This window comes from Pollicipes pollicipes, unplaced genomic scaffold (genome assembly GCF_011947565.3).
Source record: "Pollicipes pollicipes isolate AB1234 unplaced genomic scaffold, Ppol_2.1 Scaffold_5724;HRSCAF=6776_pilon_pilon_pilon, whole genome shotgun sequence".
In the NCBI taxonomy this organism is placed as follows: domain Eukaryota; kingdom Metazoa; phylum Arthropoda; class Thecostraca; order Pollicipedomorpha; family Pollicipedidae; genus Pollicipes; species Pollicipes pollicipes.
In genome coordinates, this window is record NW_023596746.1 from 1,141,934 (window position 1) to 1,212,463 (window position 70,530).

The following is a 70,530-nucleotide window of genomic DNA, read 5'->3' on the forward strand; positions in this document are numbered from 1 at the left end:
GGAAAAGCTGCTGTTGCAATGTGATTGCCTTTTGCAATTGTCGTTGGAAGCTTGAATGATGTGAGATTTATCTGTGTTTCCAGGGTTCCACAAGTTCTCAGGCGTGGACTTTGAAGGCACGTTCTTCGTCGACACGGAGATAGATGACGACTATGTCGGATTGTGTTCAGGTAATGCATTTATTGTTAGCAACCACTGCATACAACATGCCCATCGAAAATTTAATTCACTAGGACCTACGGCCAAGTCTCACTTGATCCGTCAAGCTCAAAGGTCGTGTCGAAAGATCGCACAGCGACGCGATCTGTGGGGCGCTATCCCAAGGACCGCCATGGCGTAACTTTCCTACGCTTGAAGTAGCGTCAAGCGTCAAGTTCTCACCGCGTTAAGGCCGCTGTGTAGCAAGAATTCGCTTAAAGTCTCAACGCGTCTCTCAATTATTTTTGAAAGCCTCCGTATTTGCCCGCCATCTCTCACATCCCCTGTGCCACCCAGCTATCAAGACAACAAGAAGTTCTACACGGTCATGTGGAAGAAGAACACGCAGACTATGGCAAGCGACGCCGTTCCGGGCTGTAGCCGAGCCCGGCATCCAGCTGAAGGTGGTCAACTCCAACACCGGGCCCGGCCAGATGATGCGCAACGCCCTCTGGCACACGGGCGACACATTCGACCAGGTCAGCGGCCCCGCTGAGCTGCAGCGGGACGCAGCAGCAGGGTCGGCCGTCAGCCGGCAGGAGGCAGGATGAGGAGCCGCGTCACTGGCGCGCGGCTGGTCCGGCGTGACGTCATCACTTCTGCGGTGGCTGGTCCAGCGTGACGTCACCACTTCTGCGGTGGCTCTCCCACCACTGTTTGATCGGATCCAGCATGTCGTTCCCTTCGCAAAGGGGGCCGTACAGCCTCCGTTGATGCGCGCGTTGGCCGATGCCTTGTTGTTTCGCATGATGTCAAATGATAACTAAACAGCAGCAGGTTGAGATGCGGCAACGATGATAAGCACACACTCCTTTGAAGAATGTCGTATTGGGATTCCAGATCACACCTGCAATATGCTTGCACCAATCTGTTGACAAATTAATTGGTCTGCGAAAACCACCGTTCACGTTGCCGACCTGGCCGAGCTTGTAACCCCCCCCCCCCCCGCCCCCCGCTGTGTCGTAACGCGGGCCGTGTTGTCCAGGTGACGCTGCTTTGGAAGGACCCGCGAAACGTCGGCTGGAAGGAGAAGACGGCTTACCGCTGGCTGCTGCTGCGCACCGGCCTCAGATCGGGCTCATCCGGCTGCGCATCTACGAGGTGCGCCGCTCTTCGTCGCGCCGCCGCAGAAATCGCGCGCGGGCCGGAACCAGGCTGGCGTAGCTCACAACCCAGTTAGCACCAGGGAGACGCTACGGCCAATCCTGTCGGTTGAAATGCTGCATTGTTTGGTTCTTCCTCGGCACAAATGAACCGACTCTATCGTCATACCGGATCTGGAAAGAAATCCCGCTGCGGCTCCCGCTGGTCTTGCGTCCGGTATTGCTGTGATCACGTGACCGTGACCACGTGACCACGTTCGACGTTAACTGCGCGTGTTGCAGGGCGAGAACCTGGTGGCGGACTCGGGCAACATCTACGACAACACGCTGAAGGGCGGCCGAATCGGGGTGTTCTGCTTCTCGCAAGAGATGATCATTTGGTCCGACCTTGTGTACAGGTGCAACGGTAAGAAGACACTCCATCCCTGTCGCCGTGTTGGAGGCATTTTCGTCCTCCGCGGGACATGACAACCGCCTGTCGAAACACAATAACAGCTCGCTGCTGAAAGGCTTCTGGTCCGACACATCACTTTCGTTAGGCGTAACGCCCAGAACCACCATTGCATTAGGAGTGCATCTGCTCGTGCCCGGCAGCTTCCGTCCTCCTGACCGCGTTGCCGTGTTCCTCAGACGACGTGCCGGAGGAGGTGTACGAGCGGCTGCCACCGCACCTGCAGGCTCAGGTCAACGTGGACCGCACCAAGGCGTCTGCCCCGGGTGGCCCGTTGGGCACCCGGCCCCCCTCCTTCTTGTAGTGAGCCAGCTACCGGGGCGTCTTCGTGGCTGCGTTCGATGTACGGTGTTTCTCATGTGGTGTCAACCATTTCCAGTCTCCTTGTCACGATGTATCTCTGCACTAATCGGAGCTTTCGAGGACCAGTGCCGACTGACTTCAAGAGGATAGGTAGCTTCTTCGTGTAAGTGCATTGCTTCGTTGGTGATTCCAGGTCGCTGTAAGCCGAGTATGTCTAGACGAGCGCCTTAGGAACGGTCATCTTAGGGCGTTTTAGTCAAAATGCTAGTTGATTTGGCGTTGAGCGTCGCTTACGCGAGCATCCGGGCGGTTTAGGAACTTTGGTATAGGCCCCAGCTGAAGCCATCTGTTGGCTTCTTCCTGTCAAGGTACGGCGAATGCTTGTTTCGAAACGCCTGGGAAGCTGTATACGCCCGTCGCCTTTCGCGCGTGCTGCGAGCGTCCCGGAGATTAGGGCGAAACTGAGCGCGAGCTGTCCGTGTCCTCGCCTCGTCGCACGACGGGAGAGCCTGGAGCCCTGCGCGGCATCCCATAACACTGCCCCCCCCCCCCCCCCCCAACACCGAAGCGCACCTGGCGCAGTGGGTGCGTCACGGTCCCATAACACGAGTGCGTCTTCCAGCCGCGTCTGAAGCAACTCATCGTCGTCCTCGCGACACCGGCTTAGTCTTCAAACCGATGCACAGCGCTGGGAGCTGGTCACGGACGGTCTCGGACCCGGGCCGGAGCCGTGCTTTTGTGCTTCCTTTTCGTATTGTTTCGTATCGCCTGACGATGTGCCCGATGACATGACCTAGACTAATCTGTTTGTCATTTCATTGGTAATATAATTTACAAGAACTACCGTGGATGTCGGGACGCTCGTAGAGCTGGCTGCCTGAAATGAGCCACGGTGACCTATGAGTTTATAGATGTTGCATGTTCACACGGTGGCTGAAGGGCGAAAAACATGTTCTGATTTGATGCCCTTACGACAAAGCCTAATAACATACAAGCACGCGCATTTTCGTTTCGCTCAATAGCACGTGCGTTTGAGTTTTTGTTGATATAAAAGCAAAAGCTAACCATTTGCTCTGGCCAACGAAATCTATTGGGCTATCCAAAGGCAGACCAGAGTTTTATGTTTAAAATCCGATACGTCCCTTGAAGAAAACCAATTTTGGTCCTGCAGGAGAAATTTCTAAGCGACGGATCGGTTCTGAACATAAATGCAGGACAAAATGGGAAGATACAGTGAAAAAAGATCATCAGATGGCATTACAAAAGTCAAGTTTCTTTTCACTGAGGGCTCATCGAAGCCCACCTGAAAGATCGCGCAGGATGTCGGCTCCAATCCCACAACCGTAAAACATATTTTTTAACATTTTTAACATATTTCAAACAGTGAGCTCAAACCAGTTGCCTAGAAAGTCACAATCCATCAGTAGCTAACAGAATTCGGTAAACGACAGTGGATGGCATTTGTCGGCTGGCTGAAGATAAAACAACTGTAAACAACGAGCGGAACGTTGGCGCGCTGAAGTGCTTCTGGAGGCAGCAGGAGCAAGACACTGATGGCGAAAAAGAAAGCATCTCGTTCCAGCAAACGGCGAATACCCAAATTTCAAGGATGGCCCTCACCCAACCTAACATAACCCAACCTTACCTAACCTAACCCAACCGTTACCTAACCTAACCTAACCTACTTCGTGACCTTTTGACCCGCTTGTGTAACGCGTCATCAGCCGAATGAGGCACAACCCGTAACCAATCTGACGCCCCTATATTTTATTGGTGAGGTTCCTCAAATCCTGAGTGTACAAGAGGAGACATTAGAGCCACGGTGAATTTAAAAGCGCCTTCGGCCAGATGGCGCGCAAAATTACATATGGCACGTGCGCAAGTGTTACGGGAAAGTGGCAGGCAGCTAAGGCCTCTGCTACCGAAAAGGGAATCACGTGGGGTACGTCCTACAAAAATTCCCTGGGTGATGACAGGGTATGAGTGATACACGACACAACTTTCATGGCTCGGTGGATCTGCTGCAGCGACTCTTTTGTGAGTGTGACGTTGTCAGTGATTCAGTGTATCAGAGGGTTTTCAGGGTTAGGTGGAGGGTGAATCAGGGCGAGGATTAAAGAGCTGAGATTTTAAGGGACCGAGTTCGACAACGCCGGGCGCAGTCCAACATTTGTGGGGGGCCGGCTTAACATTAGGGGTCATGCCCCCCGCAAAGAGAAACAACGTTACGCCCCTGCGAGAATCGCGGGAAAGGAGCTGAGCAGCAGACGTGACCAGCGCGCACTCAGCTGTTTGCAGTGCCAGGATTTTCCTAATAAGAGAATTTGCACTCGTGAGCTCCGCGAGCTACTTCTACGTGCGTTGCAAAAGTCACGGCAAGGGCATTTAGCGTGCTGTGTGAGATTTGTCATTCTGATCTCTTCACTAAAACGTTTCTGCATGCGTTCGACGCTTCCGGGTCCATCTGAGGTTGTGAGGGGCATCCCCCACGTTGTGAAATATGTGTGCGACACGTTCGCCACGGCCTTCACACGGTTGCCACCCCTGATTCCATGCAGTTTCAGCAGGTGACAAAGGTGGGTTTTGGATTCGCATAACATTGTTATTCACCAAGTCGGCTACTGTTTTGGACGCGCGACTTTAAATTGATGGGCTTCTGGATTCAAAGCCGCTGAGACTTCTGCTTTAGCATCCCAGGAAAATTTTCAAAGCCAATGGCTTCAGTTTCCGCTTTGTCTTTTAAGAAAAATAACATATCACTGGCGTCAGCTTCGGCTTCGGAGATTCAAGCTTAAAAGCCATCGGCTTCGGCTTCGTTCGACTTCAGCCACTGTCTTGGCATCGAGTTTGGCTTTAAATCCCGAAGCCTAACTTCGCCCCCATGCCTGACTCGGGTACACAAGCGCTGCCAGGTAGAATCTCTACCACTAAACTTCTGGAACGTGGGACTGAGCGTGACGCACGTGAGTGAATTGCGTGGCCGTGGTTCGCAGTGCTCAGATGGGAGTTTCAGCCTTTCCGACTTATTTCGATTTCCTCAGTTTACTAGGCGCTACTGGCTCCCTTATCCCGCATGGGCGGCTTTGAAACTTCAATGCCTTGTTTTCACACCTCTGTGTCCTTTGTTATGGGTGTCCGGTAACTTGAATGTTTTGAAGCTAACTCGTGTGTGTTTTGCAAACAGCATGAGCGTCCCTTCGCAATGTTAACGTCAGCCAAAGTCCTCACGGAGGGTCTTTGAAACCCCCTTTATTCTTAGGACACCTTTGGCGCCCACGTGATATTCTTCGGCATCGGGAACACTCTTTTAGTGTACCGAGACGTGTATGTGGGAATTGTATTATGCTATTTTTAAGGCGGGCCAAACCCCGATGTGTAATTTTCACATCTGATGTGAATTTCTTGGAGGCTTGCCTGTCCATGTAAGCCCTTAGAATATTCCTAGACACCAGGGACGCCCACTGAACCCTTGCATTCGCCCCTTCGAGCTTTCGCATGCCTTTTTTGGTGCTCTCTCGCCATTAGGGCATATTTCCAGAATTCACGGGTGCTGGCTAGAATTCCAGGTACCAGGGGCACTCATTGAGCGCTTGTGTTTGCCCTTTAAGACTTTATTATTTATCTTTTTAAACGTTCTCGCCATTGGGACACCCATTTCTAGATATTATGATATTATTTCTAGATGTCTAGATATTATCCTCCCCATACAGCTAAAACCTAATGGGTGACCTTCCCAGGACTTTGACGCTCTCCTGTTCTTGAAGTGTTCTGGTCACTCTTGGAACATGTATTATACGTCATGGGCACCCTGTGGACCAATGGGGGGTGACGCTCAAGGTATTGGGACACCCCAGATTTTTTTAGGAAGTTTTTTCCTAACTGTTGGAGCACATTTTCAGACTTGAGCGACGTCTTTTGAGGCCTTAGGAGCGCTCATATATAATTCAAGGCGCCTGCCATTCTTGAAGGCGTTTTCTTGGGCCTGTAACTCATCATGTAACTCACCAGGACATGCCATCAGCCCACAGGCACCCATTTTAGAGCCCCTCCCCCCCCCCCACAGACACACACACTCAGGCACGTCTCAACAATGTTAGTGACAATATTGATCTCAAGTACCTTAGATCTGATCTTGGAACATCTTTTGGATGCCGCTGGGCGGCCTTTGGGGTCCTTGGCGCTCCTCCCACAGGGTTTGAGGCACCCTCCTGTCCATTAGGACTGAACGGTTTTGCCGCCCTCGGGACTACCTTTGAACTGCAGAGTGGCCGATTGAGCCATGAGGGGCAGTTCCAGATGTTGGGCACCACATGATTAGCGTGAGTGTTCCTTTTGGTCCTTAGCACAGGGCGCAGGGGAGGCAAATTGGTGTTCGGGGGCTTCCAGCCCAAGTATTTGAGGCGTACGGGTCATATTTCAGTGCGTTCATTCTGGACTTCGCGACATATCACAGAGCAACATGGTGCCCCGTCAGTCCTCGAGGGCGCCTCCTCCCCTTCCGCCAAGGTTTTGGGGCACGTTTGAGTCTTTACGACCATGAAACACCCTGCCATGTTCCACCCCGTAATGGGCGCACCTTTAGGAGCGCCACCATAGAAGAGTGCCTTCGGTGCCCTAGGGCGGCCTAGCGAGTGGCGCGTTCATTTTCGTGCCCTCCCCCCCCCCCCCCCCCTCCTCCGCTCTGGATCCATTCCTGCATGACTAGGGGCATATCGTGCTGGTTAAATTAATAACTATTCGGTAATGGTTTTTGGTCACTAATGTAAGAATTTATGTTTCCATTTATCCATTGAAATAAAAACCAGGAGGAGATTTGGCCGTCGGGCTCTCGGCTCGACCCCAACTGCGACCATGAATTGACCACCGCATCCTTTGTTCGCCTTTACATGGCATATACGGATGACGGCATTGGGCGATGTTGGTCTGAGGCACCACTGATGGTCTGAAACAGCACACAATGGGAACATGGAGCGCATCCCGCGCTGCATTTCGTGTCAGGTATGACGCCACGTACCCTGTCCCGCAAGCTCGTGACTGTTAATACTGCGTGGCGCGGATTTCCTTTGCCACAATGCGCTCCCGCGGCTTTCTACACACCCGTTTTGCTGTTGTATGTGTATCCCTCTTTCGCTTTACGTGGGCTACACGGATAACGGCGTTGGACGCTCGGTGTTCTGTCGCATCCAAGGTTGCTTCAATTCACAGCGTTGGACGAGTGCTGACAAGATAAAGGCTCCTGACGTCAGGACAAGGCCCTGTCTGATGCATCACGCCGGGCTCATGCCGGACGGCGTGATGGTTATCTTTATGGTGTTCCAAAATCTCCCTTTCAGGTAGTTTGGAGGTCAGTTTTCTGTCAGTGCTGGTAGTAGACCTCCGTTTGTTCCGGTACGCATCTGTGCAGAGATAGCGACGGCGCGTGACTGCAGGACGCTCCCAAGAGCACGTGGACGGCCTTTAGTTGCACGGAGCACGTCTCGTAGGACATATGCTTACGTTTGCACTGCCATGCCGTAACGACGGCTGGACGTGCGAAGCCGAACCACAGGTTTGTAATGCCTGGGCTGCTGTGCTCTACCGCACTGACTGAAAGCTTCATTTCTCGTCATGATGAGCGTCGGCAGTCCGCCTTCATCAGTGATTCGCGCCGTCTGGCAGCGTCTCGCTCGTCGCCAGCCGCGTGCCGCGCGTGGCCCGCTAGCTCGGCACCGTAGCAATGCGGCTGGTGACGAGTCCGTTCTTCGAATACAATCTCCATAGCATGTGGCAAGGTGACGGGATCACACGCCCCGTCCTTGGGGGCGCTCGGCTGGTGACGGGAGGGCGTGACCTTGTCACTTGCGGTGGCAACGTCAGAGCCTCCAGGGCTCGGATGTGCCAGGGGCTTCCGCGGTGGCCCTTACGCTGTTTATGTTGCATGCAGTTGTGATGCAATGCACTACCTCCGATCGTCTTCAGAACGCGAGTGACTTACTGCAGAGGTTGAACATGTTTTCATCTCAGCGAGCATGTTTGATGACAGATGTTGACGATGCCCGGAGACAAATTTCGGCGCTGGGACAGCCAAGTGCCGCATGCATGCCGCATTAGAAAAAGTATGATTGTCACCTTTCGGTTTGATGGAATCTTTGTGGCACCGTATGGAAACAAATTCGGTGTTAACTATGACAGAAATATCATGCACTCTTTTCAAACGGCCTTTTCGTTGGCGGGATGATTTCACGTTTTTCCAGCCTTTGTTCTGTAGCGAAGAATAAATTTTACCAAACTTTATTTTTCAGCTGGGTCTATTGACGCTGCGTACCAGCACGGTACCCGACCTTCTAGATAGGAGTACTTTGGAGAAGGAGTACCTCATTATTTACCGCGCCAACAAGAAGCCTGCAACTGTGGCGAGCACACGCTAACTTTTGGAACTAGAAGTGGAGTGTGCATATTTTCAATGGGCATACCATAGCTTACATCATCTTTTTGGTAACATCAAGGTATGAACGCAATAATGTCGATACAATACAGCTTGAATATCGGCACAATATCAACATACCGATGTTCCAGCTGTCTGGGTGTCCATAAACAGCGATAACATGCCTCAATGTATTGCCCAACCAGCAGTAAGGGGACGAGGTCATAACAGGGATACGGCAAACATGCGATAGCCGCCGTGAGTTAAGCAATGCACATTGGTGCGCCAGTCCTCATACAATTCAAAACCAGCGCGTGATTGCTCAAATTTGGAGTCCGAGCTCACCCCATCGCAATCATAGACATAGTCCATCCAATACTGGAGCCACGCAAGACTGGCACGTCGCCGATATAGTCCACCCAATACTGGAGCCACGCAAGACTGGCACACACCTTGTGCTCCTTCTCCAGACCGCAGTAAGACAAACGAATGGGTCAGTAGTCTTCCCATCTCACAGTGACCCGATGTGTGACATTGAAAATAAGAAGCACCGCTTGTGCACGCGCAGCGCACGCCTCAGCGTCCAGCATACTCGGTATCTCACGAAACTCATTAGGAGAGTTTGGGGTGTGCGCCATGTGTGGTTGGATTACAATACACATGGAGATCATTGCTGGTATTGCATAGTATTATTGCATTCAGCGATCTGTTTTGTACATTGGGAGAGGAAGGTAAGGTCTCTTGAAAATGACTGTAAAGCCTCACCCGCATCAGCCTGTATCTTTAGATATCGACCCGAATCGGTCGCCCAGCTATCTTCCCTTCTTGCCACAACAAAACACCGCCATTTCGCCACTCGAGCACGCATGATAAGCTACCTAGTGTGCCCACAGTGCAAACTCTCTGAGCACACCACCACTGGAACCCCTCCCGACCGCAATGATCTAATGATCTTAAAGATTGCAGTGGTTCAAAAAGCGTCGTTAACCACGGCTGGGTCAGTGTCACCACGGCACGGCGCCTCGCACCCGCCAGCCCGTTTGACCTGCTGGCAATCTTCTAACGGAATGTGCTGTGCTGGGCGCGTGCTGGGCACGCGCAGCCGTGCTGCGCCTGCTCAGCACAGAGTGCAGGAGATATACGCTGCTGAAAACTGTCGGCCAAGTGGCATCTGATGCGCGAGAGCTGTCTGTCGGCTCAATCGTCTGAGGGCCGGACCTGCTGCCTGTCGGCTCAGTCGTCTGAGGGCCGGAGGCTCGAGATCTGCTGTCTGTCGGCTCAGTCGTCTGAGGGCCGGAGGCCCGAGACCTGCTGTCTGTCGGCTCAGTCATCTGAGGGCCGGAGGGCTCGAGACCTGCTGTCTGTCGGCTCAGTCGCCTGAGGGCCGGAGGCTCGAGATCTGCTGCCTGTCGGCTCAGTCGTCTGAGGGCCGGAGGCCCGAGACCTGCTGTCTGTCGGCTCAGTCGTCTGAGGGACGGAGGCTCGAGACCTGCTGTCTGTCGGCTCAGTCGTCTGAGGGACGGAGGCTCGAGATCTGCTGTCTGTCGGCTCAGTCGTCTGAGGGCCGGAGGCTCGAGACCTGCTGTCTGTCGGCTCAGTCATCTGAGGGACGGAGGCTCGAGACCTGCTGTCTGTCGGCTCAGTCGTCTGAGGGCCGGAGGCCCGAGACCTGCTGTCTGTCGGCTCAGTCGTCTGAGGGCCGGAGGCTCGAGATCTGCTGTCTGTCGGCTCAGTCGTCTGAGGGCCGGAGGCCCGAGACCTGCTGTCTGTCGGCTCAGTCGTCTGAGGGCCGGAGGCTCGAGACCTGCTGTCTGTCGGCTCAGTCGTCTGAGGGACGGAGGCTCGAGATCTGCTGCCTGTCGGCTCAGTCGTCTGAGGGACGGAGGCCCGAGACCTGCTGTCTGTCGGCTCAGTCGTCTGAGGGCTGGAGGCTCGAGACCTGCTGTCTGTCGGCTCAGTCGTCTGAGGGCCGGAGGCTCGAGACCTGCTGTCTGTCGGCTCAGTCGTCTGAGGGACGGAGACTCGAGACCTGCTGCCTGTCGGCTCAGTCGTCTGAGGGCCGGAGGCTCGAGACCTGCTGTCTGTCGGCTCAGTCGTCTGAGGGCCGGAGGCTCGAGACCTGCTGCCTGTCGGCTCAGTCGTCTGAGGGCCGGAGACTCGAGACCTGCTGTCTGTCGGCTCAGTCGTCTGAGGGCCGGAGGCTCGAGGCCTGCGCGTGCGTGCAAAGGATGTTTTTAGAACCTATTGGAAAGTTTCTTGGCCATGAGCAATTGTATTGCGCTGCCTGTGGCCGTCCTATTTGGTCAAATGTTTTAAAAATGCATATTAATTATCAGTTGGCATTTGTGTGTGTCGTTTAACCCTTCCACGCACAGCTCTTCCTTCGTCGACTATCTGAACTAGACCATTTGGCAACATTTTAAATGTCGATGAACGATGGGTGAAAAAGCTCAGCCAGGAAAAATTGTGTCCAGCAGTACCATATATATATATATATATATATATATATATATATATATATATATATATATATATATATATATATATATATATGTGTGTGTGTGTGTGTGTGTGTGTGTGTGTGGTGTGTGTGTGTGTGTGTGGTGTGTGTGTGTGTGTGTGTGTGTGTGTGTGTGTGTGTGTGTGTGTGTGTTTAAAATATGCCAGTGCATGACATGCTCCTATTTGTTATGCGAGGTGCGGTTAGGCATACCTTAAACTATGGCTGTCTTTCGCACCTAATGAGAAGCCTTCTTGAACCCGGACGCATTTGTGAGGCCCTTTCAAGATCCAAGGTTCAGTCTTCCTGGCGTTGATGGAGCATATATAGCTTACTAAGCTGGGCCACCCACAAGAGCAGCGGACATGGTACACGTGTTTCAAGTCACGACAGTTCACAGTCACGGATGTTCCGTCAGGTCACATCAAGGCCATCGTGTCACGGGACAGCCCGGAGGCACAAATAGCGCCACAAACTATGCGTGGCACTTCTGTTTGCATTCTGATTTATCTTGAGCTCTCTCGGAAGATTTGCACGTTCCCAGCGTGCATGAGCTTAGATGGGCGAAATGACCCAAGAAGCAAATGCGCTTGACAACTCCCACTTTCCAAGCGAAACGTTCCAAGCGTGCGCGAGCTTAGACGCGCGAAATGACCTAAGGAGCAGTTTCGCTCGAAAACTCGCACTCTCCAAGCAGATGAGCTCAAGGGAAACTCTTGATGGCGCCACCAGTAGCTAGCAGCGGACAGGCTTGCCCATCGCTCGCCGACCCTGGCACGCCATCACCACACTCATGGGAAGCACACCACGAACAGCAGCGCCATCCCCCCGCCCTCCGAGCCTCCTGGTCGCTCCGCCGTGTTCGTGCCCGGCCGTCGGTGCTGCGGCGGCCGGCCGCGCCAGCCCGGAGAGGTCCCGGGTCGCCGCCGGCGCCGCGCAGCCGCCAATGAGAGGCGGCCTTGGCGCTGCGGCTTGGCCGATAAAGGCTGGCTGCGACCTCCGACCCGCTCACAGCCGATTTCACTTTCTACCGTGATGGCGGTGGCTCGGCGGCTGGCGGCTGCGGCGCTGCTCGGCCTGGTCTCGCTGCACGCGGCAGGTGAGTCCCGCCGCACGCGGCAGGTGCGCGGTACGGGAGTCTCGCTCCACGGGGTACGGGAGTCTCCCTGCACGCGGCACGTGAGTCCCACTGCACGCGGCACGGGAGTCTCCATCCACGCGGTATAGGAGTCCCGCTGCACGGGGTACGGGAGTCTCCCTGCACGCGGCACAGGAGTCCCGCCGCACGCGGCACGGGAGTCCCGCTGCACGCCAGGCTTTCCCATTGCTATGACAGGTTTACAGACATAGCGGTTTTCCCCAAGTGTCGTCATATAATGCATGGAAGTGACTCGAACCAAGCTTGGATTTCTGGAAGGCAAATGTTAGGTTATTGCCATTTGAACTTTGGATAGCTGTTGCATGATGGAATAATTGGGTGGTCGTTCTTTTGCAGCAATGTCACCAGTTCATTTAGCACCAGATATTGCGGCTTAAATTGGGGTCGATACATGGATATCCTCAAAAGTTGACCTCCTACCTTGTTGACCTTTCACCGCGCTAAGTTGACCATGCTGTTGCAATGTTATCTAAGCTCAAGAGTATGGAAGTTCGCGGCATAACCTTGGATGATTTCACGTTGTACAAGGGGGTGACGTGATTGAACTAGAACTAGTTTTAATCTAGGGCACTTCAAAACCGATGTGAAAGGGGTGCAAAAATATGTTTCAACCTCGTTTCACCTAGCTCGATTTGTCAACCTTCGCAGACGGCTTCTGCCACGTGGCTCCTGAATTTCTGTTTTGGTGTACACGCAACCGGGGTAGAATTATCAGGAAAGGTGTTAAAAAGACTGACTTGCCTTTTAGTGCTGACACCAAGCTGTCAAAAAGTCATGCCGCAGATAGATAACAGTCTTTAATTTCCATACAATGTTGGCTGCCTCAGCAAAAAAAGGACCGAAATTCGCGGAGCCGGCATGTTCGGCCAGCTTCCAACAGCGGTTAAGCACCGGTCGGAAGACAGCCCGCCGCATCACACTCCGTAAGGCGCGATGGTGCCTCCTCGCAGAGCGGTCATCAGCCGTCTGATCGGGGCCAGTTCTCGTGATAGGTTCTCAGCCGCCTTCTCGTGACAGGTGATAGGTTCTCAGCCGCCTTCTCGTGACAGGTGGCAGGTTCTCGGCGGGGCCGGCGTAGCTTACGGCAAAGCGGGAGGCGCGGCGATGGGCGAGGGATGAGCTGGGGAGGTGTCGGCTAGCGGCATTATCCGGCAGATGAGCTGATAGCGGACTGGTCGGCCATGACCACGGATCTTTCACCAAAGACGTAGTTATGCTCGTTTTGCTTTGATCTGCCGTTTTCCAATCACGAAGCGCCCGGCCACTGTGATAAACCGAAACACTGACGTTCTCAGACGGCAGCCGTATTTGAGCCAGTTGCCACTCACCGCTGCGCCCATCCGGGCAGCGTAGAAAGTGCTGTTGTTGCACTCTCGTCGGCCGGCGGCGTCATGACACCGGCTGTGCGATAAGCGCCGCTTCATGATCAGAATCGTGAACGGGCTGGCGGTGATCAGTCGGTTTCCGCGCATTCCTGGAGCGCCCAGCGCGCCGGGAGAGAGTGCGTCCGATCTGCCTCGGCTTCGGAGAAGACCTCGCAGGAGGCAGACGTGGTGAAATCCGCCGGCGCGGGTACCGTCCGACCCGGGCCGCACGAGGAAGTGATGCCGGTGAGAGCAGACGGTACGAGGGTAACTGTAACAACAAGTGATGCCGGTGAGAGCAGACGGTACGAGGGTAACTGTAACAACAAGTGATGCCGGTGAGAGCAGACGGTACGAGGGTAACTGCAACAACAAGTGATGCCGGTGAGAGCAACGGTACGAGGGTAACTGCAACAACAAGTGATGCCGGTGAGAGCAGACGGTACGAGGGTAACTGCAACAACAAGTGATGCCGGTGAGAGCAGACGGTACGAGGGTAACTGCAACAACAAACAGCGTAACAGGCGGACGGAAGAATGAACCACTCGGGCGAAAGGACACGGCGGTAGTTATACCTCTGCAGTAGGTAGGCGCTTCATCACTCAGATTTAGGGGCTGACGAAGAGGACTGACCGATAGACGCCCGGTTAAAGCCACTAAGACGGATGCGGTATAGGCGGACGGATCGGTGCCTAATCCGAAATACCATCCAATGGTATTGCTTTAAAGTTTGGTGGCATTTAATTTGAGCCCCTTTACGTAAAGATCTTTGACAAGTCGAAAATCTTCCGGACATTTAGAAGTAATAAAGTAGGGTCATAAGAGCCGAAGGCATTAACGTGTGGATGCTATCTCCGCGAGATACCACGAACACAGTACGCATGAACACACAGGGAACCAGGATGTTCAGCTGGATCAGCCAATGCATGCTATAAGTAAGCATTCAGTTCAAATTTGGGGTGTGAAAGCCTCATCAAAGCGGTTAACAGCACTATTTCACTTGAAATACGGTGGCGGCCATAAGTCAGCCAACGGCTGACCAGATAGAAATCCAACGGATTTGTCGCATGTGTGGTGGTAAGGCGTTGCGCTGCTCAGCACTGACGAAGCACACGGAGGCCTTAATTGCAAGACCGTAAGCCGCGGACCTGCTGGATTAGAACGTTATTGACAACATATTCTTATAGAAATAATGAGTTTTAAGCTCTTATGTCCGTTATTACAAGGTCTATTTGGTGTGAAACTCAAAATGAGTAGATATGTTGCAGCAAGTGGGGGAAAATGCTGGTGAAGACAATCCTGTTTGATAGTGGTGATCAAGGGAGTCGTTGCAGACGGGGAATCTGAGACATTGAGCAACGCTTTGCGAAAACTGTGTTTTGCAACCAGACTCAAACCCATCCATAGTTTATCTAGGTATGTACGTTGGTTGTCAAACTTCAGCTTGAATGACGCCGGCTTCCAGTCGATGATAAGGAGTGAAGCTCGTCTGTCATGTTTGGCCCGGCGTGCCGCTGTGTATGCAAAGCCTCTGTGCATAAGCAGACGAGCGGCGCACTTCGTCACGTAGCCTCCTATGAAGTGCGGCGGCTGGTGTGGCTGCGCCGGCGCCCTGTCGTCAAAGATGCAGCCGGGAATCTCACTGGGCTTCCCACGTTCACAGACCTGCCGGCTGCACTCTCGAGTCGCATGCAATAGTGGTGTGCTGCCCAGTGCGGCTTGTGATCACTTAACATCATGCACTCGCAACGATGTTAGCCGTTGGCGCGCCCGCAAAACCCCAATGACACGCGGCCATACGCTTTTGTGGCATTAGTGTGGTATTAGTGCGGCATTGTTGCCGAAGTTTTGTGTCATTACGCTAGCGTTAACCCAAGGTTGAGAAACCAACTAAGACAGGAACCAAGGATGACTTAAACGGGAAAAAAGATGAAGAACGTGAGTGGTTTTATGGAAACACAACGCACGTTAACAAGTATGTTTGAAATTGAATGTTGATTCGCAGATGCTCTTTATGAGTGTGAATAGGTTTTTTCCATATGCTCATACGTGTCCTATACATCATCTATGTCATCTATAGATGACACGAGGATATAAATAATTATTGGTAGCGTAAACGAGTGACTGTCAAGTGTTAAATATGCTGCCTGGTTTTGACAGTTAACAATCACTATTCCTCGATGTGTTGTGGTCGGTGGAATATGGTGAGCTTGCTTAGTATTGATCTCACTAGACCACTTTTACACTGAATCCGATTTTAAATGTGATTTGGTGCCTAATTTTGTCCAGGAAAGTGTTTGTGTTCTTGAGCACTAGTCTGGCATGATCTGCGGGTCACCGATTAAATCAAGGTGGCATGTTGGACACCGTCTGATTTATTACCTACCAGCATATTCACTAATTTGTCCTTCATTCAGCTCCATTAAGGGATAAAAGGCAAGGTGGTCCTGCCACCCCTTGAGCCGGCGCATCACTGGCAATATTTCCCGCCCGGCGAGGGAAAGGGTATACCTACGCTCATGCATTTAGAGCGCAACGCATTTGGGTACCGATATCATTGAGCGAGATACTCCTGGAGTGTCACTCTTCCGTAAACACCCGGAATAAGATTCAGGCACGTGCGTGCTCGTAGACCGTACCTGTGCAATGTCTGTGTTGAGCTCGGTCCACGCGGCTCGGAGACGTTCAGTGTGTCTCATGCAGCATGTTTAACCGACAGGTGGACAGCTCTCGACAGATGACCAGTGCCCATTGACGACCGGGTGGCCCTGAGTAACTGCCTGGCCAATGGCCTTGAAAAGCTGCGGCCGTTCTTCAGAACAGGTGTGTACTGAGTCGTGTAAGTCCGTGTGTGCATATGTAGGCCCGTAAGGCGCTTGTTTTGATAATCGTTATGTGGGTGTATACCTTGCTTATGCATTTCCTTCTTAATTTTTACTGAAAGCCTGCCAGGCCATTTTATGGAAATGTTCTGTTTTGCTACATTTGATTAGAAAATGGAAACGTTGCACAAATGTCAACGAAAAAAAACGATTGAAGTCCACGAATGTTGAAAATGTCGTAAAATTGGCCTACGTGTTCAGGGTAATGTCCCTGAACTGGAATTATTGGCAGCAACTACAGCCGGCTGAATATGGTAACACATGTGCTGCTTTGCGCTTTGGAAGGTGGTTGAGCCATAGCGCAGTCAAGATGTTCTGTGTTACACTATGGTTGAACGCCTAACCTCTGTGTCGCGTGATATTGTGATAAGAGTAACGGACATCACTAACAAACTGCCTGTCTTTCAGCATTGCTGGCAACCAACCAAGCGCATTTGATGACAACCTATAAAGCATTTATGAAATGAGCACCAAAATATCCCTGATACTTCTGGCATCCTTTTCAGCAGAAACAATTACAAGATGAGCTACGTTCTCTGCGCTGTCAAATCGTTTACACTCAGGGGTGTAGTTTCGCAAAAGAAGTTTGGGACTGAGTAGGAAAGTGGCTAAGATGACTCCCAAAATGCACAAAAAAGGGATGCACGCCATGTGTGACCCGTTTTGTGCTCAGCGATGGTGGATTGGAGGCCCCAACTGATACGAAGGGAACCACGCCCCGACATACACTTTTTATGGTTGTGCGTAGGCATGCGAGCTTATCAATAAGGGGTGCAATACAATGGAGTATTTGAATCTGTTATTTTTCCACGTAGATTTAGATAGTTAGGCCAAAGACTCCTTGTTCCTCGTGCCATATTAAGCCACAGGCACGCGCAGATAATTTTCAGCGTATCTGCGTCCGTCAAAACACGCACATTTTATGCACTGATTCATACTTTTCAGCCATATGTACTTTGAACGAACATGTACACATAACCGGGCTCTGCGCAGTAAAACGCTTCAAGTAAAATACATAGCAAGTTGCGGCATATTCTCCTAAAAAATTGCAGATAATATACAGAATTGCATCTATTCAGCAGATCCTTCCAACTCGCTACCCTGCGATAGCTCAGGGAAATTCATCCCTTATTTTTATATAATCCCACGCGGCGCTACATTTTACCGTGCCCAGTCGAACGTAGTTAGGCAATGGCGCATTTGAGCGATTGGCATCTTTCGGTAATAGTTTGTTTTTCGTTGGCAGGGATACCAGAAAACAACGTTCCACCCGGCGACCCGCTGGTGCTGGATGAGCTCGTCTTCTCACGGGACGGAATGGACGCCAAATACTCCAACGTGATCGTGCACGGATTATCCTCTTTCGAACTGCGCAGCCTTGAGTGAGCCAGCTCAACCGCACCCAGCTGTGCCCCCCCCCCCCCCCCCCCCTCCGTGCAAAGAGAAACGTAACCGTCCCATTCACGTCCGCGTCTCCGATTCCAACGCCAATATTGTGTCAGACAGGTTTGTTCAGACAGCCTTATCAGACGACTTTTCAATGCCAGGACAAGGCTAACAGGATGCCTTTGATGCTTGTGATTGTTATAAGCCGTTGTCGCATTACTCAGGGCTCCGCTTGTTTGTGCTCGCGCCTGTTTGTCCTGTACGTGCAGACATTGGCCGCCGGTGCGGCTGTCAGCGCTCTGCCAGCCCTGCTCGGCGTTATATCCTGGCCTCGGTCTGCACCCCTGACGATCCTGTGTTCCCCTGCCCCAGCGTGGACCTGGTCTGCACCCCTGACGATCCTGTGTTCCCCTGCCCCAGCGTGGACCCGGTAGAGCGCACGGTGGCGTTTGACCTCAGCGTGCCAGAGGTCGACTTGACGGGCGACTACGACGTCAGGGGAAGCTTTCTCGTCCTGGTAGTTACCAGCCGCGGCAACTTCTCCTCCCAGCTCAGTAAGTGCCCATCGCGGGACGGGCCGCGGGCGGGGCGGCTTTCGCCTCGGAAAGGTCACAAACCCCGGCCGATCGGCGCCGCGTTTCGTGTCGTCAGAGCCTCGATACCAAAACAAGCTACAGGTCACCACCCCCGCCACACGGTCGCTGCCGGCTCTGCGGAGAGAAGGCAGTGAGACGAGCCAGAGATTCAAGGAGATTGCTCCTCGTTTGATGCTTCCTTTGCTTCACCGAGATGTGAAATCAGCCGCATGTGCACGTGCGTTCGAGTCCCTTTGCATCCCACGGACGGACGGAACTTCCGGAGAAGAGAGAGCTTGTAGTTTAAAAACATGCGCATCGTGCTGTTAAATTAGCGTTTTTGACAAGTGAAGTGCGTATCATCTACATGGCAGCCACTTAAAGAATTAAGTAGTTATGTGGGAGGGCGTAGCAGTACAATTACTGGTGACGAAATGATGTACTTTCTACGCGCCTGGGATTCTAGGCACCCATAAACATTGACTGAACCGCTCAAATAAAGCCTGAGCTGAACTCCGCTCCAGATTTCTACCGAGCAAACATTCGCCGTCTTTGTACATTCAGGAGCAAGGAATTGAGCAAACGTCACAGCCTTTTCTGACAATGGCATTACCAATTTCATGTGTAAATGGCTTCAGGTCAGACCCCCGCGCATTCTCCCCGCAGCAGTCCCAACAATCAGCTACCTTCCCCGCATCCTCCGCGCAGCAGTTCCGCCAACCAGCTGCCTTCCCCACATCCTCCGCGCAGCAGTTCCACTAATCAGCTGCCTTCTCTGCATCCTCCGCGCAGCAGTTCCACCCATTATCTGCCTTCTCCGCATCCCCCGCGCAGCAGCCCCACCAATCAGCTGCCTCCCGCACATGACCGGCTAAGCGGCGAAAATAGCGTGGCTGATTTGTGCTTGCTGTGGTCACCTAGCACATTCCAACAGCGGCCTTTAAGGGAGCGCTGGAAATGAGTTGCCTTGGAAGCACTGGGGGTTTCTTGGTGCAAAAACACCCTTTTCATGTAGATGAACTTTATGTTAGCTGTCGAACCGCTCTGGATCAAGCAGAACATGTGATGCTCTTCTTCGTTAAATTATACGGGATTCGATTAATTGCCTATGGAAACGGAAACGTTTGTTCACATTATGCTAGAAATGCTCCAACATAACCAGCATACATAAGGCATAAATGAACAAAAAACTACGCTGAGCGTAGTTTTAGTCTGCACACATCTCAACTTCTCTTATTGAAATTGGGTCATCGGGGCACGGTTATACAAGTGGCAGGCCTGGAAGGCGGTGACGTCAGAGCTGCGTCATGCTGTCACCATCTGACGGCAATGCGTTTTCCCCGTCGCGTTCCATGTCGATCTCCTTGCCCTCCCCTTCCCCCCCCCCCCCCTCCTCGCCCTCCCCCATGTTTCACTCGACTGGCATTATTGACAAAATGTAGCCGCTGGGATAGATGCCATTCGAGTGACGCCGCGATCGCAGAGTTTTTTTTTACGAAGGATAGCTTGTGGCGTGTGGCCCGTCACGTAAGCGTGTCGAATTATGGGAGAATTCTACTCCATCTGGTCGGCTAAATCATGATTCCCGGTGACGGATGGCTTGGCATGCAAGGTCATGGTAAGGTCGCTCATGGCAGAGGTTTCAAGCGCTAGTCGGCGATGTTCAATGGCGCAACCGTAGGTGGCGACCGAAGCCCCGCGATGATGAGCCTTGAAACTGACTGCCGCATCTGCACACATCTGTCGTGCATGCGTGCAGACAGCTGGTTTTGACGCAAAAATACAATCACCAGGATAATCATATTATGCCTGATCATTAGACCTCCCCACCATGCCCGCCGCGCTCTCTAAGAGGAGCTCTCGCTGCAAAGGCTAATGACGGCTGAAAGGAGTTTTCAGAAATAGACGCGCAGTTCCTCAAGAGGTTTTTGGTATAAGTTTCAGGCTGCCTGCATGCAAGCTGCTTAATCAGCCATTACTTACCTTCAACAATGCATTGTTAACAAGACTGGGCACGTTTGACCAAGGGAAAATTATTCAACGAATAATTATCTCTTCGATAGCCATTCCTGGAGATTATCCATTTGCGCTCGGCAGGTCCGGAAATTTTTCCCAGATTCGTCTTCCTTATGCCATGCATAGCCAACGGTCACGGCTATGCATAGCGAAAAAAGATTCTCCGTCTGGGCCAGCTCCGAAAAGTTCCTGGGATTTTCCCCCGGTACGGATACCTAACTACGATAATTCTCCATGCTCCCAATAGCGAACGTAATTCCTCAAAAATTTCCAACCATCCGGACCATGTTTTCAAAATAATCCACCGCCCAAACGGGCCAATAGAGTCCCATGCATGTTGCAAAGAACATATAAAAATGCGAGCTTCGGAAAAGCCCAAGAACGCGCGTCTATTCTAGTTCCACGCAGCAGCTGATGCCAGCTCGATCACCTACGTAGCAGCGTCGCGGGACAAACATTGTTGGCGTGGAAAAAGCAAGTAATTATATTGGTCAACGTGTGGGATGATGTCCGCAGTCGATCACCTGCTCTCCAGTGCAAACCGTGACTTCCGCTCGTGTTTTGGTGTGGTTTGAGGTATTGGTGGGCATATCTTGGTATGTCGCAAGGTACGGCTTGAAGAATTGGTGGCATGTCGTGACGTCCGGCTTGAGGAATTAGTGGCATGTCGTGACGCCCACCTTGAGGGATTGGTGGCATGTCGTGGCGTCCGGCTTGGGGGTTGGTGGCATGTCGTGGCGTCTGGCTTGAGGGACGGGCGGCATGTCGTGACGTCCGGCTTGAGGGATTGGTGGCATGCCGTGACGTCCGGCTTGAGGGACTGGCGGCATGTCGTGACGTCCGGTTTGAGGGACTGGTGGCATGTCGTGACGTCCGGCTTGAGGGACTGGTGGCATGTCGTGACGTCGGGCTTGAGGGATTGGTCGCATGTCGTGACGTCTGGCTTGAGGAATTGGTGGCATGTCGTGACGCCCGCCTTGAGGGATTGATGGTATATCGTAAGGTTTGGCTTGAGGGATTGGTGGCATGTCGTACGGTCCAGCTGTTGGGATTGGTGGCCAGTTGCTAGCATGTCGTAAGTTGCGGCTTGCTGCTATTCCCGTTGTGATCATTGTCGCCAAAAGCATACCTCCTTCTACGTTCATGGGTTTCGGCAGCCGAAATGGCAAGCAAGCCCCGGCTCAAATCATAGGCGACTAATTTCTAGTAATATAAGCTATATATTTGACCATGAACACTTTATCCAGACTTGTGCTCGTTTCACTCCAGTGAATCGATAACGACTCAGACTCGCATAGTTGATTCGGCCTTGACCTCGGGCGACACACCACAGTCGTCACTACACTCCGACTTCGACCCGAGGAGATCAGCCCGATTCTGGAGTCGGCTCTGATGGAGTTGTCTCCGATGACCAGAACTCCTGGGAATGCCGTTCTCTGTGTTTTGCAGACGCCTGCGAAGGATGTAATCAGACGGGTTTTTAGAAGGACACTGATATACATGACGCTCATTCCCTGCACATTTAGGGGCAGCCGTAGTCCTCACATATTTGTTCTTCCATCTCCGCTCGAATCGAATCAATCATTTTTTTCAGCCAATAAGACTGGCTCAATTTCTACTCCATGCGACATATATTTGCAAAGGAATCAACTTATCCGCTGACTGAACGCTAGTGTACTAGAACACGGAACTGCGTTCGGCTCTGTCCGTTGCAAACACAAGTTTTGCTGCTCCCTTGAAGCTCCTTGCCTGCTGAACTCCAACGAAAGAGTTGAACAGCCGAATGAACTGATACAACCCATGTGTGTAGGTTTCCGAAGACGGTTGGCTCCGTTCGCTCAGTTTATCACCACCTGCGTCATGGCAAGACTCGCGTCTGTCGTGACCTCACCTGTTCTACGCCACAGCCTTGTGGCGTTTTCATACACGCCACAACCTTGTGGCGTTTGCAGAATACGCCACAGCCTTGTGGCGTTTGCATACACGCCGCAACCTTGTGGCGTTTGCATGCACGCCTTGAGCTTGGTTATGCTGGTATGTACGCAAATGTTGCATAGCAATAGCCTTTTTTGTGAGATCCGAAGAAGAGCTGTGCTTTGACTGCAATATGTTCCAAACATGCGCCGACAGCTGCAGGAATGTGAGAAAAAACATCCGTCATTGGTGTGCACACTAACTCACTGTCACCTGTCGGAAAGGTCAACACTGCACCTGCCAGGCTGTGGGCTCTCGCCTGATCCGGTACAGCCGGCATCAGTGACCTTGGTTGACCAGCGGGGTGGTGCGTGAACTGCGGACGGGGTGGACGCCAGTTACCCGTATAACATGGAGGTGGCCGTCGTTCACCCCTTATAACACGGAGGTGGACGTCACTCACCTGTATAACGCGGAGGTGGACGCCAGTCACCCGTATAACACGGAGGTGGCCGTCGCTCACCCCTTATAACACGGAGGTGGACGTCACTCACCTGTATAACGCGGAGGTGGACGTCACTCCGTATAACACGTTGGCGCTGAAAAATCGGTAACTCTACTCGACCAGCATGCGCAATAGTCAGTGGTGACCACGTGTGACCTGAGGGGTGGTAGACGTCAGTGATCCCTTGTGACCTGCGGGGTGACAGACGTCAGTGACCCCTTTGTGAACCGCGGGGTGGCAGACGCCAGTGACCCCCCGTGATTTGCGGGGTGGCAGAAGTCATTGACCCCCTGTGACCGGCAGGGGCGGTGGATGTCATTGGCTCTGGTGACCTGGTGGTCCAGCCAGCGCAGGCCGGGGGGCGGTCAGCGCACGTCCAGATGGAGAATCTTCTCGTCCAGCTGGAGTTCGGAGAGACGCACCACGAGCTGGACTTCAGCCCGGACACACACCCGGTCATTGGTAAGCATATGGAAACCCTAGCACCCGACAGTGCCGTTTCATTTTGCCAGGACCGACTCAGGCGTTTACAGGGTGCTTTCTCATTTCTAGAAATGAAATGTTTTATACTAAGATATATATTTGGTGCTGGTAGTCGATACCTTTGCGAGGTCTTACGTACGACAAAAGTGTTGGATAGATGTGATCCGTATGCCGTCCGTATGTTTAAGCATGTAGGCTTTTGTCAGAATGTATTAGAAAAGTAGGCACGCACAGATGTACCGAAAAATGAACGACATTGCCTATCATTTAGCTTATTCGTGTTGATGAAGCGTTTGTCGAAATTGAACTCATCCTTGTGTTGCCCAGTCGAACAACGTTTGTCCGATTGTTGGTCTTAACAACAGCAATGCCTTAAGGAACGGCAGTTCAAACTAAATATAGGAGTAAGTGCAGGAACATTCATGTCACCGTTAAGAACTCGTAGACAGCCAGCAGCATTGCACGCACGGAGGTGTAGCGGCCTATAGCCCTTTTAAGAGCAATGCTAGAAGCATGAATAGTCCAGCTGTGCACAAGGAGTACGCGGCTAATGTAGCAATATCATTGGAACCAACGACTGAAGCTGTGTGTTCCCATGAAAAGCGTAAAATATTTTCTGAATCATATTGTGTCGGTTGCACGCAATCTGACCATTTGTCTCAATTACCTGCTTTGGTAGATGTTAAGTAGAGAAAACTCTGAGATGGGTACCTGGCGCTTAATTTCCAACTCTTTCTGGTGAGAAAGTGAGAGGGGGAAAAGGGAGAAGAGGAAGATAAAGGCAAGAGAGGGAAAAAGAAAAAAGGAAAAAAAGAAAGAGAAAGCGTGAGAGACAGAGAAAGAGGGAGAGAGTGAGAGAGATAGAGAAGAGAGAAGAGAAGAGAGAGAGAAGAGAAGAGAGAGAGAAGATAGATAGAGGAGAGAGAGAGAGAGAGAGAGAGAGAGAGAGAGAGAGAGAGAGAGAGAAGAGAGAGAGAGAGAGAGAGAGAGAGAGAGAGAGAGAGAGAGAGAGAGAGAGAGAGAGAGAGAGAGAGAGAGAGAGAGAGAGAGAGAGAGAGAGAGAGAGAGAGAAGAGATAGAGAGAGAGAGAGAGAGAGAGAGATGAGAGAGAGAGAGAGAGAGAGAGGAGAGAGAGAGAGAGAGAGGAGAGAGAAGAGAGAGAGAGAGAGAGAAGAGAGAGAGAGAGAGAGAGAGAGAGAGAGAGAGAGAGAGAGAGAGAGAGAGAGAGAGAGAGAGAGAAAAGGCAACAGAGAGATAGAGTACCAGGGCATAGACCGTGCTCTAGTGTTAAGCTATTGCATGCATCTGCGGCCGGAAGGGAAATGTTCCATTTCGTTGTCATTCGGTCTCACTCATAAAGATGATGTTCCTGGCCTGCAAACCTTATGTTTTATATGCAACTCATGCCGCATTTTACCAGCTGTCAAAGCACACGACCCAGAATGGGGTAGAGAGGTGCAAAGCTCGTTTTTGACCGCTCTTACACTTTTTTGACCGCTCTTACACTTTTTTTGACCGCTCTTACACTTTTTTTGACCGCTCTTACACTTTTTCATGAGGTACCGGTCTTGCATGTCAGGCTTCAAACTTGCCAAGCCGCGCCAGCGCATTGCTGCGTTACGATTAGCACCAGACAGCGGCCGTTATAAGCACCACATGTAAGACGCTGTTTTTCTCTCTCGAGAAGATTATGATGCGGAGATTTTACTGCGTCAATGCAGAGAACAGTGTGACATTCGGTGTACGACGGCGGGAAGCTCCCGTTTCGCAACATTAACGTTTCTATCCTGCAGCGCTACGCCACCGTGGCCATGGGCTATATTCAGTGGCCTGGTTGCGACAGGGATAAGTTCTCTGCCGCGTCGTGAGAGGTACGCTGGTCCGGAGACAGATCAGCTGTTTTTGGAGGGTGCAGCCGGAATTTGCGACGGGAGGGGGGCTACCATGATTTGCGACGGTGGGGTTCTTTCTTACAAGCGAGTCTCATCCTCATTGGCAACACCTTCGCATTGCGAACAGACTAACAAAACCCCCGGCACAAGCTAACAGTGCAGTACCAAGCGTATCAACGAGCTATCGGTGTTGATTTGCCCCGGTGCTTTCAACAATTGTTTCAGATGTGTACCGTATATATCCTCACGGCTATCCGCTAGTCTTGTTACTGAACTACGGTTGTTAGACTCTATATGTTCCCATACCCGCACGCCCTTTGATAAATATTATATTTAAAACCAAAATAGTTTTACTCGTCACTGGATTCCGGAAATACCTCCAGCGGTGTAGCGAAAAACTGCGCTTGAACGTGACTGGGAGGGGATTAAGCAGTGTCCCACTTTTAGGACATATTTCAAGAATATACGCTATTGAAATATTGGACCCAGTTAGGTCTAATGATAGCTCTAGGAACCGGCACTGCAGCACCGTCAAGACATAATAGAAATGTCAAATTCATGTCATTTTTTAGTCCAAATTACGCTGCCAAACGTCTTTTAACACCACCACGCCTCTTCACTGCGGTCGCGACCACCGTCATCACTTCTACTTGTGCAAATGAATTACGTCTGTGATTGGCTCAGCGGGCGTCAGGGGCCACTTACCGAGAAACACAATGGCTGCAGTTTGAACCAGTGCGTCACCATGAACCATGTGATACTCCCATTCTCAAAGTCAAAGTGCGCCTCGAAAAGTGCCACTGTGACAAACGCCATGGGGAGAAATCAAAAGGCGTATTAGAACGATTCGTTAAATTCGCCGAATAGAAGCCTCATGGTGGCATACTTGTTTAAGTATGTTGCAAATATTACAGAACACACATGTTGGAAAAATCAAGGCAATTAAATGTTTCACTTTCCTAGTGATGAGCAAAAAGTTTAGTAAGATGCGTCCCGCAGGAGCGGCCTATTCAAATCCAGATTCTGAGCTATTCAGTAGGATTTCGAGAGAGCTGGTATTACCGATCAAATCGGACGTGGCTGATCTAACAGCAGTCCTTACACATCCACAGTACCGTTTGGTCATGCGGATTTTATCAATGTTTCCATTCTGCTTTTTCTACCCACTTGGCGAATGTTTTAATGAAACAGCGAAATGCTCGAGGTATGTCTATTATTTATTCATTAACTGCGCAGGTACGTGGAGAGGCGTTCGTCGCTAATCTGGCAAAAAATGTGCCTGGATCACTTCATTCTGAATTTTAACAAAAATCCGACTTCGTCATTCTTTAAACTGCAGGTAGGTACTTACATTATGATTAATGTGCACCTGTAACTTAAGTGCACCCTCTAACGGAATCATTAAGAATGATGACCTATCGCACGATTATACCACACAGCAGGCACCGGGACTCACACGTAAACACATCCTCACAATGTGGGAATGATAAAACGTGTCAAATGCGGAACATGCAGCGTCCATGCCAAAAACCGGACCCGAAAACTTTTTCGGAACTGGCATGACTGATCAATTCGTAGGAATCTGATCTAACAATAAGCAAAGAGTACAAACAGATGGCGTACTCCCTTTAGGCAGCATGACCCACCTCTTGGCTGCGGCATGTCTATGAGCAAATTTTGCATGGCGGCGGGTAGATCGGAGCCTCGGCCCAGACGCACGTCAGGGCCCGCTCTCCGGCTTTCTGAGACCCATGTTTGCCCCGTATCCTGCTTTAAACCGATGAAATCGGTTACAGAGTATATCCCAGATTCGTATTCAACGCTGGTGATCCGTTTGCTATTTGAAGGTGTTGGACTCATCAGTTGGTTTGATAGGCGAGCTTCTTGAAACAGTGGGTGGGCCAGCCCATTCTGAGAACTGTGAAAGACACTCCACCTGCGCGGCACACCACTCTACGAACCCCGCCCCATTGTGACTTGACGCTCCTCCCCCTGACCTCGGCTGCCCGGGCCCGGCAGGCGAGACGGTGCGACATCTGGTGACCAAGAACGACCGCGTCCTACTACAGGAGGTGCGGCCCGAGCTCGAGGCCAAGGTGGCCGAGCTGATGTCTCGCCTCGTCAACCAGGTGCTCACCGTTCTGCCCGTGGACGCCATAGTGGACCGAACGCCACAGGCCAGCCACTTATCACAGGCGACGCTGCCGGCGGCGCGACCCGGCACAGATGGCAGCACTGTTTCGCTGCCGGCAGTATAATGCAGACCGGGGCTCGGCCGCGCCGTGCAGGCTTGGGGCCAAGATTGGTTGGGACAAGATCTGAGGATTTGGAGTCAGAATGTGTTTTACGATCAACTATAAACGTTCAATAAACAGTCGGACACCGAAAGTAGTACACGAATGCCGGTCGAAATAGCCGCGAATTAGTTTTGACCAGCCAAGTGCTCAATCTTGGGTCAACCAACCACAAATTGAGCATTCCTAAAATCAAAGGGACAGAGAGACTCATGACTGATTACCGTAAGTTCAAGTGTCAGGGAACCAACCGCGTCGTATGCTGGTGCATCCCTGGTTAAACGAGCCTCCAAAGGGCGTGCTGAACAGCGCTTAAGTTTCAGAGACGCAGCCACCGGCAAAACTTTGAGTATCATGGCAACAAAGATGCCATGGTACTCAAAGCGTCTCGTAGGCTCGCTGTTTCAGATCCGCAAACGCACGTGACTGGCAGCATGCTGCGTGATATACAATTAGTAAAAAATCCATCGGTGTATGAAATTGAAAATGTGTGCGAACTGGACCATACCCATCCAAATATTTTGACTCACCCGATCAAATATTCGAATATCGAAACCGAAGCAAACGTTTCTGCCTCACCAGCGTCACCGCTGGCGGGGCAGAACCGCCGTTATTTGCAGCTGCAGCAGTCAGATCTGCCCTCCGCGCTCATCCAATGCCCCAATCAGTCCGCTCCGCCCCCTCCCCCCCGCCATTTGACTCCCGACGCTGTAATACATCGGTCCATACTTTTTTTGCGAAAACCATCCATGATTAATGCCTCTCAGGAGCCTGTCTCCCTGTTCATGCCTGTAACTATGCCCTCCCTGTTCTCCCTGTCTCCCTACTCATGTCAGTAATATCGGCCCAAACAGCCGAATGAGGATGGATGACCGTCGGATTACCCAGTTCACCCTGATCACGGTAACTCGTGCGAATTAACGTCACCCGCCGAGTGGGGCTGTGATCGAAGGCTTCCCAACACGATTGCCAGAGCTAAGCATTTCCCTGTCCTGTTGACGACCACTGGCCTGGTCAGGTCTGTCCTCGAAAACCGCTTGGGCCTCGTGGGTGCTGAGCACTGGAAGGAACTGAACACGGCTGTACCGGCCCAGCCAATCGGATGATATCTTACGATAGCAAATGCATGAATTACCTTGTAGCTCTACGATAGAAGAAACAAGTTATAATAACCTCCAGTCAAAAGGTAGACGGACTATTTCGCGGTTTATCGTCTTACCAACCAACTCGTCCCTCGCATCTGCAGCCGCCCACAAACAAACGACTCCACCGAGAACCGCGCTTTGTACGCAGAGTTTGTGCTATATTACAAACTGATACACACATAACCAAGCTATAATACACAAAACTGCGAACGGTTGGGGGAGCTCCTTAGCTAGTCACACGACGAACATGAAACCGTCTGGTCCCCAATGGTAAGATGACCCCCGGGCCAGGACTCCTGTAAAAACGGGCGGCCCAGCGGGCGTCCGCGCCCAGTCGAGCGGCGAGATGGCAGCGATGGCGGCGGTGGCGACGCGGCGGCGGCGGCGGCGCGGCGATGCTCCGACGCCCGAGGTATCCAGGACGCCCGGCCCGCGCGCACTACACACTACATCACATGGCGCGCGGCCGGCCGGCGGCCCGCCGGAGCGCGCACGCGCGCGCGCGCGCGTGCGCGAGAGCAAATAAATATGGAATGCTGTTGGCGAAGGCTGGTGAAGCGGGCGCCCGACCGCGACCGGCACCGCCACCGAAAGCGGTGAGGACATCCGCGCCCCTCCTGAGTCAAGCTGTCGCGGTCAGTCGGTTAAGATTGCACAGCGGAGATTACACCGGCGCGCCGCGGCGCCCGACAAAACGCGTCAAAATGCAGATCAAACGTTAGCGGCGCGGCCGGTTCACATTGCACATTCGGATCTGATGAGAGAGTAGCCGCGGGCCCGCCGCCCGGGTCTGAACACAGACCGGGGCGGCGGCGGCGGCGGCGGCGGCGGGGCGGCCGCACGCTTTGTGCCCCCCTGGCGCTAAGCTGCGCGTCGTGCCGCGGCCGACGGCACAACAAAACATACGGAGCTTGTGCTCAAATCACAACCGGCGCCGCGAGGCACGCCAGGCGGCCAGCGGGCCGCCGGCCCTAGGTCTGTATGGCCTGGTGCAGCTCGGTGTGAATGCCCTGCAGCTCGGCGATCTTGTCGCCCAGCTGCATGTTGAGCGTGTCGAGCACCTTGTGCTGCGACTCCTGCGCCGAGAGCGCCATCTCCAGCTGGTCCTGCAGTCGCGACAGCTGCCCGCGCAGCTGCTCGTTCTCCTGGTCCAGCGCCTGCGTGGCGCGGCGCGCGTCAGATGGGGCGCGGCGGCGTCACGTGGGGCGGTACGGCATCACGTGGAGCGGTACAATACGGGACCACGCGGGCGAAGCCTAGAGCGACCATCCACAGCGACCGGACATCCTGTCCTTCACGTCTTGAAAATAGCACCGACCTTTACGAACCGGTGCGCCAAGTGACCTGAACGTGCCAGCAAAGGACACTTGTGAACTCCAGCCGCGTCCAAAAACCGCTAAACGGCAAGCAGCCAGCCGCCGGACCGGAACGACAGTCCAGCGTGTCTGTTGCGCCGCCATCCGTCCCGCTGGGCGGCCGGCGCCCGACTTCTCACCTTGAGACCATCGGCCTGCGCCTTGGCGGCCGGGTCGGCCAGCGAGGCGGCCAGCTTGCGGTTCTCCTCGTCCTTCCGCTTGCCGTCCGTCTCCAGCTTGTCGGCGCGCGCGCGCAGCTGGTGCAGCTCCCGCGAGAGCTCGGCCGTGTCGCCGCCGCGGCCGGCCTCCAGCTCCAGCACGCGGCCCCGCAGGCGGCCGTTCTCCTCCTGCCGGCGGCGGCGGCGGGGCGCGCCGAGTGTCAGCGGCGCCGAGGGGCGCGAGCGGCCGCCCGGCGCGTCATCCCATCAGAAGGGGGAGTCGCTCGGTCACGGTGTGCCAGCCGGGCCTGACAGCTGAGTCAGCACAGTCGACAGGTACGTCCCTCGCGCCTCAGGTCGGCTATCCCGTCCGATGGGCGCACCGTCCCAGACGCGTGCGTCACAAGTTTGCTTCACTGCTCACGTCGGCAGACGGACGGATTTGGGATGAAACAACCGATGCAGAACCAAAACAAGGCGAAAAATCGAGGAGATGTGTGGATAGAGCCTGGGAGAACAGACCACCATTCGGACAAAGGGGGCGAGGGGATACAGCCATACAACCGCAACACAGCCAGGGACAGGAAGAAGGACGGCGTAGCCAGGCTGACCTTGTAGCTCTGTAGCTGCAGCTTCCACTCCTCCACGTTCGCCGTGCTCTCCTGCAGGGCCGCCGTCAGTCGGGCGTTATTGGTCTTCAGCGTCGTTAGCTCCACCTCCCACTTCTTGGCGTTGGCCGAGCTGAAACGGACCGAGCCACACTGCTGCAGATTCTGATGCTGTCATTCACGGTCCACAGCTCCACAGCGGCTGACATGACCGTCGAAGCCGACACAGTCGGGCACGGACACAGCTTGAACGCAACGCCAGCCGTGCACAAGCTGGAACGGTTGTGCACAAAGGTGCAACGTGGTACTCCGAGCTGACCAACACAAGCCATTCCGCGCCATTCCGTGCCGCCTATGGGTTTAGGCGGCTGCAGACAGCACGCCGCGCCATACGCGCCCCGGCCGTTAGCACAGCCAGCCAAAGTTTGGTTACGGATAACTCCTTGAATCAGTGAGCCCAGAGTAAAGGGATCGAAACCGTAGTATTCATCAACACCAATACCACGTAAAACGTGACTAGAAAATTAGCAAGTCGGTGGATTTTCGGTGGAATTAGCAGAAAATTACGTCGGTGGATTTCCAGGCAGACAAGTGCGTAAATGTCGCACTGTCCTCCGCCCACCACGTCCGTCAGCGCAGGGAGCCGGACAGCCGCGCAGGTTGTTGTTGTTGTTGATTAGTGTTTTCGGGCGCGCCGACTGCAGCGGTCATTTGGCGCCCATAACGATTTTTGTTTTACCTAACTAATGAACCGTGTAAAGAGTCCCGAAGTTGATATGATTAAGGAATAAAAAGACCCGTTTAGATTCAAGAAGGCGCGAGTTGTCTCCTAAAATGTCACAGAGCGTCAAGGGCGAGTCACGTTGACCAAAGATTCGTCGACGCTCTTCTCTGAGGCGCGGACATGATGTAAGCACATGACGAACGGTGAGAACAGCACCACATCGATGACAGACAGGTCTTTCGGCTCCTTACAACAAATAACCGTGAGCCGCGTACGTGTGTCCGATACGTAGTCTGCAGAGGATCACCTCTTCTCGCCTCATTTTGCGGAAACACGAAAACCACTGACCCAGCTTGGGTTTTATTGCTCTGAGCTTATTTTCAGTTGTTACATCCCAACAACGCTGCCATTCATTCTGCAGAAAGGTTTTTATTGCAGGGTAAAAATCTCTGGCAGGGATAGAGAGGGAGCGTTCACACGGAGCCAGCGCTGCTCGCCTTGCAGACGCATCAGCCACCTCGTTCCGGCGATTCCAATGTGACTAGGGATCCAACACAACATAACTTCCTTTCGGGCCTGATCCAGTTGAGTCAAACGTCCTAAAATATCCTGTACGAGGGGACATGATGGATAAAAAGACCTAAGACTAAGAACACTGCTAAGAGAGTCTGTCAAAATCAGATGTGAAGGTTCGTCACTGACTTCAATGAAACACAACGCCTTGGTGATCGCTACCAAATCCGATGTGAACACCGACGCATGTGGAGGCAAGGAAAACGACCACAGGCAGCGGCGGCCCCAGAGCCGCCGCTAGCCAGCTACCGTCCGGCCGCCACCCGGCCTGTCGCCTCGTATATCGCGCGGCGGCCGGCAGCCGTCGTCCGGCGGCGGTGCGGCGCGGCCGGCCGGGCTCCCGCGCCGCTGAGAGGTCAACACCGGCCGGGCTCCCGCGCCGCTGAGAGGCCAACACCGGCCGGGCTCCCGCGCCGCTGAGAGGTCAACACCGGCCGGGCCGACGGCCAGCTACACTGTGCGTGTTCACGCCGGATTCTAGGATCGACAGCGCGCGTCGTCTCACTTCTTTCGAGTACAGCGCAGCAGTAACATCATGCGGATAAAGTGACAACTGAAACAGTACCGGCGAAAGCGAACTGGAAACAAATATTATTACGTGTATACATATATATGTTATGGGTTACGCGACAGGAAAGTAAGCGTGCCATCTGAGACAAATGTTAACGGCAAACTGGAGACAAATGTTGCTTTTAAGATACGTTATCGATTAGGCGACAGGAAACCACGCTTTTTATCTGAGCCGGTCAGCCAGTCAGCCAATCACGTATCTCGCTGACGGTAACGCATGCACGGTACGACTTACTAGACGGTGAACCTTATAGCTTTCAAGTTAGACATGGATAAAACGAGACTCAGCTGAAGAACATGCTGAGACGCAACGCCGAACTTTAACAAAGGACAATGCAAACTACTGTTCTTTTTGGTGTCAACAAACAAAGGACAATGCAAACTACTGTTCTTTTTGGTGTCGACACTTCTGGGTCCTTCAAGCTAATTTGCATAAGACACGGCGAAAAGAACGGCATGAATTTTAGGTACGGCGTCGCCTTGCGAGCCAGACTTCCACTCCATCGCCACGCTGCGAGCTCCGGCCGGTAGCCGCGCGCGCGGTGTCACCCGCCTCACAGCAGACCTGCCTGCCGCCCGCAGGACAGGAGCACATTGGGACGTGTCAGGCGGTCTGACGCAGGGTCCCGGCACGCCGCAGCCGCAGCCGCAGCCGCAGCCGCAGCTGTGGCGGAGCACGGGGAGAGAACGTCAGCCGACAGCAGGCGCCGCCGGGCGTCACGGCGGCGGTGACGCGGCGGAGCGGCGCGCGCGCGCCGGCACGCCTCCCTCCCGGCACACGAGCCGGGGGAGCTGCGAGTGATCGGAGCTGAATGTGCCGCGCGGGGACAGACTCCCCGCCGGCCGCACGCCGCTGCAGTCTCGACACGTCGGCTGGGGGGCGAGCGCGCGGTGTGTGGTAAACCGGCCGAAAACAGGACTCAGAACGGAGATTTCCCTGGATCCGATGCACGTCATGGCCGAAGTTTGCCGGTTGGCCGCAGCTAGCTGCACAGCCCGGGGAACAAGCAGCGTCAGAGGGCAGCCCATAACTGCATAGCCAACTACACCCACGCCACTGCGAGCGAATCGCCAGCTACAGCCCCGAGTAGCGTTCGGTACCATGGCCGCGCGAAGGACCAGCGCTGACCTGCCCTGTCCTCCTGGAGCGCCGCCTCCCTGTCCGCCTGCAGCGCTGCTCAAGCGCGCAACTCGCCGCCCTGTCCCCTGGCGCGCCGCCTCCCTGTCCCCCTGGAGCGCTGCCTCCCTGTCCCCCTGGAGCGTCGCCTCCCTGTCCGCCTGCAGCGCCGTTCGAGCGCGCAACTCGCCGCCCTGTCCCCCTGGAGCGCCGCCTCCTGTCCCCCTGGAGCGCAGCCTCCCGGTGCCCTGCAGCGCCGCTCGAGCGCGCAACTCGCCGCCCTGTCCCCCTGGAGCGCCGCCTCCCTGTCCCCCAGGAGCGCCGCTCGGGCGCGCGCGCCGACCGCCCGAGCGGGGCGACTCGTAGATTATGCATAAGGAGTGGCTCGGTGGAGGCTTCGTCTCGGATAATGCCCGGCAGGGAGCGCTCAGTCGGCTGCATAACGAGCCGGCGAAGCACAACAATGACTGGGAATCCCTCCAGAGTGAAATGGAGTGATTCCAGCAGCACCTTGCGCTCGTATTCATCATTCGTCACCCCAGCAGCACTACAAACGCGTGGAAGAAACAAAGGAGACCCGTCTTCAACCGGACCGGAATAAGCAAGAATAACAACAACCGCAACAAGACGGAACTGGTCTCTTGAAAAGCAAAAGACACAGGTCTCAGCACGGAGAAGAGCGCTTTTGCACGGTTAGCTGTCGGGCGACGGCGAGTGGGCGGTTGTAAGACCGCTATCAATCGCAAAACTCCACCTAAATGCTAAGGAGAATGTTTCCCGCAACAAAACACAAACAAAAACCTTGCAATGGCTTACGTTGTCGATGAAGAGTCTGACAACGGTTAAAAAACGGGGGGGGGGGGGGCGCTACACAGAATGGTGTAATGAAGTCGCACTCCGAAGTCCAAACCTCAGCCAGCTCTTCTATCAGTCTATAAATGTTGAACGAAGAAAATGGCATAATAGCGCGATGCCCTCCGTGACATTGAGCTATCATACACAAGCGAGCTATCATACACGAGCTGTGTCGCCATGAGCTACTAAACGCTGCCAGCAGGTCCGCAGCTCATTTGGAGCCAAGCATAATAACCTATGATTCAATGGGGAATATGTGATCGTGCCACAAAAGACGAACCGATGGTCTCAGCTGCCCAGAGTACAGGCCACAGCTCTTATGCTCACGCTACTTGACATTGCTCAATCTGTTTGCTTCACGTGAAATATTAACCATGTTTGCAGCTTAGTACACAGGCGGACGGACTCATGCACGGGTTTGGGCCGGTCGCACGTGGACTCGAACTCCTGCAGGGTCCTGTCACACTTTGGGACTCGGACACAAACGGATCCACTGTTGACAGATGGATTAGACTCAACCCAACACTCGCTTACTCGAAAAACGTGACCTCAGCCCGAGACTCAGACCCGAAACACGTCCACAAGTCGGACACGGAATCAGCCCGGACGGCCTGCTCAGTCTGCCGCCTGCATGGCGGGCTCGGTCTCAGGGTCCTGGTTCAGACTAATCCCATCGTCTGTGCATTACCAATACATTATTCCCTGACAGGAAGTTCATGGCGTCAAACTCACAACGGGAAAGCCGCCACTATTGACAATGCACACAAAACAAACCCCGTTCTACCGGGCATTTAGTGTATTTGCTATACGGCACTCTTACTGGTGAGCAATGTACTTGTGATCTGTCACTCTTACTGATCAGTGGAGCATTTATGACACTCTTACTGATGAGCGGTGCATCTGTTGTCTGGCGCTCTTACTGATGAGCGGTGTATCTGTTGTCTGGCACTCTTACTGATGAGCGGTGTATCTGTTGTCTGGCACTCTTACTGATGAGCGGTGTATCTGTTACCTGGCACTCTTACTGATGAGCGGTGTATCTGTTACCTGGCACTCTTACTGATGAGCGGTGTATCTGTTATCAGGCACTCTTACTGATGAGCCCGGAACATGGCGTTGTCGTGTAATGCACATGCCGATCAGGAGCAGAGCCCGGATAGGACAGGAGGCGAGCAGGAAGGATCCTGAAACACGGGGGACTATTTCAGGCAAATACGTTGAATACCATTGTGATCTTACTTTTGGGGGAGGAGGAATTGGATCATTGAGCACCAGCATTCAGGTTGAGCACGGCACCCAGAAAGACGCACACGTGAGCGACGATGAGGCGCATGGTCGCCTTTAATTAACGGCCGTCCGAGCGAAGCCAAACGGTGCGCAGTGGCGCGTCATCAGCGTGGGTCAAAACCGGACAGCAGTGAGCGGCCGAGATGGGCGCGGATGAAAAGTTATCTCCACATGGTGAAATGATGAGGTGATTCCTCTGCTGATACTGTGGAGATTCTCTGGCGCATTATTCAGCGCACATGCTTGGCATCTTAGACCTGACAACCGGCATATATTGCATTCGTCAGGCAACTCAAGCATACTTCAAAACACCCAGCCCCCATCAGCGTGTGCGCTAGTGAAGTTCCCTTCCAAGTGTCTGCACCTGTACCTCTGCGCTCCCGACGTGAGGGGACCCCTCCTCGCACCTGCGCCGGCCTCGGCCCGCAGCGCCAGCGCCGCCCCTGTGCACTGACCTCTGCGCCAGCGCCAGCTTGAGCCGGTCATTCTCGTACTTGAGCTGCGCCTCGCTGGAGGAGGCCGCCTGGCCGGCCGGCTTCTCGCCCCCCTTCAGCTCGTGCTTGGGGCTCTCTGACGGCTGCTGCCGGCACAGCGGACGTGCGCGGCGTCAGCACGACACGGCCCGCAACGCAGCCGGCGCCGCCACTCAGCCGGCCCCACGTGGCCCCACGTGCGACACGAGCGACACGTGACCGCCGACAGGCCACGTGCTCCGGCGGCTCGCCACGGACGTCACGCGGCTCGACGAATGGCAGGCCCGACATGAGACCGCGGACACGGCGCGTGCCTGGCAGAATCGCCGGGAAGAGGCACGTGACGCACGTGATGCACATATCTCCATACCCGTGACACACATGGCATGTGAACACAATCGGACACCGCATCATCAACACAGCGGGTTAGGATTAGTCCACAAAAACACGAAGCATGCCCAGAGCATAACCGTGGAAAGATCATGCCAAGACGACGAAATACAGACAAAAATCGAAGAGCTGTCCAGAACAATGCAGGGCACAAGCCAACGGCGGCCGCAACCCGCCGCACTAACGACGAAAAGTCACAATGCATCGTGTGCCAGCACCGGTCACCGGGCCTTCCCGCTCCAGACGCAGACAACGCGGGGAGAACCCCTCGCACCCGCCGCACGAGCCAAACGCCCAGTGCGCAGTACCAGAGGGGAAGCATATGGTGACACAGTCAGCCGACAGTGGGAGGCGCCCCTACGTCTACCAACCACCAGGCGGCGCCCCGGCGGAGGGCGGAGCGGCGCAGGGCGGCGTCCGGGGCCGCCGCGCCCGCCGGCCTCCAGAAGCGCGGACGCCGTGCGGACCGAGGGGAGAGAGGAGAGGGAGAGAGAGGGCGAGACAGACAGCCGCCTGAAAACCAACCACCGCCCGAGACCGAGGCAACTCCACATGCAGCTACCGTCCGGCGCGTCCGACGCGGGCCGCGTCTGCGCGTGCAGAGCTGGGGGCCGTACCCGACTCCTGCCGTCGGTGCCGATACTGTGCGGAGGGGGGGGGGAATGACGTCGATGATGATGTGCGTCTGAAGAGCATCAGCTGCCGCGGCAATCTGATGCTCTGCGGACGACGTAATTACTTGGTGACGTCCCGCTACGTTGCGATGAGCATATTACATGAGGCGCAAGAACAGCTGCCTCTGCCACCGATCCGGCACTGTGCGGGGAAGAGGGAATACCTGCAGTGCTGCCACCGGTCCGGTGTCGCGCAGGGAAGTAGAGACTACCTGCCGCTGGCGCCACGCCAGCTATCGTGCAGGGATGAAGGAGAAAGAGCACACAACTGCTGCTGCCACCGGGTCCGACACGACCACGCCGTCACGTGCAGGAGGGACAAGCTGCGGGTACGTCGAGGGCGGCCGAGGGAGAGAGCGCTGGGAAGAGTCGGACGCCGCCGCGCGTTACCTGCAGTCCGGACAGACTGTGGCTGCGCTGGTGCAGGGCCGGGCCCTGTTTCGGATCGGGCTCGCCGGCCGGCGGCGGAGGCAGGTACGAGTCCACCTACAGGTCAGCACGGGTCAGTCCACCGCACGGCCGGCGCCGGCGCGCCCATCCCCGCTCCGCGCACCACAAGTCACCGCCGCCGGCGCCGCCGGGCAATGGCGCGGAAGCGCATCACACGGCCGGGCCGCCACTTCCGCCGCTGCCGCCGCCGTCCGTCCGACGACGCCGACTGCCCCGGCCGGCCGGCGGCCCGCGCTCGCCGCGCGGCGACGGCTTCAGCACCGGCCCGCGACCGCCGCCCGACCGGTCGTCACGCGGCGACACGGGCCGCGGCCGGCCGGACCGAGGCGCCAGCCGGCCGCGCATCCGCCGGCCGGCCAGACCGCCGGCCGCCGAGACCCGGCCGGCCGCCTAAGGTCCGCGCGAGCCCGCTCACCTGGTCCATTTTGACGGCGCGCGCGATGACGGGCGACGCGTTGGCGCTGGTGGTGGGCGTCGAGCCGGTGCCGTTGGTGGCTGAGCCGGCCGGCGCCTGGCGAGCAGCCTCTTTGATCTCTTGGAACTTCTCGATGAACTGCAACAGCCCCGCGCCGACCGCCGTCAGGGCGGCGATGGGCGGGGCGCCAGCATCACACGGCACCGGGCGGCCAGAGTCGGACGGTCGTCCCTATCCCGCCCACGCGCGATCACGCGCCGCGACCCGTGACGGAAGGCGGCTGGTCTCGTGTACAGTGCCACACCGCGGCGCACGTGTCAGGTCGGGTCGTGCTAGAACTTCAGTCACGGAATGTGATGCCGTGGAGGTGGGTTGAAACGCTTTAGGATGCCACGGGTGTCTGAAGCCACGCTACTCTCGTTGCGTAGTCTCGCTGCGAGGTTGGGACATCCAAAGATGACGGTGTCCGCGCGCTTACAAAGCTGTATCGTGTGAAACCCGCACAACGGGACAATCTTAACGTCGCCGTGTTGGTCCGCGTGCTGCGACTACTTCGTCGTGGACTCGTGTCGCACTCGCATTTAGAGACTAGCATAACGTCCAAAATGCTCATTTCTTCAGCAGTGCTCGCATATTACCTTTAAAAGTCGCACACATTACGAAAAAGCGAAACTCATGCCTTGCTCTTAAAACGTTACAGGAGTGGCGAAAGATCTCTGCGCCACAGAGACGCCGCGGGGTTGGCCCGTGACGATGATGACGTCAAGGTTCCGCCCACCGAGTACCCAAGGGCCGTCTCCCTCCAACCACCATGCCCCAACCATGTACTCAACTCCGACCGCGGCCGTGCATTTACAGCAGGCCTTATTGCCAGCGCTCTTACGAGCTCATCTGTCCGTCCCGCTTTAGGAGGCTGACGGCCGACATGGATCTACCAGCTCCGACCACTGGCGGCCGAAACCCACCACCAGCGCACTGCACCGCGGCACAAGATCAGTCCCCCCTCACTCTCCCACCCCTCCCCCACTTTTGTCTGTCCGTCCGTCCGTCCGCCCGTCCGTGGACGTCCCGTTCGTTCGTTCGTTCGTTCGTTCGTTCGTTCGTTCGTTCGTTCGTTCGCTCGTTCGTTCGTTCATTCGTTCGTTCGTTCGTTCATTCGTTCGTTCGTTCGTTCGTTCGTTCGTTCGTTCGTTCGTTCGTTCGTTCGTTCGTTCGTTCGTTCGTTCGTTCGTTCGTTCGTTCGTTCGTTCGTTCGTTCGTTCGTTCGTTCCTTTGTTCGCTCGCTCATCCGCGCTGCCGCCCGCCCGCCTCGGCCGGCGCGGCGTGGCGCAGGACTGCCGTACCTTATTAAGCTCAGCTTCCGTGCCGAAGCCGAGGCCGTAGACCGTGTTGGCGCGCACGTCCGACCACTGGCCGAACTTCTGCGACGTCTTGGTGAACGTCATGTTGGGCGTGATGGTGGAGTTGATGACGGCCTGCGGGCGGAGGCGGCGCGTGAGGCTGGCCCAGCGAGACGGGCCGCACTGTCAACGGCGCGGCACGCGATCTCCCGGCACGCGGCCCGCCGCTCCCAGCGGGCCCGACCGGCCACCTCCGGACCAACCGAGCGGCACGTCCGGTCGCGGTCACGCTCGCCGTCGGCACCGACGGGGGGTCCAGGGCGCCCTCCTCGTCACACGAGCCTGTGGAAGTGAGACGGCGAGGGCATCGGTCGGGGTACAGCGGCATGCCTGGCGTCCCCGGCGGCCATTTCGTTCGGCCGCTGACGACGGTCTTCGTCCACTGACGAGCCGGCCGGTTAATTGGACGTACGGTGCTGACACCTGGCACCCGAGCCAATCAATGAGAGCTGAGCGGGCGCCGGCGTTCCCTCGCCACCCCGACCGCTCCCGGACGACGACGGCGGCGGCGGCGGCGCCGGCTCCCACGGCCGTGACCCGTGAGGTCAGCCCGGCAGCGGCACGGCTGACCCGGCCCGCGTGCGCCGCCTCGGCTAATCGCCGCCACATGGGAAGCGGCGCCTGCAAGCCGGCGACCTTTGGGCCGGCGGGCGCCGCAGCGGGCTGCCAGGTGCCTCGGCTGGACGGCGCGTGGACCTCGAGACAGCCGTCTGCCGGCGGCGGCTGCGACGCGCCCGGCGGACACTGGCCAGACGCCGGGCCGGGAGAGGCGCCTGGTCGGCTGTCTCCAACGGCGACGCAGCCGCCGCCGCCGCCGCCGCCGTCCCGCCGGCGGACACTCGGCAGCGGCGGGCGGCGGCCGACACGGGCCGACGGGCGGCCGCCGCTGCGCACGGCCCGATCCGCGCGCGGGCCGCACTCATGAGACTGCCGCCGTCCGCGCGCCGCGGCCGGTCGATCGCCCGCCGGTCCGGGCACGGCCGCCGACGCGCCCCGCCCGCCAGACTACGCCCGCCGCGCTGCGGAGGGCTCGTACGCGACGCAGGCGGGCGGCGGACATGGTGGTGGAGGTGGCTGGCGGTGCACGTGAAAACGGGTGCCGAGTGCGCGCCCGGTAATCACACCACGAACGGCGACACACATTCACAGTACCTGGACAAGGCCACCAACGTGCAGAGATGTGATTACCTTACATTCGCTCTGCCATGCTTCCATGGAACCACCGCATACTCCCCTCTCCCCCTCACCCCCAAGGCAGCCCCGGCGAGAACACTACATCCATCTCTCCTACAGCCGAGACGGGACCGCTGTATTCGTCCCACGTCGCTGGAACGAGGCCATTATATTTTCCACCATGCCACAGTAGCCCCCACCGTCACCCCGCATCGTTCCCAACGCCCAGGATCTGCGGCGCTCAAAACGCCCAGAGCGGTATACCAGATCACAGTCCACCCTGTCCCGCCGTGTTAAACAGACAGTTTCGTGACAGCCATGCAGTCGGCTTCAGCGAAGGCAGCACGGAATATGTCTTCCTTTACATAAATTGCTAACACTTCAATACCGGACGTGAAAGGTCGCGGGCGCCGGGCTGCACCCAATCACAGGCGCCACCGCACGCGAGCCCCGCCAGTGCCGACCCGTACCTTTGTGCCTTCTACGGAGATGATGCGGTGGAGATTGCGGGTGGAGTCGTAGAAGAAGGAGACGGAGACGGCCGACGCCGACGCCGGGATCCACGACCGCTTGGTCTTCGGGTCTATGTGGAACACGTGCGCCTTGCAGGAGAATATGGGCTGCTCCCTGGGGACAGGACAAGCCGTGCGTGACGTCAGCGTCACGCCGTCACGGCGGCCGGAGAGGACGCGACGGCCGCCGCCGGTTATAAATACGGAGGGCGGGATCCATACCTGAGAGCGAACGCCGAGCGAGCGGCAATCGATGGCGGCATGGGCCGGCCGGCCGGCGGCCAGCCATCGACCGCGTCAATAGACGGCCCGCCACGCGGCGGCGGCCGCGGCGCCGCGCGCGGTCACGCCCCGTCCGCGCTTCCACTCTCCCGCAGCCGCCGCCGCCGCCGCCGCCGCCGCCGCCGCCGCCGCCGCCTCCTCCTCCTCCGCCGCTGCCGCCCGAGCCGCGCCGCCCGCGTACCGGGCGGGCCCGCCCGCGGCGCCGGCAGCCGGGTCATGGCGGGGTCACGGCGGACGCGCGTGACGCCGGAGGCGAGCGCCGACAGGTGTGACGCGGGGATTACCGGAAGGTCCGTTTGGCGGGGACGTCCACTGGGGCTATATGACGTGGGACACGGGGTCTCATCACCGACACGACTGTCCAACGTGGAGGTTCCACACGGGGATCACTGTGATGGAGCCTCCGGCAATCGCCGCTGAGGCCGGGGCGGCCGGTCCCTCTGACATGGGAATACTCGACGCAGTGGGCCGCAGACGACAAATGCATCCGGCGACCCCGATAACTTGGACACCTTCCTCACACCGTAGCGCATCCACCTGAACGGCCGCATCGGGATGATGACTGACAGTCTTGAGAACGTTTGCAGCTGCTCTAGGGACGGAAGCCTGACGCTGGCGTCCATGAAAAGTTACGCCGCCCATGCGATGGACGTATATAAGCCACATTTAGCGGCTATTTCCACTTACCGAGCCTCACGATTCAAGACCATAGGGCGAACCAACGCATCCGGATTCCAGCACAGTTGTGTTCAAAATACCAGCCTCCCATGCCGCGTACGTGTTTCACAGACGGCCATCGGGAAACCGTCGAACCCGGTGACTTTTGAGCCCAGACAGCTGCGTAAAGTTGATAGATATGCCGACCAAAGCCTCACACCTAACTCTTCGTCACACGCTGCAAACTTACCAAAAACTGCATGCTAACTCGGTACAGCCGACGTGGGTTGAGCACATCGGGCCGCGGCCAAATGTTGATCCTAAGCGAATTTTAGCCACCGTGTTTTGTCGACTAAGATAATGGAATTGTGCATTAGTTACATTTAGTCGCTACAAAAAGGTGACCAATTCAAGTTAAACAAGATAAAAAAAATGATAAAAACCGCATGCTGTCGACTAAGATAATGGCATTGTGCATTAATTACATTTAGTCGCTGCAAAAAAGTGATCAATTACGTGCTTATCGTTACATTTCGGACATATGAAACATGTCAAAATGACTTCCGGCCTCCAGTCATGTACGGGTTATCTTACATCTAACATGCATGCTAACTCAGCAAAGCCGCCATAGATCGAGCACACTGGGGCACGGCTAACTGTTGCTTCCTTATTGGATTTGGGCCACTTTATTTTGCCCACTGGCCATGAGACAACAAAGGTCAATGGTATGCTCCCCAAGACAAAGAAAAATCAGGGACCCTCACGGCATGGCTTTCGGATATTCAGTGCGAAACTCGAATCTTGCTCCATTGGCCGCGACTGTAACCTATTGCATTACCTCTGGAGCATTGTGCCGTGTACTGATGTCGGGTGTCGGGCGGGTCCGTGGCCGGCACCCCCCATCAGTCGCCGAGACGGCCAGACTACCCAGCCATTAGTTGCAAGACATTACAACCACTTAGCCGGCGGCCAGTCATATATTATCACCATTAGTTCTAGCAGTCAGCCTCATGTGCTGGGAAGCATGGACTCCTTCTCAACGCCCCCAGACAATTAGAGCCGTCCGTCGCACGAGCGCCGACAGCGTGGAGCCGTCCAGCAGGCTCGCGCTCGGCGCCTGGCTCCCGGCTGGTTCGGCCTCCGCTGCATTTTGCGGGCCAACCCTTCACACACCGGTCAGGAAAGAGCGCCATGGGTTGGCCCGGTCGGCGGCGAGGCACGTTTCCGTTACAAGAGCGCAACTTGCTCGCCTACGTCTTTTCGACGCTAGTGTCAATCCAATGAACTGGGCTTCGCCGCCCCCGTCCATCCGACCCATAGGCGTCATGGGTGGGGGGCCGCATGCAATTATCAAATCGCCCAACGAGAGTTTGTCGTGTAGGCGAACCAAACCACATGAGAGAGCACGTTCAGGACGCGTCATCCCCCCCTCCCCTCCCCTCCCTGGCATCGTCTGAGCGGCCCAACGCCATCTCACCAGTCCCGTCCCCCGTCGACCTCGGCCCTAACGACGCCTGACACCGGCAGCATACCCGACCGAATGGAGCGGCCACACCGAGGCGTCATCAATCGATTCGGCGGGGGGCTGCGGCAGGCGGCGGCCATTCAGTCCGGTAACGGCGGCGGATCATCGGACCAGCTGGGCCGGGCCGCGCCACGGCCGGGGGGACGTCAGGAGCGGGCGGAGCGCGGAGGTGGACGGCGGCCAGCGCGGCGGCCGGCGGCGCACATGACCCGGAGCCGGGCCGGCGGCGCCGCTGCGGCCCGCGGCCAGGCCCGACCCGCTCCGCGCGCCGGCCGCAGACGCCGACGTCCGCTCCGTCAGCGGACGTCACGGCCAGGTGATGACGAGTGGCCGCGACCGCAGGGCGTCGCCGCGGTGAACACAGCGGCCCGTGACGCGCTCACACCGTCCGCCGGCTCGCGCGGCGCCGAGCGGATCGGCACGGCGCCGGCAGCCAGCGCCGGGCTACTTAGCTCGCCCGCACTCAGCTGACCGTCTAATGCGCCGCAAACAGGGTACGCTGTGGTCAAGACATGCTCACATGCGCTTACTTTTCGGGTTTTAACGCTCCATGATTACTGATCACCCAATATAACCACGTGTACGAATACTCGCGAAGGCAGGACCGTGACCTAACTAAAATACTATAGGTGCACCAGAATAGCATTCGCCGTGATGGCCTCAAGACCACGACGAAGCCATCTGCCAGCAGTGACAGGGAGTTGCGCCATAGCAACTGTGGCTAAGGTGGGTCGTGCCAAAGCGACTACGGCTGCGCTGCAATACGTCGCCTACCGTCTGTGGCCCAGCGTTTGTGGCTGAGCAGGAGGCCGTAACTTACCGTCTGCGACTGAGCAGGGGCCTGTGACCTACCGTCTACGACTGAGCAGGGGCCTGTGGCCTACCGTCTGCGACTGAGCAGGGGGCTGTGACCTACCGTCTACGACTGAGCAGGGGCCTGTGACCTACCGTCTGCGGCTGAGCAGGGGGCTGTGGCCTACCGTCTGCGACTGAGCAGGGGCCTGTGACCTACCGTCTACGACTGAGCAGGGGCCTGTGACCTACCGTCTGCGGCTGAGCAGGGGGCTGTGACCTACCGTCTGCGGCTGAGTAGGGACTGTGGCCTACCGTCTACGACTGAGCAGGGGCCTGTGACCTACCGTCTACGACTGAGCAGGGGCCTGTGACCTACCGTCTGCGGCTGAGCAGGGACTGTGACCTACCGTCTGCGGCTGAGCAGGGGCCTGTGGCCTACCGTCTACGACTGAGCAGGGGCCTGTGGCCTACCGTCTACGACTGAGCAGGGGCCTGTGACCTACCGTCTGCGACTGAGCAGGGACTGTGACCTACCGTCTACGACTGAGCAGGGACCTGTGACCTAACATCTGCGACTGAGCAGGGGGCTGTGGCTTACCGTCTACGGCTGAGCAGGGGGCTGCAGGCGGGCGGCGGCTGCAGCGGCGGCTCCGACATGCCACCGGCCACATGTCGACACCGACTGGCCGGCGGCGGCTGCGCGGCCGCGTCGAACCGTTGCGGCGGCCGACCCCTCCCCCCCCCCCCCCCCCCCCACCGCAGTCTCGCCGCCGCACGGAGCCACAGACGGCGGGCCGGCCGGCGCTGCCGCTTCCACGGTGCGCACACGAGGTCAGACGAGCGGCGACCATTGCTGCCGCGGGCGCCCCGCGAGACACCTCCGGACGGGCTTTCCCGCCCAAACGACCCGAGCAACGGACGTGCAGGGCTGGCGGCGGAGCCTCCGCGCGGCACGGCGGGCCGGGCCGACCCAGCAGCGGCCGACCCCGCAGCGCCGGCGCCAACACCGGGCCGACCCAGCAGCGCCGCCGCCAACACCGGGCCGACCCAACACCGGGCCGACCCAGCAGCGCCGCCGCCAACACCGAGCCAACCCAACAGCGCCGGCGCCGACACCGGGCCGACCCGGCAGCGCCAGCGCCGACACCGGACCGACCCAGCAGCGCCGCCGCCGACACCGGGCCGACCCGGCAGCGCCGGCGCCGACACCGGGCCGACCCGGCAGCGCCGCCGCCGACACCGGGCGCGGTCGGGGGCCTATCGAGCGCCGGCGGGCCGCGCTCTGCCGCCGCCGCCCGCCGGCGCTCAAGTGTCATCCACACGGATCATTCCGAACTAGCGCCGCGATAACGCTCTCAAGGATGAGCCGCGCCCGCTTTTAAGAGCGCCCGGCTCGTGTGGCGGAATTATGGCGGGCCGCCGCCGAAAGCTCTTTTCGAACAGGCCTCTCGAGCCCAAACGACCAATCCGGCAGTAAGAAGATTGGACCGCCATCGATAAGCAATTTGTTAGCACTTCGGCCTGGTGAGATGGCCACACTCGCCGCCGGGCTTATATATGGCGAGGGAAATGTCGGGCGGAGTATTACCAGCTCATGTCACTGTTGCTGGAGTCGTCGCCCGGGTCAATGTCATCATTCCCAGAGCTCTGACGGACAGTACATCCCGCACCATGCTCGGTTTCCACGGCTTTGGACACAGGGGGCACGAGATGCGTCCACCCACAGATACAGTTGCTAGCGAAAAACACCGCAGTGCGTGGGCGCCAGGCCACCAGAATACAGCTCAGAGCCAGTGTCCGATTATCGTCGCATCGGTCCATCCACACCCCGATAACCTTTCATCCGGCGGCGCTCCACCACCCGAAGAATGCAAGGCGTCCATACTGAGCGCACGTGTGCCTCGCGCCACCACCACGCGCCGAGCGCACGTCGAATCCCGACAGAGCCGCGCACGCCGGGCACACCACGGAAAGACGGTGCGGAGGCCGTCGGCGAGCCGGTCGCCGAGCAGCGCCGCCGGCCGGCGGGGCGCCCGGCAGTCGGCGGCGGATGAGGCCGACACCAGTCAAACAGACGGCCCCGCCGCAGCCCGCACGCCGCCATTGACCGGCGCCGCGGCGGCCACCAGTCGCAGTCACTCAAACTGCAGCTCTGTTTTGACGCCGCGCAAACAGCTGCCGCCGGCGGCCGGCCGGTCGGTCAACAGGGCGCTACTGGGCCGGGGACGGCTCGGAGCTCGGGGCCCGTGGCTCAGGGCTCGGAGCTCGGGGCCCGTGGCTCAGGGCTCGGCGCTCGGGATCCGGCGCTCAGAGCTCGGAGCTCGGGGCTCGGGGCCCGTGGCTCAGGGCTCGGCGCTCGGGATCCGGCGCTCAGAGCTCGGAGCTCGGGGCTCGGGGCCCGTGGCTCAGGGCTCGGCGCTCGGGATCCGGCGCTCAGAGCTCGGGGCTCGGGGCTCCGCGCGGGCGGTGCGGCGGTGCCGCGCTCCCGGCGGGCTGGTCGCCGGGGCGATCGGGGCGCCCCGGCCGCGCCGTGCTGTCCCCGGAGGGCAGTCCGTCAGTGGTCGGCGGACAGCGGCGGCCATCGGCGGATAATGACGGACACCGGGTGCAGACGGAGGAGCGCCGCGAGTGCTCACATCCAGCGAGAGCCCGTCCACCGCGGGGTGGCCGCGAGCATCCCCGATGGCCGATGGCATCCCCGATGGCCGATGGGTGGCCGATGGCATCCCCGATCGCACCGCGACGCCGGCCCGCTTGGGCTGCCTCGGTCGCCACTCAAAAGAACGATGTCCTGGCCGAGCTGACCGGGAACGTCATCATCAGACGCCGCGTAAATCAGGGCCAGACGACGGCGTCGACCCGTGACGTCCGCGGACACGCCAGTCCGGCGGGAGCACCTCTTGGCCGACCGGCCGCCGCCGGAGGGGACGGTGACGGTCACAGCATCCAACCTCGGACAGCGGGGTCGGAGAGACCGCGGGCCAGCTGGACCGCCACAGCACGCCATCGACGACCCCGGCTGGGCGACAGTGGCCGCCCGACGGCCCTCTCTGCGGGGTGGCAGTTGTGCCGAACGTCAGCCCACATCAAACAGCCCAGTGCGGGGGCCGGGTGGTGAAGGCCGCGCGCCAGCCCCGACCAGCCACGGCTGCTCATCTCTGACGGCATCACCGTCCCATAACGACATCATCAAGCGCTCTAGTGGGGCCGTGATGTCTCTAGTACAGCTCTGGCGCAGCATCAGTCCGCCCGTAGCGCGCCTGGTACGCCGCCCGAGCACGGCCTGAGCACTGCCAGGACGCGTCCGAAGCACGGCCGGGGCGCCGCCGGAGCACGACCAGAGCACTGCCAGGACGCGTCCGGAGCACGGCCAGGGCGCAGCCGGAGCACGGCCGGGGCGTCGCCGGAATATGACCGAAGCACGTCTGGGGACACCGCCACAGCGCCCTTAGAGCGGGCCGTGCACTACCCAGCGGCGGCGCTCCCGCGCCCGCCGCTCGGCCCGGCCGGCGCGGCACGTCGGTCGGTGTTGGCGCAGCTCCAGCCGGCAGGACCGGGGGCAGCCGCCGCTGCCGCTGCCGTCGCCGCCGCCGGACGCCGCGCCACATCCTTCCCACCCTAATGGGCACGCCATTGTCAGTCGGCGCGCACGCTGAACGGTGCCAGTTGTCCGGCGCTGGCGAGGTGTCCCGCGCACCACGCGCCAACAGGCGGTCGGCTCGTGACCCGCGCCGAAAAACGTCCCGCCCGGCCCGCCGGCTTGGCGCGCGCGCCCGCTGCCGCGCGCCGCACGCGACCCGTTCCCCATGGCCCGGCCGCCGCGTTGGCTACCGGTTTTGTGTGCGGTTCTGTTTCGCGTTATCGCGTCTGCGTCGTAGTAAAAACGTAAGAACAGCTGACGAAATCAAGACGCAACGGTCCTGCGACCCGAATGCTCACCAACAAGTAAAAATCACCGCACCACTTCAACGTAAACCATGCTATTTTGTTAAGGTCTAGAAGAGACATGACATGGTAACTTCCCATGGTGGTAGGCGCTTTGAGCTTTCACTTAAATTAACGGGGATAAATATGCACGCTGATTTAGCGATCGAAACAAAGCATGGGAACGCCTCGCACCATTATGTTCTCCATTACCACAGACGCCGACATACGATAGTCCCATTAAAACTGGATCATGGCACATGGATCCAGGTTAGCAACCATTACTGCAGCTGGCATCCGCGGATACAAAACTGCCTATCGTGGAATAGGCAGTGCAAACTCGTCCCGAACACACTACCCCCAGCGTCACCATATCATGAAGGCCAAGATCACCACCACTTGCCTCCAGTTAGCGCCAATTACGACCAGCCCCATCCAGCTTGAGCGAGTTCTTTCTGCTCACGCGGGGTCCGGGGGGCTGGGCATCGACACCCGGACGCCAGGCTGGGCGAGGGCGGGACCGCAACCATCACCGGCCCGTCCAGAGCTGACGCAACACACACGGCGGCGCCACGAGTGCGACTCCGACCTGCGAGACCGACCGCCTTACTCGGCGACAGACCGACGACCTTACGTAATAAGGCACGTACGAGCGCATGCGACAGTGGCGAGGGAACTCACGGCAGGCTTCGGTCACAACTAATGGATTGCCCACCGGCAGTCCCCGGGGAACCGCACGCCCCGAAGTTCCGACCCGGCCAATGGCCGGGGCGGCCCGCCGGCGACCGCCGTGACCTCCTCCCTCCCCACCCCCTCCCCCTACTCCACTGGAGACCGGCGCCGGCACGAGCTGATGAAGCAGTGGCCGCCCGTCGGCCGCTGATGGGCCGCCGCTGTCCCGCCAGCCGGTGGGCGACCGATCGCCGCCGCCCCTCCCCTTCCATCAGCCGTGCAGGGCCGGTGTGACGCCGGGGAGGGGGGGAGCCGCCCTGCCGGCACTGACCGGCGCTGCCACAGGCGCTGCCACTGGCGCCTGCTCAGTATTGGCCGGCAGACGCAATACGGGCGGCCGCAGACCAACGCCACCCCTAGACGGCCACTGGGTCAGCAGGCCGGCCGCGCCTTTTCCGCGGCTTGTCGCGCTCTGCCACAGAGTTAAGACGCTCTGCCCCAGTCGGCATGCGGCAGAGTGAGCGTCGCCATATGGGCGGAGAGACTGTGTCGCTAGGCTGTGCTAGACGACTGGAGGATCTGGCGAAATGATTTCAGCATACTCGGCGGCGCTAGGCTGCTGACTCTGACGGGAAATGCGATGAACCCAACTGCGTCTGCCAACTCCACGCCCGCTCGACCTAATTAACGAGTTCGCCGCCATCGATTGACCTACGTAACTACCTGACAGCTAGATGCATGGTCCACCTGGCCGTTCCAAGCACCAGCTCGATCTACAACAAAGCAGCTGAATCTACAGCAGCGGCCTCAGGATGGCGAGCCAATGCCGTCGCGTAACAGACCAGCCGCCCATTCAGGCTTTAAGTGTCGGCGACAAGCACCAACACTTCCTCAAGTACATAATGTGCTCCGACAAACTGACAATCACGAGCAAAACAGAGCTGCAGGCTTTCAGCCAGGCACGCCGCCAATAAATCCGCCCCCTTTCTAATGCTCTGAAAAGCCGTCGGGCGCCGAAGACTGAGTCATGAAACCAGCTCCGCCCCACGTGGAGACATCTTTGTGAGGCACTTGTACACTTGTGAGAGGAATTTTGATTGTTTTTCACAAACCCAAGCCAATACATACTGAATCAATGTAACTCCAGAAGCAAGAAAAAGCAGAATCGTGCATTCACTCACTATGAAAGGATTCACATGTTCATCCTCATCTCAAAACCGAATTTGGCGGCTCATTATACACACAAAAAGTCTGCTGATTCATCCGCATTTCAAACACAATCAACATGGCGTCTTATCCCACATACCCCCCGAAACTACATGTCGGTATATTGAGGTAGGAGCAATTTTGACCCTGGCCGTTGGGGCACTCAATTCAGCGTCGGGCAGGGAAATTACATTTCTCATCGGGTTTTGGCGAAATCATTTTACTATTTTTGAGGTGATACTTATTTATCATATTTCACTATTTATTTTCTAAAAGGAAAAGGTTTTGCATCTGGCTTAGTGCTGTTGTATGAAACCAAAAATGTGTGGTGCTCTCACGCATTACAATCACCTGACCCAAAATGCCAGAAGGACCCACTGTCATCCTCTACTTTTTATATACATATTTATTGAGGGGAACAGAAGAGTCACCCCCCCCCCCCCCCCCATTTCATCAGCGGGCTTTTGTGCGCGAGTAGTCAGCACTTCATGAGGAACACCACCCATTCCGACACCAAACACGTGCGCACAATGGCCAAACGACACCGCCCGCTCCGACAATAGATTCCAACGAAGCGGTCAGTCATGTCTGCACCGCACCCGGGTAGGCTTAAGTGGCCGGGGTCGGCGAACCCGTTCTAATGGCTCGGCACTGGGCGCTGGTCAGCCCAAGCCGTCCGCCCGTAACCGCCCACGCCCTGTCGCCAAATGGAGCAAGTTGCACGGCCGGCGGCCGGCGCCGGCGGTCGCATGGGATTGGATGGCGGCGCGCAGCCGGCCGTTCGGCCCTCGCGTTGCCAAATGCGACTCACCGCCTCACTAAAACCGAATGGTCGGACGGTCAACGGTGCCCGACGACGGACTGAAAGGTCCCGAGTTCGCTTTTCATCGCTGGACATTTTTACGACCCCGAATGCAGTACGGGAAGGGTCATGGCACAGCTGCCCTGGCGGTTACGCGCGGAGGTCAACCATCCAATCCTCACTGAACGACAGCAGCGGTGCCGCTGGCGACCCGCCAACACGTCACGGCCCGCGGAGGCCGCGTCTCTGTTTGGTCCGCGCGAGGCGTGACGGCGCCGCTCCTGCCGCACAGCAATACACACAGGACCGCGTGACGAACGTGGCGCTTCCAAGGAAAAGCATCAGGCCAAAACCGCAGCATGTCGCGCACGGATTTGGTCAGGAAAAGAATCTGTCCGGCTACGGTTCGTCCGGCCACCGTGACAAGACGACGGCCACAAAAGCCCCCGTGAGCGGCGTTCTGCGCTCGGGCCCAGACATATGCTGGCCCGAGCCATGACACACACGCACACATCGCAGGTGTCTGGGGTGGTTGGACACACACCGTCTAGCACACACATCCCTGGAACAACAAACAGCGATTGTGCTAGACGACGGACGAGACCGCAGAGCTAGGCTCCGGTCGGGAAACGTTTCTGTTGGCGAGCGCCAGACGGTGGCACGGGGTTGGCACCCTGACACCTCTGACAGATGCTAACCCACTGAACAACATGAGCAATGTCCACTTGAAGCAACACTTGATGGGAGCAGTATCCAATTCAAATGTTACCTATGTCAGCAAGTGGCCCAGAAATATTGCCCAAACATCCCAAGAAGTTAATACTCATGTACCTGACATCAAAATGAGTACATCTCAGAAGTTGGTACAAGCTCACAAAGATTACAATGTAAGAAATATATGATTAATCATATATTATATACATATTGACATCAGACCTTTATATTATAATCATACATTGCCACATCATATATTTACAGTACATCAAAATTTGGCACAACTGTATTACTTTATTGTGAACACTGAACTCAGAAACACATGCCAGCATGTTTGTGTTGCAGTTTCCTAAAATACTCTGCCATCCAAGGACATCGACCAAGACAAACTAAATGCTTAATGCCTGAAAGAAGGACTATGGAAAGCACATCAATCAACAAGCCAACAGCTTTCTGTAGAGATTTATCCTACACCACCAAGCTGAAGTGTCCTAATCCAAATAATAATAATGCTGATATCATATCAGTGCAGGCTGTATGTGAATGCTTTTGGGTGTCTGGGTACCACCTGGACATATTTTGAGGTGCATCAAATTTCATGTTTTAATTTTGCCTTAGCCAGTCTCTATCTATGATGACATTGGTTTGACCAAGCCAAGAGTGCATGATCAACAGCAAAAGATATGACCTATGAGTCCATTACTTGGTATTCTGCAATATTTGTGTGAAATTGTGGGTTTGGATCCCATAAAAGCATGTTGGGCTTCATACCATGCACAAGTGATAGATAGATAGATATAGATATATATATATATATATATATATATATATATATATATAAGCATGTGGTTGCAATTTGTGTAATGCTGATGCAAATTTGGGCTCATTGTAAGAACCTAACACACAAGTCACTGCCATGTGATTCAATACACAGAGAGGAATGCCACAACTCAAGTGAATGGTCACAGCATCCTGTCAAAAGCATGCATCTTTATCCCACCAGGCCACACAAAATGGATGACATGCTATGAATGCAGCAACGAGATCACTTATAATCAAAACTTATTCCAAAGGGCTTTCAGCAATGTGTGGTAAATAGGCTGCATTCAATCAGCAGTGCAAATGATGATGACAAATAAGTATAGCTGGACTTTTCACACTCACACTAAGCTTTTGTGGATGTGTCTAGAGTGTCTCCCCATGAACATTTGAAGCCAAACAGTAGGTTACATTGGTGTGACATTGGTCTGAACCAGCCTGGAGTGCGCATTTGATAGAACATCAGTTAAGCACTCTGAACCCATACCAGGTTTTCACATACATCATTATCATGATTATACATGACATGATTATACATGCTTATATACATAAATATAGATAGATAGATAGATAGATAGATAGATAGATGGATAGATATGTACATAGATCTTCAAAAAAATATTTTGCAGGTGATGAAGTATGTATGTATGCATGTATGTAAGCATGAAAACTTATTGATGGATTTGACAATATTGCCCGCCATGGTAGAAACCAACATCACTGAATGCTCCCTGCTGCATGAATTGAGCCCAGGTCTATATGTTATGAAGATTACACAAGAACTTACATAAATGCACCTCATCTGATATATCAAATTAAATTAGCATGGTATAACAGTTCTGTATTCCAAAAAAGGATTTCAACATGAGGCATAACCGGGCCTCCACCAATCCTGCAAACAACCAGGTATCTTTTTCATAAGTGTTCCCATATCATGAAAATATGCTGCACCATACGCTGATGGACTAAGAATGTGAGATGACCACAAATGAACTTACAATGTCTCCAAAATTCATGCATTTTCTGATATCATAAAACAATTTGTCTGGGAAAGTAAGCAACTGAGCACAACTACATTCACTGCACCGCCGTTGCCGCCCTGTGCAATGCAGGGCGACATAAACTTCTTACACTTCATTGTGATAGGGCTCAAAAGCGGTAAAATCACGTGCATCTGTATAGTACCGCAACAGCCAGGGTGCGCCACATTGGCCCAGCTTGGTAAAGAGATTGTACTCACCCCATCGCAGAATTTTCAATAGTCATTAATGAATTCTTATCAATGGCCGCTAATCAATCAAAACTTCTGAGGAAATACTTCCAAAGTATCTCCTGCGATGCACTCAATATCGTCCAACCCTCGGCCCCACTCCCCTCACCGACCCGAGCCTCTGCCGCGGGTGCCCTCAGTTGCATTCCATCGATCGTGCGAAGTGTTGTGGTACGGCTACCATATTTTAGAGACAAAAAGTCTCTACGTACGTCGTAGTCCTGTCCCAAATACCCACACATAAACGAGGCCGGCATTTGTTATGCTTTTTCTCATAATTACGGTCCAGGCCTCAGGTGACGCGACAAAATCTTGATTACGAAAAAATTAGCGTTTAATCTTTTCATAAGGACGTTTGACACGCAAAGGACGAAAGACGACGCCCGTACATAACCCCAAGCAGTGGCGCAGCCAGGATTTCAGCCAACAGGGAGCCAACTCGGGGCAGAGCCACGAAGGCCTCCTTCCGGCTGAGAGGGCTTTTTAGGCAAGGGGCGCTCTCAGAAAGAAGCGCAGGCAGAGGGGGTACAGGGGATACGTGCCCCCGATCCCCCACTCCTTAGGTTCCGAGGGGCCCTTCGGGCCCCTCGGAACCTACGATTAAGGGCCTGAGCGTCCCTTCCAAGGACGAAGCCAGACCAGCGATTTGCATAATTTGCGGCCCCACAGCGCTTAAAGGGGACCCTGTTCTGACAAGGGGCTTCAAGTCGGCCAGACGCAGTGTCTGAAGAGGCCCGAAGAGCCTAGAGGGCCCACCGGGTCCGACGATCAAGGGCTCGATTGGAAGGTCTTAGAGCACGAAGGGCTGGTCAATGATTTACACTGGTCTGGGCCCCTGTATCTCTCAGGACCCAAAGCGACTAACAGAGGATCTTGTGCTCGCAAGGAGACCTGAGCTGACCAAGTATAGTGTTCAATGAGACTCGAAGAGGGGCCGGGTGGCCCAACGGAAATGACCCTTAAAGGTCTGGTTGGAGGGCATAAGGGTCCGAAGGACTGACTGTCGGTTACTTAAAGAATCGCAGCTCGTAACGTCGTGACCTTAAATATCAGTTAGAGTCCTCTTGCACCTTTTGAGGACCACTGAGAAACTGCGGATGTCTCAGTCGACCAGATACCATGAACACCGGACAGTGGGCTCTCTGTCCATATGAACCCTGTGTGCCTAGTTCCCAAGCAGGAGCAAACCCGGAGGTCACGATTTGCATTGATCTGGGCCCTTGAAATGATGATTGGATCCTGGGTCGGTCCGGCCTCCACAGTGCACAATAGGGGGTCACTTCTCAGACAATGGTCCCCAGTTGGTCACGGCCTTTCTTTGAGGAGGTCCGAAGAAGGTGTGGAGGGCCCCTCGGGACTAAAGATCAACGGCCCAATTGGAGTCGGGTCTGGCCCCCAGCCGTAGTGCCGTGACCTGAAACGTCAGTCAGTGGGCTTCTATAAGGGTATTTTTATAAAGGTTGCACACACACACACACACACACACACACACACACACACACACACACACACACACACACACACACACACACACACACACACACACACACACACACACACACACACACACACACACACACACACACACACACACACACACACACACACACACACACACACACACACACACACACACACACACACACACACACACACACCACACACACACACACACACACACACACACACACACACACACACACACACACACACACACACACACACACACACACACACACACACACACACACACACACACACACACACACATACACACATATATATATATATATATATATATATATATATATATATATATATATATATATATATCATATGAGGTCTCAACACGGAGCCAAACAGTCGGCTCCATGCCCGTCTGAGACCTTGAAACCCATCTCCCAAGCAGGAACGAGGTCGGGGCCTGCGATTTGCAATGTTCGGGGTCCCTGACACAATGGAGGGCTCCTGTGTCGGCCATATGCCACAGTGCCTGACAGCCCGAAGAGTGACCGAAGCGTCTATTGCGACCAAAGATCAAGAGCCCGATTGTGAGGCTGAGGGGCCCGAGGGACTAGTTGCAGGTCACAATAAGGACCCCCGCCCGTGAGGCCGTGATCTCATATTTCAGTTGGAGGGTCTCTTGCACCGATTGGGGACCCCTGAGACAGATCATTTCTCTGTTTCGGCCAGAGATCACCAACACCGATTAGTCGGCTCCGTGTCGGTCTGAGCCCTGGGGGCCTATTTTCGGAGCAGGGACACGGCCGGGCCCGTGATTTACGTGGGTCGGGGCCTCTGCAATAATGCGGGGCTCCTGTATCATTCAGGGGTCCACACTGCTTAACAGCGTATCCTGTGTCAACAAGGGGCTTGAGTCGGTCGGAGGAAGATTTGCTCAACAGGGACGGGACGGGACCCCGAATGACAGAGGGCCTTTTGCGTTGGTCACAGCCCTCTGACAGTGAAAGGAAACATGAAGGCCTATGATGATTGTTCACATTGAGGCAATGGAAGGGTCCTGTGCCTGTCAGGGCCCCCAGTACCGAACGACAGGACCCTCCAAGCCAATTCCAGAGCACGGGCCCGTTCAGCCGAACTGGAGTCAATGTATCAATTATTGGATCTCCTGTGGCGATCAGGGACGTTGTTGCGCCAAAGAGGTTTATCGGGCCGATCCAGGGCCAACTGCGGTCTGCTCGGTTCAGAAGTCAGAAGTCCCAGTGAGTGTGACTTATGTGATATGACGCATTCCTCTAAGGACCTCCGGATCGGCCAGGGGACCTCGCCCCGTGTCAACAGGCCGGGCAGCAGGAAGATACCCCACGGTGGGACGCAATGACCCTACAGCCCTTGACCGCGAACAATAATGCACTCGAAGGTTTCTTATTGAGGAGCTTCTTTCCCGGGAAGAAATCAGGGGTCTGATAAGTGTTGGATAGAGTGGGTCGAAATGAGGTAGAGAAAGAATGAGGCTATCCCATGCTTGCCTTTGGACATTTTTATATTGCAGAATCGACCGGTGAAACAAATTATCGAAAAAGGTTTGAGCCTGCGCACCAGCAGTCTCGGAAGCAAGGACTGCGATGGTCTGGGTCGCAGTTTCCGTGAGACTGAACCGCATCGGTACTGCATCGAACACCAGGCGGCGCATGCCGTGCGCGAGAGAGCAACCATTGTGCAATAATCCTTCGGAATATTTAGAACAAATAATTCGTCCCGTTCAAATATCAGGCTGGGCGAATCAGTTTTTTACAGCTTTGATATTGTCCTTTGGACAGATTAACAGCTACGGAAACACCAAAAACGGAGATTCTACATCTACTTCTTTAATCATATCGCCAGATTCCAGCATCAGTTCGCGGTACTGTAAAGGTCAGTCCGTTCAATTCATCAATCTAAATATCACATGGGTGAATATACGTCCGGCTCCCTTTTAAATGTGAGGTTTGGTGCCCAAAAGGGTTCAACTGTACTTTTTTCAAGTTCGTCATCATTTTCGACCACCCGCGGCCACGGCGTAGTGTTAGCCGCGGGGCCGACGCCGTGCGGCCTATGGAGCCTTTAACGCCTAGCATCATATGGCATCATACAAGCCCCCATATCTCTATACAGCCCAGATAAAGATTCAGGCGAAGCCTCTGAGTTTCGAAAGGTTAGAAAGAGTTCACAGGACCATTGTAAAATGAGCAGCGCCGGTGATCTATTTCATTCATCGGTTTAAGACGTGATTTCTTCAGTTGATCGTCTGTTAAATTGCGGCAGAATTGATCTCGCAGTAGTTTCTGGCTTCTGTTCTAGTTATACGAGATACAACCGATAAATTTCAAAGACAAATATGCTGTCTCTGGCAAATTGACCATATTTGGCGATTTGCTGCTTTTTTTTTGGGGGGGGCGTTTCTTTCTCCTATAAGTGGTCATTTGTCAACCCTGTAGCCCTCCCTTGTCAAGGCTCTGGCTACTAAGCGCCTGCGAGGTGGTTGACGTTGCAGTCACAGCAGTAACTTTGCGAAGTCACCTGTTATGATAAGAGCAGATATCGCCGGCCAGATAGCAGTCGTGTGGAGCTGTCGGGTAAAATCCAGGGTAAGGAAGGGATAAGGTAAGCCTCCATCGCATCCTATAGCCCTGAAGTGGTCATTACTGGCCAAAAGGGCTCAAAACAAAACCAGAACCAGCCTAGTTCCGTGGCCGTATCGGCACGTGTTTTGTTCCACGTGGGGAGTTTGATAATTATGAACGAATCGTTCGATCGTTCGACGGAGATCGGCTGCAGAGCGATCGCAAAGCAAAGCAAAACGCTTGCGACTGACGTGCCGGGTCGTTGCTCGTGTGAACGCTCTCCGGTTCTCCCGCTGGTTGGTTGATTGACGGGGATTTGAGCAATCCGTCATCAACTCTGGGCTATTGCAAACCATCGTCAGCAGCTAAATGGACGTTTAAAAGGTCACGACAGCAGACACAAGCAGGCTATGACGTCTTGAGATGTTCCACGAGATGTCTCTTCGAATGTTTTGAGAAAGAGGCCATCGGAAGAAGTGGAAGACGGTCTGGGAGTTCGTTATACATCTTGGGTGCGCGAAAAGAAAAAGTCGTCTTGTCACATCAGTACGCAAACGAGGTATAAGCAGATCACTGTCCTGTCTCGTGGGTCGACCGTACACTTCTCGTTCCTGCCCTAGTCCCTGTCTTCCCCTGTGTAGCCGCTGCCCAGGCGCCCACCGCGTCCGGCCACGGTCACCGCTGCGCCGCCGGCGCAGCCTGCCCTAGTCCCTGTCTTCCCTCGTGTAGCCGCTGCCCAGGCGCCCACCGCGTCCGGCCACGGTCATCGCTGCGCCGCCGGCGCAGATTGCAAAGGCAGCCAAGCAACCCGGCACAGGCACTGCAGACGTCAGTGTCATTCCACAGCCCAGGCAGGATAAATAAATAACATCTGGAGTAGATCACGGTGATATGGCGGTTTGGAAAATCGACCATGTGTTTACCACGGCAAGCTCAGGGGATTTTTAAAATGATGGCTGGTATGCTGCTTCTGCGTACCAAACTGGAAATGTGTGCTGGAAATACCGCGGCGTAAAACTGATAGCAGCTTTCAAACAGAAGTGTTTTTTATTTATCACTGTGTCGGAAAATCCTGCATGGTTGAGATCGTTCCTCAGAGGACACACACATCGTGGCCTTCTCAACACGTTCCCCGTGCTCAAATGCACGACATGTATTACTGTGTGTGTGAATAAATGTTGACGCTAAAAGGTCGGGGCAGACACGTGAAAATCGGCGCATTGATAATGTGCAGTTTGGCTTCAGGCCATGCAACAAATTTCGGGTGCCTGCGTCCGAATCCGTCCCACGTCGCAGAACCTTGTCTACACCTCGCCACTACTCATTGGCGTGTGAGGAAGGTGGGGACACCCGTTTTGTGCTTTGTTGTCGTTCTTTTAAGCACGTAATACCAGATTTGCTGCCCTGATGCCCAGGCTTAAACTAAATTTCGGGGCACCGGCCTTGGAGAGGCGTGAGCTGGTCCACAAGCCATTCACTTGCCCCTCCCCAATTAACTAGCTTGATCCGCCTTTGTATGCAGGTTGAAAGAATACTTTTTAAACAGACCGGTATGGTAGCGTGGGCCGAGGGGGAGGGGGGTACCGGGGTTCGTGCCTAACCTCAGCCCAATCTCCCCCGCCCCCCACAGGTTCCGAGGGCCCTTGGGTCCTACGATTAAGGGTCGGATTTCAGGGACCGGAAAGCCGGCCAGATGTCGTACCCGCAGGGCCCGGCACTCTTGCCAGCTAGAGGGCCCTGTGCGCTGGTCAGGGCCCCGTGAGTTGATAAGGGCTACATGTCGGCCAGGCACCACCAGTACCGTAGAATCGTGTCCGTGTCGGCATGGGCCTGGGGACCCATTTCCCAAGCAGGGACAAAGCCGGGGCCAGTGATTTGCATGGATTGGGACCCCAGTGTCTGTCAGGGCCCCACAGCGACCAACAGAGTGTCCTGTGCTCGCAAAGAGTTCCGAGCTAACCAATGGCAGAGCTCGATGAAGCCCGAAGAGAGGCCCGGGCGGCTCAACTGAACCGACTATCAAACGCCCGGTAAGAGGGCACAAGGTTCCGGAACTAGCTTTAGGTCACGTAAAGAATCGCTGTCCGTGGGGCCGTGATCTGAAATATCAGTCAATGGCCCTCTTGCACTGTTTGAGGACTCCCTGAGAGAGTGTGTCTAGGTCTGCCAGAGACCACGAACACTGAACAGTTGGCTCCCTGTCAGTCGCGTGCCCGCAATCTCGGGAGCAAGGACAGCGATGGCCTGGGTTACAATTTCCGCACAACTGAACGGCGTTGGCCGCTGCAAGTAACACCAGGCGGCGGACGCCGCGCGCGCGAGAACGACCGTCCTGAGGTAGCGGCTCCGAAGGTCATTTAAAACCACTTTGTACCGTTCACAGGTGCAGCTGGGCGCACTTTTTTAACTTTGATATCGTCCCCTGAACAAATTAACCGTGTAAGCAGCGTTAGAAATTAACCGTTACAGCAACGTTAGAAATAGAGCTTCTACATTTACTCCTCCAGTTCCACCACCATATTCCAGCGCTACTTAGCAGCGCTGTGAAGACTAATCCGTTCTTTTCATCAATCTAAAAATCGCACAGGTGAAGCGTACGCCCAGACTATTTTTTAACGCATGAATTGATGCTTTGAAGCGTTCAACAGCACCTCTTTAATGCATCATTTTCGCCCACCTTCGTGCCACAGCTTAGTGTTAGCCGCGAGGCCAACGCAGCGTGCCCTACGGAGACTGCAGCGCTTGGCATAGGGGTTTTTGTTGCTTAGATTTGCGAGCGCGCATGCTGAAGACTACATGACATAACTTGTATCACTAATCAATTCTGACCGAGTGATGAACATTTCCAGATAAACGCGGCTCGGCTTTCTTGCTGTAAATTGTTGACCCATTTCGAGCTACATTTACGGGGTCATTAATATCCCTGTAGAGCCTAGATAAAGATTCTGGCCAAGCATTTGAGTTCTACCAGTTTAGAAAAAGTCCACTGGACCATCGTAAAATGAAGAGTGCCGGTGATTTATTTTATGGAGTCGTTCAACGTATGACTTCTTCAGTTTATCAACGATAACACTCAGGCAGAATGCATCTAGCGGGGGCTTCTGCATTCTATTCCAGATACAGCAGGTAAAAATACAAATATATCTAACAAGAGCATGCCCTTATAAACAAATGGGGCATTCTAGTGATTGATTTTTTTGAGGAGTGTCTTCAAACCTGTGCCCTTTCTCCCCACCTCCTCGACAAGGTTCCAGCCGGTCACCTGGACCATTGTGGCTATCTTGAACTTCAAAAACCTACCCTTAGAGGACAATCAACGGACAGAACGGAGCTTTTGAGTACTACATCGCGCTAGAAAATGTTTCAATGCCCCAAAGTACTTCTGCCCACCTGCTTTATGTGATTTGAAGCTGCAATAACTTTGCTCGCAAGCAATTAAGTATTCCTTTAGAAAACGAACCAGCACGCGCTCAGACAGATGACTTCCAGTTCTGATCACCTTGTAGCGAACAGTAAATTACATTTAGAGACCGACAGAGGCCTTCGGGGACAGGATGTCCTGTGCCCAATCCACCTGCTCTCCATTGGGGAAGCCGGTGGATTAGGTCAGTTATTTTAAGGCATTAGTTTTGGGTCCATACTCACCCGCCACCAATGTGTTATGAGCTGTACCCACCCTTTAACAACATTTTTGTATTTGCCAAGATTAGTACTTGAATTATTACTTGTATTACTTGTATCAACCAGAATTTGCCAGAATTTGCATTTACCTTTAGTTGTAAATTATTAACAATTTTCAGGAAAGCTTGTGCACAAACTTGCTCTTTGGCTTGAAAACTGCAAAGATGGTGTGAATTGAGCTAATGATTATCAGAAAAGCGAAAGCAGCAGCATCGTGCAACATTCCTCGAATCACGTACCCGAAGTCTCGTAAACGTCTTACCCATACCCGAACTCACGCCCGTAATTCTCCTCAAATCTGTTCCTACCCGAACCCACTACCCATTCCACCTGAATACCCATGGGTTTCCCCAGCCCATGAAGTCCTCTAATCAAAGCTGTCTTGCAGCGCGACACGTGCATAGTGTTATGCGTAGGACATGGCGGCCGATCAAATAGTTGTGCAGCTTCGTGGCTTAGGTTGAGTTTTCCGGTAAAGGTTCTCACCCGTGTCATTTAAAGTTCCATTTAAAGGGAATGTCCCACGTTTGAAAATATCAAAGCAAGGACCAAACATGATAAAATAAGCTCACTTACAACTATCGGTATACTTCCAAGTGGACAAGACCGCTTTAGACAACACAGGTTTCTCTGTTTAAGTAGAATGTTTCCCAAACGTCATTGTATGAATACGTCATCGTACCTTTCAGAACATTGATCGAGAGCCGATTGGGGACTTTATATCTGGAAATCGCGCTCACGAACTCCAGATATGAAAGACTTCACAGTTATACTTGACCATTGGCCACGCGGCCTTGATCACCTCATGGACAATGGTATGACTACTCAAATGACGTCATTATGACGCCACTGATGCCTGGGTGACGTTAAATGTCTTCCCGAAAAGTCTGGACATCTCCGCGAGCTACAGACTACAAAGGCTTAGGTCTAGAGACGAGCAACGCTGTGAACTGCGTCGAATGATTTTCAAAATGCCTATTTCATTTTTTAAAACCCGTACAAATGTGAAACACTCCATTCAACCGTCCTCAAGTTGTCTCGCTCGCGTCTATTCAATTGTCTTGTACCTCGATAGACATTGCCGAGTGGCGTAGCTGTTCTAGACTTTTCGGAATAATGTTTGCAATCACTTGGTTCTCATGTGTGCAACATGAACTTGGTAAGGTACATTTCGATACTGTAGCCAATTCTGAGCAGACGGTATGTCTAAACAAAGTTGTATCATGCTTTATTTTGCTTGATGGCACTACGCATGACCAGTTTTTCACTTAAATGAAATATATATTTTGGTATAAAACAAAAATAAATTTGATCTAAGCAATAAAGCAGTAACGAATGACCAATTGCACACGGTGAAGCTGAGTGGTGCCACAAGCACCGTACAACGACATACAGGAGCGAACTGAGGACATCACGAGTCCTCCTATCACTTGCAGTAGGATGCAGCACTGAACGGATGTGAGGTGGCTGGCGTGGGTGAGGGCAATGAGCGTTCCCAGGCACTTTGCAACCATATGTCAAATGTCGATGTTGCAGTTTGAAGCGCAGTCTTGGAGACATCACGAAACATGCCTTGTGTTCCAACAACTGGCGGTTGAGTTTAAGGCCTATTCATTTTCTTTGTACCCCGATTCAACCCAGTTCGTATTTGCTCGTAAAAACCTTCTAGAACTTATCCGAAAACCATTGAAGCCAGTTCTGTAGGTGTGGTTTCCACGCTAATAGTGACATTTCCACCAAGCTCTGAAAGGCCCCGGCTCTGCATTCTCACACCAGCCAAACGATTAAAACCAGCTCTGTAGACAAGGTTTCCAAGCCAATAGTGACATCTGCAACATGCCCTCCACGGTCCCGGCTCTGCATCCCCTCGCCAGCCGTACGCCCAGGCAGTCATCTGGCAGCGGCATGCGAAACGACGCCGCTACCCGGGATGTTGACAGAGGGGCGCAGCCCATTTTATAAGCCGCGTCGGACTTTGCCGGCGCAGTCGCTGGCCGGTCTCACTGGTCTACACAGCGGTCGCCGCTCCCTCGACTCCGCCATAGGAGACAGCATGCTGCCCGGCCGAGAATGGTGCGTCCTGCTGGCGATGGTGCTCTGTCTGCCCGGGAGCAGGGCATCCTGCAACGCATTGTTCGACAGAAAAATACTCAAGCAAGTTGTCAAGGAGGCCATCGCTGAGGTAAGTGGGGCAGCGGCGTCGCCGACACTTTTGAAACTCAGTTTGCGCTGTGTGGAGACACGTGAGCATCGTTTGGGTTAGGGCAGCACTTGGACCACGCGCTGGGTGCCCGAGAACCCAGTTCGCCAGTGACAAGGTGGTGCCAACAACCTGGATTAAAGCAATTGCGGGTCAGCTGGCGCTTAGTCCTCCACCTCGGAGATCCCCGAAAGCAGCTGTGACCAAGATGTAAAGATATGCCCAGCTGGCAAGCTCAACAGACATTGAAATGGACTGCTATTACACCTTCGATCTCGCTATTTTATACGGCTAATGTAATGCGTCATACTGAGCTTGCAAATTGTGATAACCTACACTCTCATCTAAATACTTAATATAATCATATAATTATAATTTTATAAGTCATTACATATTTTTACAATATTTGTTATTACTTAATAATATAATATGATTATCTTTGGCTATTTGTTTTTCAATTCGTCGTCCGCAAAACGCCAGCTGGGCGAAGGCGAATGAAATTCAGCGCCATCTTACAAGGTCAAGTGACAAATGTACCACAATTTCAAAATTATGGTATGATGCAAATCATCATACTTCATACATCACACTTCTGTGTGCATAGAATTTGTCAGTTATAACTTTTTTGAATTAATCTAGCTTCTTGCTATAGCCTACTTTATCCTAAAATGATCATTTTAAAAGACCGACGGCTGGCTAAGGTCACCCCTCGGGGTATGTGTTGTAGCTTGAGCTGTATATACACAGTTTGTTTACGATCTTGGTCTGACCGGGACTCTGCACTCTCTCTCTCTCTCTCTCTCTCTCTCTCTCTCTCTCAGGCTGGCCTGACCGCAGGGGACGGCTGCCCGGACGGCTTCGTGCCGTGCGCCGGCCGCTGCTACACTCGCCTGAACACGGCAGTAAGCTACGACCGCGCCGAGCAGGAGTGCGCCGAGCTTGACGCCCACCTGGCCGTGCCGCGCACCCGCAACCAGAACCTGTGCGTGGCGGGGCTGGCAGGCTACGAGCGCGTCTGGCTGGGCATCACGGACCGCGAGGAGGAGGGGGTGTTCAAAGCTGCCGACGGGGGCGTGGTGACGGCCAGCGAAGCGCACTGGTCCAAAGGACAGCCGGACAACACAGTGAACCTCGAGCATTGTGTGGAGTTGTGGAACCCCACCACTTGGCCAGGCGTCAAGTTTGGAGAGTGGAATGACTGGGTGTGTACGGGTCCCGCCTTCCCGATGTGTCAGCTAGACTCTTTCAAGGATTTCATAATCCCACGAAATGAGGCGTTGGTTTAAAGACTGCTAAAAAAAATAGCATAAGGACCGAGTCGACTTTGCCAATTTGCCAGACACACTGGTTCGGACGAATTAGAAACCATTAAATCCGGCATGCGTCGTTACTTTTTCCATCATTAGGAAGCAGTGAGATCTCGTTCAATGACGATTCGAATTAACCGTTGACGTCATGTTCGCTTGGAGGAGCCCATTTCACACACACGACGAAGTTTTAGAATATCTCGTCGGTTTTCCGCTGGGAGCGCAACTTCACGTTCGGCCAACGGAGAGCACTCCAGTGCACAGAAACAGTGCATCGTGCCGATCCAGTACACTGTCGGTCATCTGTCGCCTTTATCACTGAATTCATGTTGTTGAATGCGACATGTTAACGTCCATTGTGCTCAATGAGACGCATGCTCTAAAATAATTGTCTTGACCATCGGATTATCGAACTGTAATAAATGGCGTCGACCTGAAAAACTGCTCTCGATGCTGACGGTGGACACCCAGGTCAGGAATACCTTCAACGCGTTCCATCTCGGCACCACTGCCGAAATACTGCAATGCGATTTTGTTGCCTGAACGAATGGGCCTGAAGGCCATCATGAGGGATTTGCATTTGATGCGATTTAGTGGCCATCCCCATCTGACGGACTACGCCGTTATACGATCGGGGTCGAGTTGCAGCATTTTTCAATCAGATTGTGACACAATTCAACAAACAGTTTGAAAATTATAGGCATGCAGGATGCGACCAGGCCAAACAACATGCGGAGAACCGCTTATAAGCATTGACAAGAGGGGTGGAGCTGGAAGGTTACGTTCTGGAACAACAAAGGTTACTGGTTTCCAGTTCAAAGCTCTGTCGTTCACCACCACTATCCGGTGCCCATGTGACAGAACGAGTGAAGATCAGGGCCGCAGCCAGAGGAGTCAACCAAGGTTCGGTCACTTGTAAAATCTTCAGCCAGCTAACGCATGCTTTGGAAGATTCGCTCGACTCATCAGCACTGTGTCGGAATCCGTTGCTTTCGTGCAAACTACACCGCAGTGCTTTTATATAGAGTCTAAAAGAACTTCGCCAGGCACTTGAGGTACCGTCTCTTGTTGTCAAAGTCAGCCGTATTCCCAAAAGCACGATTCGTGGCAGAAGCGCAGGCAGGTGGCACAGGGGACACGTGTGCCCCCTCCTTAGGTTCCGGGGGCTCTTCGGGTCTCTCAGGACCTACGATTATGGGCCCGAAAACCTACGATTACTCGGGACCTCGGCACCTACGATTTGAGCGCCTGAAAGTTTCGAAATGTTGGCCAGAGGTCGCATTGAGCGGCTCGGCTCGCGTGGCCGGGTACTCCAATGCCATCCAGGAGGCCCCGCGCCGAGTCCACAAGAGCCTATACGTCTTTTAAACACCACCAACAGCGCGCAGTCGGCTCCGTGTCGGCATGGGCCTGAAGGTCCATGCCCCAAGCAGGGACGAGGCAGAAGCCAGCTATTTACATTGATCGGAGCCCCAGCGTCTGTCAGGGGCCCCACAGCGCCTAATAGGGAGGCCTGTGTTGGCTAGTGGCCCGAGTCGGCCAGAGGCAGTGTTCAAAGATGTCCAAATAGTCTGGAGGGCCCACCGAGACCGACGATCAGGGGCCTGATTGGAGGACCCAAGGACACGAAGAGCTGGTCGTGTCTTATCCAGGGACTCCAGCCTACCAGAACGGACGCTTAGATAACAGTCAGATGGTCCTTTGCACAGATCGGGGACTCATGAGTTGATTTGGGCCCATATGTCGGTCAGGCGCAACCGGTCCTGCACAGCCAGCTCCATGTCGGTATAGCGTGAAGGACCCACTGCCCTATCAGCTACAAAGCCGTCACCAGAGATTTATACTGGTCGTGGGCCCTGTATCTGCCAGGGGTCCGCAGCGCATAACAGAGGGTCCTGTGTTCGCAAGGAGCCCCGAGCCGACCGAGGGTAGTGTTCGATGAGGCCGAAGAGGGGCCCGGGCGGCCCACCGGAGCCGACGATCAAGGGCTTGGTTGGAAGGCGAAAGGGTCTCCGTCATCGGTCAGGGGCCCTAAGTGCCCCTTAGTAATGAACAAGGCATTATGTGCCTAATAGACATTATGTGCCAACAAGTTCCTGGGTCCCGTGCCAGTGAGGGTCCCCAGTTGCGAACGGTTGGTCACCTAACCCTATTCCAGCATGGGGTCGTTCAGCCCGTCATTATTGCATACTTCAACAGTTAAGATTATTAAAACAAACACTTAGGCCTCAAGTATGGCTACGATCGTGACGAGCACGTTGTTCTTGAGCCAGTTTGAACACCCTCTTGTTTTAATCACATTTTACACTTTTTGTTCTGACGTCACCCGCTCTTGACGCGCGTCCGACGCCCATGAAAACGCTGGTTTGAATTGACCATTAGGCACGTCAGTCGACCCCGGCCGTCATACTTCCTGATAGCTGATTTTGATGCCTTCCAGCTTTGCAGAGTCTTGGCAAATTAAAGTGCGTCTTCCCACAAGATGATTTGTATAAACTGTCAGGAATTCGCATGCAGACCTTCCAGGAGGCGCCATTCCCTTGCACACACCCATTCTGTTAAAGGCAATGTTCCACATTTGAAGATGTTGTAGTAAGCTTTGGATATGATCAAATATGCTCACTTTTAACTATTGGCATATCCTTAAGTGGAAAAAGGACTTCTCTAGAAAACATATTATCGCTTTTTAGCACACATGCTGCACAATACGTCATTGTTTGAATGCGTCGTTATACCTTGCACAACATTGATTGACAGGCAGTTAGCGGCCGTCATGTCTCGAAATCGTGTTAGCGAACGTCAGATATGAGCGAGTCAACAATCATGTTTTATTGCCTTTGATCGCTGCATCGCCAACGAAATAGCCCGATTTCAATGGCGCTATTATGGCGTTATGGATGCCTGGGTGATCTTCAAATAGTCTTTAAAAAATTATCCGCACATGTTCGCGGGCATCAGAAACTAGAAGGTTTCAGGTCTTTAGAAAAGCAGGGCTGTGAAATGCACCGAATCTCTTCCAAGATTGCCATTTCAGTTGAATGCCCCATACAAATGTGGGACACCCCCTCCGACATCGCAGAGACGAAATTTCATTCCTTCAAAAAAAAGCTTGACATGCAGGGACCACAGCCGGCATACAGTTCTCCATCACTTGGCGCCGGAAGGGTAAGACGCCAATGCCGTCTGACAGGGAAGAAAGGTGACAAACGTCAAGAAACTGTGACATGATGTCTACAGCTAGTCACAGACGTGCAAGCAAGTGTCATGGATCGGACTGTTCCAGGGTGCATCTCTATAGCTGATTTCCGATGTTGACGGGCGCAACAGGTCAAAAAGTGAAAACTGTTGATCAGTGAGCCGGAATGGTCCGGTTGCTAGTCATATGTTTATATCAAGACCGTCCCAGCCACAAAAGCTGCGCCGGCAAACGACAGCGCCACCATCACCGTTTTCGAAACCGTTCTCGAATGACCCTGTGATTCACGAGCTTGAGTCTGTGCTTCGTACAGACTCACGCTATGTGGCTTACGTCAAGACCGACTGGTTCATATATGTTAACGCTTGCTGCCAAAAATGGTCAACTAAAAACTTTTGTTGTTCCTCGTACAATGGTAAGCCATTGAAAGCGTCAATAAGCCAGACGTCATGCGCAATCACAGGACGAGCGAGGCGGCCAAAGCTGTCGGATCCGGTTCGCCGGGTCCGGTTTTGGCCCGTGCCGTGCATTTCTCGCATTTGGCACGTTTTATGATTCCCACATTGTGATAATGTATTCACGTGTTAAATGTCTGTGCCTGCTGTGTATAGCCGTGTGATATGCCATCATACTTAATTATTCCGTTCAAAGGTACACTTTGATTATAGACTTAATTAAGCATCTACCTACGGTTAAAGCAGCACGCAAAGTCGGATTTTACCTCAATAGTAAATTATTCAGACCCACCGTTAGCCAGATTAGCGACGAACGCTTTTTCACATATCTGTACAGTTAATGAATATATGACAGACATGTTCTGAGCATTTCGCTGTAAAACAGGGTGGAAACATTACTAAAAGTCCTCATGGCCAATGGTGATGTGGATGTGTAATTGCCGCACATTACATAAAAGAGACAGCGACGTTAGAAGGAGTATGCAAGTTTTGTGTTTTCCACTTATCGCTGGATCGGACACGTCCGATTTGATCGGTGGTACCAGTTTTCTCGAAATCCGTCTGAATAACTTAGAATGTCGATTTGACGTACTCGCTCCTGCGGGAGAAGTCGCATGGGGTTTTTTGTTCATAACTTTGAAAGTAATGCATTTAATTTACCTTGCTTTGTCCAACAAGTGTGTTCTGTAATGTTTGCGACACACTTATAAGTCAAGAATCTTGTGTAACAAATGCAACATCAGTAGGAATCACTTTTCAGAGAAAAATATGCCACTATGAGGCTATTACCCCGGGAATCGAACGAAGCGTTATACTTTGGCTTTGATTTCTCCTCTGTGGCGTTTACCGTAGCGCCATTTTTAGGCATTTTTAGGCCTACGCATTTTCATAATGTAGGCATTTTTCGAAGCGCACTTTGGCTTTGGGGAATGGAGTATCACTTTGTCTACAGCGACGCACTGGTACGAACTAGAGTCAACTCACGTCTCGGTAATTGGACCTTGCCGCCCGCCATGACAATTACAAACATTTATTTGAAGTGACGTCATTCATTCCAGTAGGGGTGCCACTTTTAAGCACGCTGGCCCGCAATGCGTGGGTTAGAGCAGCAATGCGTGGGTTAAAGCAGATCAAAAGTTTACCTTTCACCCGTAACATCTGACAACGGTCCTCACCAGATTTTGCTGTTGTCATGACCGCTGCGGTCTAGACAACTGCAGCTGTTGCAAACTTATGATACACACTGGGGCTACTAAAAGAGGAGGAATTGTAGTGTTATTACAACGCGCTGATAACGTAATTTGGAATCGAAGAGGTAATCAAAACCTACACCCTTGTATTATCTTGATGGTGTCGCACTGACACTACCCATTGTTACTGCTCGAAGTAAATCGTTATGAAGTTTCACCATAGCATGTTTTTAAAATATGCCCCATAGGTGGACTCTCCCTTTAAGAGTAAAAATTATCTATCAAGATTTAAGACGCAAGTAGCATTATTCACGTGGGAGTGTCGCTAGCCTCGGTCCCCTTATCCCCATGGCAACGTACCTTGGGGATTGAACTTTGAATAGTTGTTTGAAGTCACTGCACTTGACATGACGCATTGTTTGAAACGGACGGGCCCGTTGTGCCCATCATAACCTCATGGCAAA

The 70,530-nt window shown here is 54.6% G+C and overlaps 4 protein-coding genes across 8 annotated transcripts in view; 3 read left to right on the forward strand and 1 right to left on the reverse strand.

Moving 5' to 3' along the window:
• The first annotated feature begins 331 nt into the window (after positions 1-331).
• Positions 332-2,898, forward strand: LOC119102277 (cartilage oligomeric matrix protein-like). Its single transcript, XM_037225645.1, is given in 7 exon segments — positions 332-336; positions 548-677; positions 1,184-1,255; positions 1,258-1,299; positions 1,584-1,707; positions 1,932-2,055; positions 2,678-2,898. Coding segments are annotated over 7 exon segments (507 nt in total). The 3' UTR covers positions 2,688-2,898.
• Positions 2,899-16,235: 13,337 nt separating this feature from the next.
• LOC119102495 (uncharacterized) lies at positions 16,236-27,522 on the forward strand. Its single transcript, XM_037225864.1, has 5 exons — positions 16,236-16,304; positions 17,610-17,745; positions 18,170-18,303; positions 23,063-23,221; positions 27,154-27,522. The coding sequence occupies exons 2-5, from the start codon at positions 17,681-17,683 to the stop codon at positions 27,390-27,392; spliced, it is 597 nt and encodes a 198-aa protein (XP_037081759.1). The 5' UTR covers positions 16,236-16,304; positions 17,610-17,680; the 3' UTR covers positions 27,393-27,522.
• Positions 27,523-28,693: 1,171 nt separating this feature from the next.
• homer (protein) lies at positions 28,694-54,103 on the reverse strand. Of its 3 annotated transcripts, none has more exons than XM_037225866.1 (9): positions 53,944-54,103; positions 41,266-41,422; positions 39,566-39,697; positions 38,223-38,360; positions 37,748-37,843; positions 36,276-36,400; positions 30,698-30,827; positions 30,069-30,275; positions 28,694-29,730 (listed from the first exon to the last, which is right to left on the reverse strand). In XM_037225866.1, exons 1-9 carry the CDS (start codon positions 53,967-53,969, stop codon positions 29,545-29,547), a joined length of 1,197 nt encoding a protein of 398 aa, XP_037081761.1. In that variant the 5' UTR covers positions 53,970-54,103; the 3' UTR covers positions 28,694-29,544. The 3 variants fall into 3 exon arrangements, with proteins under 3 accessions (XP_037081761.1, XP_037081760.1, XP_037081762.1); XM_037225865.1 differs by lacking the exon at positions 53,944-54,103 and adding an exon at positions 45,165-45,237; XM_037225867.1 differs by lacking the exons at positions 37,748-37,843; positions 53,944-54,103 and adding an exon at positions 45,165-45,237.
• Positions 54,104-63,633: 9,530 nt separating this feature from the next.
• LOC119103776 (hepatic lectin) overlaps positions 63,634-70,530 on the forward strand; it is a 13,517-nt gene continuing 6,620 nt past the window's right edge. Inside the window, exons 1-2 of one of the 3 annotated variants that reach the window (XM_037227424.1) lie at positions 63,634-63,900; positions 64,740-65,666. In XM_037227424.1, coding sequence (XP_037083319.1) covers positions 63,649-63,900; positions 64,740-65,204 — 717 coding nt within the window. In that variant the 5' untranslated portion in view covers positions 63,634-63,648 and the 3' untranslated portion in view covers positions 65,205-65,666. Of the gene's footprint in view, positions 63,901-64,739; positions 65,667-70,530 lie in introns of those variants that run through there. The other 2 variants (XM_037227425.1, XM_037227427.1) reach the window with 2 other exon arrangements.

Bases quoted from the DNA above. Each gene is read 5' to 3' on its own strand.
- homer (XM_037225865.1), bottom strand. From the start codon at position 45,223: ATGTCGGAGCCGCCGCTGCAGCCGCCGCCCGCCTGCAGCCCCCTGCTC. The intron at 41,423-45,164 runs GTAAGCCACAGC...TCCTGTCCCCAG, and splicing joins CCCCTGCTCAGCCGTAGACG to GGAGCAGCCCATATTCTCCT. The intron at 30,828-36,275 runs GTCAGTGCACAG...GGTCCGTTTCAG, and splicing joins AAGCTGGCGCTGGCGCAGAG to CTCGGCCAACGCCAAGAAGT.
- LOC119102495 (XM_037225864.1), top strand. From the start codon at position 17,681: ATGGACGCCAAATACTCCAACGTGATCGTGCACGGATTATCCTCTTTC. The intron at 17,746-18,169 runs GTGAGCCAGCTC...CCCCTGCCCCAG, and splicing joins TTCGAACTGCGCAGCCTTGA to CGTGGACCCGGTAGAGCGCA. The intron at 18,304-23,062 runs GTAAGTGCCCAT...TGTGACCGGCAG, and splicing joins CAACTTCTCCTCCCAGCTCA to GGGCGGTGGATGTCATTGGC.